The 72089-nt window shown below is 41.1% G+C and overlaps 1 protein-coding gene, 1 long non-coding RNA gene and 1 pseudogene across 2 annotated transcripts; 2 read left to right on the top strand and 1 right to left on the bottom strand.

The window, feature by feature from the left end:
• Positions 1–14761: 14761 nt before the first annotated feature.
• LOC106970931 (60S ribosomal protein L36-like) lies at positions 14762–19271 on the top strand (annotated as a pseudogene).
• A 2773-nt stretch (positions 19272–22044) lies between these two features.
• On the bottom strand, positions 22045–45007 carry LOC128311431 (uncharacterized). Its single transcript, XR_008289849.1, has 3 exons — positions 44841–45007; positions 44139–44294; positions 22045–23589 (listed from the first exon to the last, which is right to left on the bottom strand). It is a non-coding gene; the product is annotated as an uncharacterized LOC128311431 (long non-coding RNA).
• A 2966-nt stretch (positions 45008–47973) lies between these two features.
• LOC113597249 (uncharacterized) lies at positions 47974–52470 on the top strand. The gene is made up of 4 exons (XM_053201655.1): positions 47974–49403; positions 49563–50036; positions 50935–51077; positions 52138–52470. The coding sequence occupies exons 1-3, from the start codon at positions 48116–48118 to the stop codon at positions 51033–51035; spliced, it is 1863 nt and encodes a 620-aa protein (XP_053057630.1). The 5' UTR covers positions 47974–48115; the 3' UTR covers positions 51036–51077; positions 52138–52470.
• Positions 52471–72089: the final 19619 nt, after the last annotated feature.

Genomic DNA, 72089 nt, shown 5'->3' with positions numbered 1-72089 from the left:
AGTCCTTTCTTTGGGGGCTAGAACTTGTTCTTCCTGTTTTATCACCTTACAAAGAGAGAACATGTCAATGTGGATTTCCCCCAGGAAACTCAGGGCCCATCCAGCTACTCTTCCTTCAATTTGGGTAGAACTTAGGATGATATGAAAGGAAGCAGTTTTAATATTAGAAAAGCTTTATTAAAAAATTCTCACCCTGAACTGGTGTAGTATGTGATATGGTACTGCCATTTATTAAAACCAACTAGAAATGAAGAGGAAGAGGAAGAGGAAGGAGAAGAAGAAAGGAAAGAAGGAAAGAAATAAAGAAGAGAAAGAAAGAAAGAAAAAGAAGGAAGAAAGAAGGGAAATTACTCTTTCTGAAAAACAGAAAAAAATAGATGAAAAAAAGATACTTAGGGACCTGACGTTCTGTAACAAAAGATCTAACATCCATGCCATCAGATTCCTATCAGGTTATAAGAAAGAATGACACTAAAGTAGTACTCAAAGAAATAATGGCTGAGGGGTCCCTGGCTGGCTCAGTCGGTAGAGTATGCAACTCTTGATCTTGGGGTCATGAGTTCAAGCCACATGTTAGGTATAAAGCTAACTATAAAACAAACAAATAAGTAAAAATAAATAATGGCTGAAAATTCCCCAAATTTGCCAAAAGACATAAACCTACAAATGTAAGAAGCTGAGCAAACCTTAAACAGGATAGACCCAAAGAAATTCATGTCACAATACATTATAATCAAACTGCTGAAAATTAGAAGCAAAGAAAATCTAGAAAGTAGCAAGAGATAAATGACACTTTATTTCCAGGGGAAACTAATGCAAATTACAGCAGATTTCCAATACAAGTTCAGGAGAAGTACAACCTTCTCTACACAACTCCTACTTCTGACTCTACCTTGAGGCCAGAAGGAAGTGGCACACTATTTTTAAATGCTAAGCAAAGAAATATCAACCCAGAATTCCATATGCAGTGAAAATATTCTTTATGGAAAAAGGAGAAATCAAGACTATCTTAGATGAAGGGAAATTAAGAGAATTTGTCACCAGAAGACCTACCCTAAAAGAATGGCTAAAGGCAATTAGTGAAACAGGAAGTAAATAATAAGAGAAGGAATCTTGAAACATTAGGAAGAAATAAAGTATAATGGGAAGAGTAAAAACTTTGGTAATACAATAGACCTTCCTTTTCCTCAAGTTTCTCTACACTAATAATGAACTGTCTGAAAAAGACATTTTAAAAAATCACATTTATATTATCAAAAGAACAAGAAACTTAGGAATAAATTTAACCAAAGAAGTGAAGATTTATACTGTATAAACAGTAAGACATTGATTTAAGAAGTTGAAGAAAGTGTAAATAATTGGAAAGATATCCCATGTTCATAGTTGGAAGGATATTATTTTTTTAATTTTTTTATGTTTATTTATTTTTGACAGAGAGAGAGAGACAGAGCATGAGCAGGGGAGGGGCAGAGAGAGGAAGACACAGAATCCGAAGCAGGCTCCAGGCTCTGAGCTGTCAGCACAGAGCCCGACGCAGGGCTTGAACTCACAGACCGCGAGATCATGACCTGAGCCGAAGTCAGACGCTCAACCAGTCGACTGAGCCACCCAAGTGCCCCTTGGAAGCATATTATTAAAATTTCCATACTACCCAAAGTCATTTGTAGATTCAATGCAATCTCTACCAATATTCCAATGCCATTTTTCACAGAAGTAGAACAAACAGTCCTAAAACTCATATGGAACCACAAAATACCCTGAATAGCCAAAGCAATCTTGAGAAAGAACAAAGCTGGAGACATCACATTCCTGATTCCAAACTATACTACAAAGCTATAGTAAACAAAACAGTATGGTACTGGCATAAAAACAGGCACATACACCAATGCAACACAGTTAAAAGCCCCAAAATAAACCCACTCATATATGGTTAACAAATATGTGACAAGGGAGCCAAGAATAGACAAGGGGGAAATGATAGTCTCTTTAACAAATGGTGTTTGGAAAACTGGATAATCACATGCAAAAGAATGAGCTCCAGTCTTATACCACTAACAAAAATTAACTCAAAATATTTTTTTTAGTTTATTTATTTTGAGAGAGAGGTAGCATGAGTGGGGGAGGGGCAGAGAGGGAGGGAGAGAGAGATGTGGGGCTCCATCTCATGAACTACAAGATCATGACCTGAGCCGAAACCAAGAATTGGATACTCAACTAACTGATCAATTCAGGCACCCCAAACTCAAAATATTTTAAGGACATAAATAAAACACCTGAAACATTACAACCCCTAGAAAAAAACATAGGAAGAAAGCTCCTTAACATTGGTCTTGGCAATGATTTTTTGGATGTGATGCCAAAAGCACAGGCAACAAAAGCAAAAAAATCATCAAGCAGGATTTAAACTAAAAAGCCCTGCACTGCAAAAAAAAAAAATAAATAATAATAATAATAATCAATCAGTAAAATGAAAAGGCAACCTATGAAATAGGAGAAAATATCTATCTGTCTAACCATCTATCTGACAAGGCATTAATATACAAAACATATAAGGAACCCTATAAGGAACTCATATAAGGAACTCCTCCATATAAGGACCCAATAGCAAAAAGGAACTTAAAAATCCAATTAAAAATGACCAGAGGAACTGAATAGACATTTTCCCAAAGAAGATATACAAATGACCAATAGGCACATGAAAAGGGGCTCAACATCACTAGTCATCAAGGAAATGCAAATGAAAACCACCTGTTAGAATGGCTATTATCAAAAAGACAGGAGATAATAAGTGTTAGTAAGAATGTGGAGAAAATAGAACCTTCATGCACTGTTGGTAGGAATGTAAATAAATTGGTACAGACACTATGGAATAAATACAGAGGTTGTTCAAAAAATTAAAAATAGAACTACCACATGACACAGCAATCTCACTTCTGGGTGCATATCCAAAGGAAATGAAATTAGGATCTCAGATATCTGGACTCCCATGTTCATTGCACCATTATTCACAATAATCACAACATTGAAACTGCCGACATGTCTAAGGATGAACGGAATAAGATGTGACACACAGACACACACGATGGAATATTATTCAGCTATCAGAAAGGAGAAAGGCCTGCCATTTGCAACAACATTTGGACCTTGAAAGCATTATGCAAATTGAAGTAAGTCAGAGAAAGACAAATACTGAATGATATCACTTATATGTGAAATCTAAAAAGCCAAACTTATACAACAGAGTAGAATGGTTCTTGCCAGGGTCCTAGCAGTGGGAGAAATGGGAATGTGTTGGTTGAAGGGTACAAACTTCCAATTTTAAGATGAATAAGTTCTGGAGATCTAATGTACAGCATGATGACTATAGTGAACAATACTACATTATATATTTGAAAGTTGCTAAGCGAATAAATCTTAAATGTTCTCACCACACCAAAATATGATAATTTGAAGTGATAGAAGTGTTAACGAACCCTGCTGTAGTTACAATTTTCTAATAAATACACATGTATCAATTCATCATGTTGTACACCTTAAACTCACACACTGTTATATGTCAATTATATCTCAGTAAAGCTGGAGGAAAAAATTAGAAGGAGGAAGGGAGGCAAAAACAGAGGGAAGAAGAGAGGAAGGAAAGAGAAAAAGGTTGAAGGGACAAGACTAGAAAAAAGAGTTAAAAAAAAAACAAAAAACTGTCCTCACAAAGGATCTGGTTTTAATTGAATCAGTCTGTGTAGCAATTTATTTTCCAGGACATTGTTGAAAATAATAGAACAATCAGCCAGCAATTAGTGGCGCTTAATAGGTGGGCGTGCTCAGGGAAAGAGACAAAGAGAGCCCTGCCAAACAACTATCATTCTAAGGTGACTGTGCACATGCCCAATGCTGTGTCCTCCAAGAAGTGCCTATCAGAAGTGCATACAATAGAGAGGAAATATATTTCATTAAAAATGATCCAGTTAAAATAAATGATCCAGTTACCAGAAACAAACAAAGAAGTATAACAAACACCCCCACATACACACAGGTGGGATGGAATGTGGACCTATAACCAGAGTTGCTACAACATGTTACCTAAAATGTCCCATTTCCAACAAAAAAATTACAAGACATGCAAAGAAACAGCAAAGTCTGACCCATATATGGGGGGGCAACAGAAATTGGCTGAGAGTGGACAGACATCATATTTAATGGACAAAGATTTCAAAGTGGCCAAGAGAAACATATTCAAAGCAGTATAAAAATATCATGCTTAAATAAGTAAAGGTATGGTGACAATGTCTCATTAAGTAGGGACCATCAATAAGAGGACAGAAGCTATAGAGTCGCCTGGGTAGCTCACTTGGTTAAATTAACCTCAGACTCTTAATTTCGGCTCAGGTCATGATCTCACAGTTGGTGAGTTTAAGCCCCACGTGGGGCTCTGTGCTGACAGTGTGGAGCCTGCTTGGGATTCTCTCTCTCTCTCCTTCTCTCTCTGCCCCTCCCCAGCTCGTGCTGTCTGTCCCTCAAAATAAATAAATAAAAACTTTTTTTAAAAAGGTTAAAACTATAAAAAAAGAACCAAATGGAAATTCGGAAGCCTAAAGTATCATAACTTAAAAGAAAAATTTACTAGAGGGGCTCCACAGTTAATTTGAATTGCCAAAAGAATTAGGAAAGAAAGAAAGAAAGAAAGAAAGAAAGAAAGAAAGAAAGAAAGAAAGAAAGAAAGGGCAAGTATGAAAATAGATATTATGTAATCAAAAATCAAAATAACACAGAGGAAAAAAGAAAATAAAAGCTGCAGTGTCGGGGTACCTGGCTAGCTTGGTAGAGCATGTGATTCAATCCCAGGATTGTGAGTTTGAGCCCCACATTGGGTATAAAGATTACATTAAAAAAAATAGCTTCAGAGAAATATGGGAGCTGCAAAGTACACAATGTGCATGTAACAGAAGTGCCAGAAGGGAAGAGATTAAGGTGCAGAAAAAATATTCAAAGATATAATTGCTGAATATTTTCAAATGTGATGAAAAACTTTATACATCTAAACAGCTCAATGAATTTCAAATACAATAAAAGCAACCAGATCCACAGAAAGATACATTATAATAAAAATGCTGAAAGCCAAAAGACATGGAGAAAATCATGAAAGCAACAAGAAAACAGTCATTTATAAAGAAATCCCAATAAAATGAATAGCTGACTTGTCATCAGAAACAATGGAGGACAGAAGGCAGGAGAGAAACATATTCGAAGTGCCAAAATAATAACAAAAAACTACCAACCAAGAATCCTATATCCCTCAAAGCTATCTCTGAATAATAAATGTGAAATAAAGACATTCCTTGATCAACACAATATGAGAGAATTTGTTGCTTAGCGGACCTACCTTATAAGAAATACTAGGCTGAAAGCAAGTGACCCAGACAGTATTTCAAATAAAAAAGCAAAAAAAAGCAAAAACTACTTGTAAAGTTAATTATATGTCATTATAAAAGACAGTATAAATGCATATTTCTTTCCTTTTGTCTCTTGACCAACTTAAAAAAACAATTAAAAATATATGTATAATTGCACTGAAGGGCCTACAATATATAGAAATGTAATACGTTTGCCAATAACGCAGGGGAGGTGGTAGGGATCAGAGCTGTACTACATGGTAATGTGGATCAACAGAAATAAATGAAGAAACCAGAAATGGGAAATAAGGTCAATATAACAAAAGCTAAACATATATATACATGTTCCTCTTGCTCCTGTTTCTTTAAAATATATAAAATTGTATGAAGTAGTAATTATAGCACTATGTTATTGTGCCTTTAACATATATAATACATGTATCAATAACATCACAAAAAGAGGAAAAAGGGAACAGAGGTACACAGGAGTAAACTTTCTGTGTCTCACTGGAACTAAATTAGCATAAATCTGAAGCAAATTTTGATAAGATGTATATGGTAAGCCTAAGGGACCATGAAGGAACGACGAAGGAAATAATTCAAAACTATAATGGAAAATTTAAAGAAATTAAAATTGTACGTTAGAAAATATTCACTTAAAGCAAAAGAAAGCAGTACATGAGAAACAGTAACAAAAAGGCATGGGACATATAGAAAACAAAAAAGGAAAAATAGTATAAACAAAATTATATTAGTGACAATGTAATTAAAAGGCAGAGTTTATCAAAATCGATAAAAATCAAGCTCTACCTGTATGCCACCTACAGGACACACACTTACTATTCAAATATATAAACAGACGGGGCACCTGGGTGGCAGCTAAGCAACCGACTTTGGCTCAGGTCATGATCTCGCTGCTCATGAGTTCGAGGCCCGCATCGGGCTCTGTGCTGACAGCTCCGAGCCTGCAGTCTGCTTCAGATTCTGTCTCTGTCTTTATGCCCCTCCCCTGCTCGCACTCTGTCCCTGTCTCTCTCTCTCTCGCAAATATAAAAAAATAAAACATAAAAATTTTTTTACTTAAAAATAGATATAAATAGATTGAAAGTAAAAGGATGAGGAAAAATCTATCCTGCAGACAGCAATAGTAAGAAAGCTGGAATGGCTATACTAATATCAAACAAAATGCACTTTAAAACAAAAAAGTGCTTTTAGAGATAAAGAGGGATATTTTACAATGATAAAAGGGACAATCCATCAGGATTATATAACAAGTAGAAACCTACACATTCAATTATAGAGCACCAAATTACATGAAGCAAAATCTGACAGAAATTAATAAACAATCGATTCTACAATAATACTTAGAGAGCAAAAAATCCATATTCAATAATGGATACAACAACAAGACAAAATATTAACAAGGAAATAGAAGAACTGAATAACACTATAAAATACCTATACCTAGGGGCACCTGGGTGGCTCAGTTGGTTGAGCGGCCGACTTCGGCTCAGGTCACGATCTCGCAGTCCGTGAGTTCGAGCCCCGCATCGGGCTCTGTGCTGACAGCTCGGAGCCTGGAGCCTGTTTTGGATTCTGTGTCTCCCTCTCTCTGACCCTCCCCCGTTCATGCTGTTTCTCTCTGTCTCAAAAATAAATAAAGGTTAAGAAAAAAATTTTTTAAATAAAAAAAATAAAATATCTATACCTAAGGGACATATATAGAACATGCCTCCCAAGAACAGCAAGATACACATTCTTCTCAAGTGCACATGGAATGGTCTCCACAGTAAACCAAATGGTAGGCCATAAAACAAGTCTCAGTACCTTTAGGAGGACAGAAATCATACAAAGTATGCTCTTCAACCACAATAGAACAAAACTGTAAATCAGTAACAGAAGGAAATTTGGTATGTTCACAAACACGTACAATTAAACACCACACTCCTAAATAATCAATAGGTTAAATAAGAAATCATAAGGGAAATTTGAAAGTACTTTGAGATAAATGAAAATGATAACACAAATACCAAACCTTACAGGATCCAGTAAAAACTGTGCTTAACAGGATTTTATAGCTATAAATGCCTTAAAAAAAAAAAAAGAAAGAAAGAAAGAAAGAAAGATCTCAGATCAATAAGCTAACCTTCCACCTCAAGGCACTGGGAAAAGAAGAGCAAACTAAACCTAAAGCAAACAGAGGTTAAAAAAATAATAAAGATTAGATCAAAGGTAAAATAGAAAATAGAAAAACAATAAAGAAAAATCAATGAAACCAACATTTGGTTCTCTGACAAGATCAACAAAATTGACAAACCTTTAGCTAGACTGATCAAGAAAAAAAAAGACATAAGACTCAAATTACTAGAATCAGAAATAAAAAAGGTAGCTGCTAGAGACTAAATGTTTGTGTTCCCCTCCAAATTCCTATTCAGAAACCTAATCCCCAACATGATGATATTTGGAGGTGGGGTCATTGGGAGCTCTCATGAGTGGAATTAGTGTCCCTATAAAAGAGACCTCAGAGAGCTTCCCTGCCCACTTCTGCCATGTGAGATCACCATGAGAAGACAGCAGTCTACAACCAAGAAGAGGGCCTCTCCAGAATTCAACTATGTTTGGCCTCCTTATCTCAGACTTCTAGCCTCAAGAACTGTGAGAAATAAATGTCTGTTGTGTATACGCCACCCAGTCTATGGTACTTTGCTATAACAGCCCAAGCTAAGAGACATTGCGGAGATAAAAACAATTATGAAGCTAATAGACATTATAGAAATAAAAACAATTATAAACAATTATAAAAAAAATTGCAGGCCAATAAATTAGATAACGAATGAAATGGATACATTGCTAGGGAACACAAATGAGCAAAACTGATTCAACAACAAACAAAAATATGAGTAGACTTTTAACAAGAAACTGAATCAGTAATCAAACCTTCCCAACAAAGAAAAAGCCCAGGACCAGGTGACTTTACAGGTAAATTTTGCCAAATACTTAAAGAATTAATGTTGATTCTTGAAAAATTTTCCCCCAAAAAAGAGGGAACATTTCCAACTCATTCTATGAGTCCCTTGTTACACTGGTGCTAAAATCAGACGACGACATGATGTGAAAAAAAATCTACATACCAGTATCTCTTAATACAGACTCAAAAATCTTCAACAAAATACTAGCAAACCAAATCCATCAACATATAGAAAGAATTATACACCACGACTAGCTGGGATTTATCCCATGAACACGAGGGTATATTAACTTGGAAAAAAATCAATGAATATAATACACCATGTGAACAGAATTAAAAAACAAAAAACACACGGATCATCTCAATAGATGCAGATAAAACATCTGAGAAACTCCAGCACCTTTTCATATCAGTAATACTCAAACTAGGAATAGAAGGGAACTGTCAGTCTGATAAAAAGCATCTACAAAACACCTATAGCTAACATCCTACTTAATGGTAAGAGATGGGTGTTTTCCCTCTAAGACTAGTAACAAGACAAGAATGTCTGCTCTCACCACTTCTATTCAAAATTTTTACTGGAGTTTCTAACCAGGACACCTAGTCGAGAAAATGAAATAAAAGATATCTAGATTGGGAAGGATGAGGTAAAACTATCTCTATTCACACAAGACATCATCTGGTATGTAGAAAATCCTAAAGAATCCATTTTTTTGAGTAGGCTCCACACCCAACATGGGTGGGGCTTAAACTCACAACCCTGTGATCAAGAGTCACATGCTCTACTGAGTGAGTGAGCCAGACACCCCAAAAGAACCCATTTTTTAAATTAATTTTATTTTTTTAATTTACATCCAAATTAGTTAGCATATACAAGAACCAATTTTTTTAAGTAGACCTGAGCTGAGATCAAGAGTCCAACACGTCACCAACTGAGCCACCCAGGTACCTCCCAAAAGTATCCATTTTTGAAAAACTGTAAAAATTAATAAATGAGTTAAGCAAGGCTGCAAAATAGAAGACAAATATATAAGAATCAATTGTCTTTCTATACATTTTCAATGACCAATATGAAAATGAAATTAAGAAAACAATTCCATTTAAAATAGCATCAAAAAGAACACAACATTTAGGAATAATTTTAATAAAAGAAATGCAAAACTAGCTGGGCACCCAGGGAAGAAGGGATGCTTGAGTTTGAAGGCAGTCAGCAGACAGAATCCTTTCTTGTGCGGAGGTCAGTCTTTTTTCTCTTAAACCTTCCAACTGATTAGATGAAGTCCATCCACATTATGGAGAGCATCTAAAAAATATCTTCCCAGCAACATCCACACTAATATTTGACCAAATATCTGGGTACTGTGGTCTAGCCAAATTGATGCATAAAATTAGCCATCACAGATTGGAAGACATAATATTGTTAAGATAGTAGTACTCCCCAAATTGACCTAAAGATTCCATTTAATCTATATCAAAATACCAACTTGCTATGTTCTAGAAATTAACAAACCGATCCTAAAATTCCTATGGAAACTCAAGGAACCCACAATAGCCAAAATAATCTTAGAAAAGAACAAAAGTTGGACTTAAAATTTCCTGAGTTCAAAATCTACTACAAAACAACAGTAATCTAGACAGCATGGTACTGGCATAAGAATAGACATATAGATGAGTGGAATATAATTGAGAGTCTAGAAAAAAGCCCATGTATATGGTCAGTTGATTTTCAATAGACACACCAATACAATTCGGTGGGAAAGAACAGTTTTTTCAATAAATGGTGCTTGGACAACTTGATAGCCACATATAAAAGAATGAGGTTGGATCTGTATATCACACAACATACAAAAATTCAAAATGAATAAAAACCCAAATATAAGAGTCAAAACCATAGGGCCGCCTGGGTAGCTCAGGTGGTTAAGTGGCTGACTCTTAATTTCAGCTCAGGTCATGATCTCAGGGTCGTGAGACTGAGCCCCACATCAGGCTCTGTGCTGACAGTGAGGAGCCTGCTTGGGATTCTCTCCTTCCCTTTCTCTGCCCCCCAACTCCTGCTCACACACACTCACTCTCATTCTCTCTCTCTCAAAATAAATAAACTTATAAACATTTTTTTTAAAGAGTCAAAACTATAAAACTCTCAGAAAATAGAATATGGATTTGTCAGTGGAATCTTAGATATGACACCAAAAATGCAAGCAACATAAGAAAAACAAGTAACTTAAATGTCATAAAAAATTTTAAGAAACTTTTGTTTCTTAGGATTCTATCAAGAAAGTGGAGACAACTCACAGAAATGGAGAAAATTTTTGTAAATCATATACCTAATAAGGGACTCATACCTAGAATATATAAAGAATGATTAAAACACAATAATAAAATGACAACTCAATTTTTAAAATCAGCAAATTATCTAAACAGACATTTCCCCAAAGATATGGACAATAAACACATGAAGCAATGTTCAATGTCATTCATTATCAGGAAAATATAAATAAAAATCACAATGAGATACCACTTCATACCTACCGGGATGGTTATACAAAAAGGAAAAGGATAATTAGAGTTAGTTTGGTGAGGATATAAAGCCATAACCCTTATACACTGCTGGTGGGAATATCAAACTGTGTAGCCACTTTGGAAAACAATCTGGAAATTCCTCAAAAAGTTAAGCATAAAGTTACCATTTGACCAAGCAATTCTACTCCTCCTAGATATATGCCCAAGAGAAGTGAAAACACATCCACACAAAAACTTGTGCACAAAAGTTCATAGCAGCATTATTTGTAATAGCCAAATGGCAGAATCTACTCAAATGTCCATCAAATGACGAAGGGATAAACAAATATTGTATCTTTGTCTAATGGAATGTTAGTCAACCATAAGAAGAATGAAGTACCAATACATGTTACAACACAGATGACCCTTGAAAACATGCTAAGTAAAGGCAGTCACAAAAGACCACATAATATAATATTCCATTCACAAAATGTCCGAGAGAGAGAGAGAGAGAGAGAGAGAGAAAGGTAGATTTGTGGTTGCTTAGAGGGTTGCAGGGTTTCTTTTTGGGTGATAAAGATTGTGGTGATGATTACACAATTCAATATATTAAAACCATCAAATTGTGTACTTTAAGTGGCCAAATTGTTTGGTATGTGAATTATGTCTCAATAAAGTTGTAAAAAAATATAGATATATCAAAATGGAATTCTAAAGAAGTATGAGGAAATCAAAAGAATGAAGGAAAAATAAACACAAAAGTGAAGAACAGAGAGAACAGAAAACAAAGAATGTTACACTTAAGCCCTAACATATCAATAATTACATTAAATGTATACAGTCTAAATACACAAATTAAAAGACAAAGTAGCAGAATAGTTTCCAAATATGACACAATGATATGCTTATAAAAGAAACTTCAAATATCAGAATATACGCATGTTGCAAGTAAAAGGCTAGAAAAAGTTATATCATTCATATATTAAACAAAGAAAAGCAAGTGTGGCTATATTAATATCAAATAAAGTAGAACAGAGCAATGAAAATTATCAGAGATAAAGAGGGAGAGGACATTATATAATGAAAGTGTCAGTCTATTAAGATGACATAACACATTCCCATTGTTTATGCCCCGAACAACATAGCTGCACAATATATGAAGCAAATACTGATAGAATGAAAGGAGAAACAGACAAAAAATTATAATTGAAGACTTCAAAACTCTTGTTTCAAAAACTGACAGAACTAGGCAGAAAATCAACAAGCATATAGCATTCAACAACACCATCAACTGACAGGGTCTAAATGGCATTTATAGAACACACCAGTCAACGACAGCAGAATACACATTCTTTTCACATGCACATGGAACATATACCAATAAACAAAATCAATAACAGATAACAGGAAAATCTCCAAACCCTTGGAAACAAATCAAAATCTAAATAATCCTTAAGGCAAAGAATAAGTCTTAAAGAAATTAAAATAATACACTAAATTGATTGAAAATAAAAATAAACATATCAGACATTGAAGGATATAGCTAAAGAAGTGCTAAAAAGAAATTTATAGGATTAAATGCTTATATTAGAAAAGAGAAGGGACACCTGGGTGGCTTAGTGGGTTAAGCTGTCTGACTCTTGATTTTGGCTCAGGTCATGATCTCAGGGTCAGTCGTGAGACTGGGCTCTGCTCTGGGCATGGAGCCTGCTTAACAGTCTCTATCCCTCTGCCCTTCCCCTGCTCATGCTCTCTTGCTCTCACTCTCTGTCAAAAACTTAAAAAATAATAATAAATAAATTAAAATTTAGAAAATAAAAACAAAAAGAAAAGAGAAAAAGTCTCAATAACCTAAAGGCCTGACTTAAACTAAGAACAGGGGCACCTGGATGGCTCAATTAAGTGTCCGACTTCAGCCCAGGTCATGATCTCACAGTTTGTGAGTTTGAGCCCAGCATGAATGGGGCTCTCTGCTGACAGCACAAAACACGCCTCAGATCTCTCTCTCTCTCTGCCCCTCCTCAGCTCACACACTCTCTCTCAAAAACAAATAATTAAACATTAAAAAAAGAAACTAAAAACAAACTCAAAGCAAGCAAAGGGAAGGAAATAAATAGTGGAAGTCAATGACATTGAAAACAGAAATAATAAAAGTTGAGCTTATCAGTCTTGGGGCACCTGGCTGGCTCAGTGGGTAGAGCATGTGACTCTTGATCTCAGGGTTGTGAGTTCAAGCCCCATGTTAGGTGTCGAGTTCACTTATTAAAAAATAAAGTTGAGTTTATGAGTCTATATAGTTCACAGACTCTACCTTCTTCCATTTTGAAAATGAGAACAGTATCTGTTCCTCTCCCAGTTTCCTTACTGGGAAGTAAGTCCATTTTCATGATTCCTTAAAGATTCCTAAACAGCAGTGCTATAATCCCATCTGTGATCAGTCCCCTAGGATATAAACTGTGCCAAAAGACTTGAGGTCACAAGCTCAACTTTTATCTTGACATTGGATTCATTCTTACCATGCAGAGTTCTACCCTTTGGGACGAAGGCAGAAGCCAAATGGAATTTGAATACTTCTCTGTTTCTTACAACAATATCAGCCCTAACCACCAGACCCTAGCTCTCAATGGCCATCAGAGTAACTCTGTAGAACCCTAAGACTCTGGAAAACAGTTTGAAACTCAATATACTAAACAATAAAAATAGAAAAAACAAGGCTCCATAAACTCAATTTTCAGCAAGATTACAATCTCACTGCCTGACCATGGCTTTTTCTTTTCTTTTCTTTTGTTTAATGTTTATTTACTTATTTTGAGGGGGGAAGGGGCAGAGAGAGAGGGAGAGAGAGAATCCCATGCAGGCTCCATGCTGTAGCACAGAGCCTGACGCAGGACTCAATCTCACAAACCATGAGATCATGACCAAAACCAAGAGTCAGAGGCTTAACTGACTGAGCCACCCAGATGCCCCATCTGACCATGTCTTATTAACCTGTGCCTGTTTGCCCTCCTTTAAAAAATGTAGACATTATACTCATTCTTGTGTGAACACGCTAATGGGAGAGTGACTCTGGAATCATCCTCTTGTCTTAAACCTTGATAAGTATAATGTCATAATCATTAGTAAACCTCAATGCAACCTCTAGATATACTTTGGTGACAGAGTTTCTTTTCCAATAGCCTAGAAGTACACAGTTTCAGCATGCAGATAAACTCCTTCAAGAGCAACAAAACATGAAATACAACAACCTTGGATAAAAATTTAAAAATCACAGCACAGAATAAATTGATTCCTGAAATATTTACTAAAATAGCAGCCAGTATCCAGTAGTATATCACTGAATACCTTCCTGCGACAGGAGAATCTGAGCCAAAGAGGTTTTATCTTCAATGTATTTTTGGAACCTGTATTTATGAACCAAATCTGCGTTGTTCATTGAAAAGTAGTTGTTTGGGAATTTGTTATGCTCTACTAAATGAGAATATAAAGGACAAGAAATATGCTCCATTATGAGCATAAACACTCTTTCCTGCCTCCTCCTTTTGTTTTTCTGCCTGCTCAGTACTGGGAAAGGCCCTTGGGAGATACAAAAAGGTAAAGGAATGGACCCTACATTGAGGGAATTTATGGCCTAGTTGAGCTAACAGACCTAAGAAGTATAATAATGCAATAAACATGACAAGGTTGCTGGTGAGTACTCTGGGAGTGTGAAGGCTATGGGCTGTTGGGTCAGAGAAGACACCAAGAAAGAGACTAAACCTGAATTAGGACTTAAGAAATGGCTAATATTTGGAGAGGCAGTAAGGAAAGAAAGGGCATTTCAGCCAGGTGGAGCAAAGTGATCAAAGATTCTAAAGAGTCAGAAATGTGTCAAGCATGCTTGAGAAACAATGGCTAGAATGGATGGTCTATGTTGAAGAATAAGAAGGATACAAGTAGGTCAAGACTATGGATGATATCCCATATTAAGGAGCTTTGGCCTCAGCACATTAGCTACTACTAAAGTGTAGCCGCCCACATCAGAATCACCTGGAGAGAGTGTTTAAAATGAATTACAGGCCCGGAGTCCAATGACTCTGATTCAGCAGGTTTAGGGCTGGGGCCAGGGAACCTGTATTTTGAACAAGCATCCCCCCCCCCCCCACACACACACACAGACCTCATCAAGTGATTCTGATGCCTGATAGAATATGAGAACTGCTTCAAGCAATGGAAAGTCAATGAGAGGCTTTTAGAAGAGGAGTACCATAGTGATACAGCAGTGATTTAGGAAAATAAATCTTCAGTTGTATGCTGGGTTGATTGAAGAAAAGGAGATATGGAAAGTCAGAGAGAAGGCTTTCCAACAGTCCAGGTGTTCAATTTAATCACTGTGATTTATCCATCCCTCTGCTCCCAGGGCCTAGCATACAGTCGGATACACAGTAATTCACTCAGAGGCAGACATACTTGTGAAGTTAATGAAGCTTAATGCTTTAGAGTCCCTTACTTGCATAGACCCTTTCCCAGTCCCTTCTTTTTTTTAATGTTTATTTTTATTTTGAAATAGACAGAGAGAGTACAACCAGGGGAGGGGCAGTGAGAGAGGGAGAAAGAGAATCCCAAGCAGGCTCTGCACTGTCACTGTCAATGCAGAGCCCAGTTCAGGGCTCAATCTCACAAACCAAGAGACCTGAGCTGAAATCAAGAGTCAGATGCTCAACCGAATGAGCCACCCAGGTGCCCCTCTTCCTTTTTTTTAATTTAAAAAATGTGGGGTGCCTGGGTGGCTTAGTCAGTTGAGTGTCCAATTCTTGATTTTGGCTCAGGTCATGATCCCAGGGTCATGGGATCAAGCCCCACATCAGGCTCCACACTGAGCATGGAACCTGCTTAAGATTTCTCTCTCTCCCTCTGCCCCTCTCACTCGCTCATGCACTCGCTCTCTCTAAAAAATTTTTTAATTTAATTTTAAAAATAAATAACTCACATATATACCTATTTTTGAATTCTTTAAGATGGCCCCCCAAATTGTATAAAGCCTCAGACTCCACAAATACTAGATCCAGCCCTTTTTTCAGTGTTTAATTTTTTTAAATTTATTTTTTTAAGTTTCTTAATTTATTTGGGGGTGGGGGGTAGGGCAGGGAGGGTTAGAGAGAGAATCCCAAGCAGCCTTGTGCTGCCAGCACAAAGCCTAATGCGGGGCTCGATCTCACAAACTGTGAGATCATGACCTGAGCTGAAATCAAGAGTCAGATGCTTAACCGACTGAGCCACCCAGGCACCAAAAGTTTATTTATTTTGAAGGAGAGAGAAAGAGTGCGCCTGTGCATGCATGAGTCAGGGAGGAGCAGAGAGAGAGGGAGAGAGAGAATCTCAACCATGCTCTGCACTGTCAGTGCAGAACTCGACATGGGGCTCAATCTCACAAACTGTGAGATCATGACCTGAGCTGAAATCAAGAGTCAGACACTTAACCAACTAAGCCATGCAGATGCTCCTTAATTGTTTTAGTAATACCTACACCCAACATGGGGCTTGAACTTACAACTGCAAGATCAAGAGGCACATGCTCTTCTGACTGAGTTACCCAGGCACTCCTGTATTCAGTGTTTATTGAGTTGAACTCAAAGATTTAATTTTTTGTGGGACGCCTAGGTGACTCAGTTGGTTAAGCATCTGACTCTTGATTTTGGTTCAGATTATGATCTCAGTTTGTGGGTTTGAGCCCCACATAGGGCTCTGTGCTGACAGCTCAGAGCCTGGAACCCGCTTTGGATTCTGTGTCCACCTCTCTCTCTGCCTCTCCCCTGCTCACTCGCGCTCTGTCTCTCTCTCTTAAAAATAAACATTAAAATTTTTTAAATAAAAAGTGTTCATTTAAAAAAAGATTAATCTTTTGACAAATCACTTAATGTATTCTTCCTCCTTGCTATACCTGTTTAACCCCAGTTTATTCTCAATATAATAGATGGATCCTATTAAAAGAAAAGTCTATATATATATCACTCTTGTGCCCAAACTCTAGTCTCAGAGTAAAAGCCAAATCTTTACAATGGCTATAAGGTCCTATACAACCTGGATCCTTGTTACTTCTCTTATCTCATCTCCTACTATCCCTTCTGCTCCCTGTGTTCCAGTCCTATTAACCTCTTTGTTGTTCCTACACCATGCCAGGAATATTCCTGCATCAAGGCCTTTGACACTTCTGTTCCCTTTGCCTGGAATTCTCCTCCTTGCAGATATTCTCATGGCTCACTCTCTCACGTCCCTCACAGCTCTGCTCAAATGTCACCTTGTCAGTGACATCTTTTCTGACCACTTTCTCTAAACTGCAATCATGGGGTGCCTGGGTGGCTCAGTCGGTAAGCATCCGACTTCAGCTTGGGTCACGATCTCCCGGTTCATGAGTTTGAGCCCCGCATCAGGCTATGTGCTGACAGCTCAAAGCCTGAGCCTGCTTCAGATTCTGTGTCTCCCTCTCTCTCTGCTCCTCCCTCACTCACATTCTGTCTCTCTCTCAAAAATAAATAAACATTAAAAAATTTTTTTTAATAAATAAATAATAAACTGCAATCTTATATACATACTCCCTATACCCTTCTCTGTTTTAGATATCTTCTTAGCACTTATCACTATATAACATATATTTCAATTTTTGTTTTTTACCATTAGAAATATAAGATCCATGAGGTCAGGGGTATTTGTCTCTCTTGTTTTCTGGTATATCCCTACCGCTTAGAACAGTACTCAATGCATAGAGGTTGCTCAAAAAAATCCTCATTGAATGAATGAACGCCACTTTTTAGCTGTGTAACTTTGGATAAATCACTTAAGCCTCAGTTTTCTCATCTATAAAATTAGATAATAATAGCACCTACTTCATAGTCTTCTGAGGTTGGGAAGGAGATAATTTATTAACATTTAGTACAGAATCTTGCACAAAGTAGGCAATAAATGTTAACATGGGTCCTTGATAACTTAATCCAAAGAATACCACCTACTCTACTTCCATAGAAGACCAGCCTGAGCCAGGCATAACCTACTTAGCCACGCCTGGCCAAACTCAACAACAGATCTGCAACTGCAAAAGCTATTTCCCTCCACTGATGAATGTCACTGACAAGTACAGAGGCAAATAGACACACAAAGAGGCAGATGTGACACACCAGAAGCTCATCCGGGACATGGTCTCAGGCTAGAAGAACTGGAATCTGTCTTGTTTTACAGAGACATGAAAAGGGAACCAAGCTACATGCACATTTTATTTGTAAGGAGTCAATCACAGTAGGAGTCCCACTAAAAGACACTCAGCACCACCCAACACATGCATACATCCTGGTGTGCATATCAAATAAGCCTTCTCTTCATTCCTTAGGCATCATGGGAAGCTAAATCAAGAGAAAACCTACTTACAGCAGGGGTCCTAACTATTGGTATAATATGATTGTTACCTAATTTGGAGTCACCATTCTTTAAGCAAGAGCCAGCCCCTCTCACTCGCACCTAAGCATGCTAAGCTCAGTCAGGACCTAACGGGACCAATGCTGCTTCCAACATCTGCTCCTGGACTTCATCCTGGTTCTTCACTGTCTACTTAAAGACTATAGATATGTGTCTTCCTGGAAGAAAAGGGGGCTAGGGAGACAAAGAGTCTTTCATACCTTTATGTTACAATCTGCTCCTAACATACATGTGGGTCCAGCTTTAAGATCATAACTCTTGTTTCCTCTACATCTACTTGAAGAATAATTTCCTGTACACACTAATAATAGCAAAAATTACGAGCTGAAATTTAGCAATTACTATGTATGAAGCACCATATGGCCTTTACACTCATTGGTTTAATTTTTTAATGTTTATCTTTGAGACAGAGAGAGCACAAGTGGGTGTGCAGCAGAGAGAGAGAGACAAGCGTGAACAGGGGAGGGACAGAGAGAGAGGGAGACACAGAATCTGAAGCCGGCTCCAGGCTCCGAGCTGTCAGCACAGAGCCCAAGGCGGGGAATGAGCCCATGAACTGTGAGATCATAACCTGAGCCAAAATCAAGAGTCGGACACAACCAACTGAGCCACCCAGGTGCCCCTACACTCATTGGTATTAAACCTCCAGTAACAGGCAGGAGCTATTGAGGACAATCAGCCACAGCTGTGAGCTGCCTTGTGGCCATGGGCCTCAACAAGGGCCACAAGGTGACCAAGAACATGAGCAAGTGCCTCACAAGGCACACCAAGTTCATGTGGGACATGATCAGAGAGGTGTGCGGCTTCACCCCATACCAGCAGTGAGCCATGGAGCTGCCCAAGGTCTCCAAGGACAAGTGCACTCTCAACTTCATCAAGAAAAGGGTAGGGACACATATCCGTGCCAAAGGAAGAGAGAGGAGCTAAGCAACATCCTGGCAGCTATGAGGAAAAGGGTATCCAAGAAGGACTGAACCCCTCCCCTCTGTATGTAATAAAGTTTTTTTGGAACTTGAAAAAAATAAAAATAGAGAAACCATCAGTAACACATTAGGTAGGTACCATTTCCCCCATTTTACAAAGGGGGAATCTGAACTGACTCAGAAACACTAATTTATTTACATAAGTTCATGTAGCGAGTCAGTGATAAAGTCAGGATTCAAACAGATCTGCCTTGCTCCAAATCTATACTTGCCACTACAGAACACCGCCATTCTAGAAAAAGATAATTTAACCATATGCATGAAACTAACTTGAAGACATAAAGTCCATATCAATTAGGCGATGTAAAATTGAGAGAGACCAAGAGCAGTTTCATCCAACTCAGAAAATAAGAGCAACAGCATTTGGTTTTAGATAATAAATCTGCTCCTGATTCAGTCCTTCGGTAACTGTCAGAAAGGTCAATATTCACTTTCCCAATTTAGTTGGCTCCCTCTTGGTTGATTAAGAAGACTCTGTCTGCTTGGTCCTCAGATATCGTAAGCAGCCAGGTTCAGTGTGCTGGTGTATCAGTCTGGGTCCAATCAGGTGAAATAAATGACATGGTAATTTTAACAGGGAAAGTTTATTATAAAAACTATTAATTATATGGGGTGCCTGGGTGGCTCGGTTGAACATCTGACTCTTGATTTTGGTTTAGATCATGATCCCAGGACTGTAGGATCAAGCACCGTGCAGGGTTCTGCACTGAGCACGGAGCCTGGTTAAGATTCTCTCTCCCTCTGTCCCTCCCTCCAGCCTTGCACACACTCTCCCTCTCTAAAATTAAAGAAAAAAATTTAGTTACAACAGAAAATTATAGTAAGAAGGGATTGGCTAGGAAGAAGTAGAGACCATTCTAAATACAGAAATAGCAGGGGCACCTGAGTGGTTGAAATCAGTTAAGCATCTGATTCTTGATTTCAGCTCAGGTCATCTCATCTCACAGTGCGTAAGTTCAAGCTCTGTGCTGACAGAGTGGGGCCTGCTTGGGATTCTCTCTCTCCCTCTCTCTTCCCCTCCACTGCTTGCACACATGCATGCTCTTGCTCGCTCTCAAAATAAATAAACATTAAAAATAATAATAATAGTGGTGCATGGGTGGCTCAGTCAGTTGAGTGTCCAACTTTGGCTTAGGTCATGATCTCAGGGCTTGTGAGTTTGAACCCCACATCAGGCTCTGTACTGACAGTGCAGAACCTGCTTTAGATTCTCCCTCCCTCTCTGCCCCTCCCCCACTCAGACTCTCTCTTTCAAAAATAAACATTAAAAAAAATAAAAGAAACAAAAGAAATAATAAATACAGTAAAACTTTGGTCTGTGAACATAATTCATTCCAGAAACAGGCTTGTAATCCAAAGTACTTGTATACCATTGACTCAGTTGTGATCCCGTGACATTCAGCATCATATACTACTCATATTGCAAGACACTGCTCGTTTGTCAAGTTAAAATTTATTAGAAATCGTTGTTCATCTTGCTGAAAACTTGCAGAACAAGTTACTTGCAATCCAAGGTTTCACTGTACAGAAATAACATATATAAGGAGCAATCACTACCCCCAATGCAGAGATTGAATTCCCAAGGAAGAGTTCCTCCTCAGTCCCACAACCCTCCTCCAATAGGGCTGGGATATAAACATTGGGGAAGAGGACATAGCCATGGCTGACTGGATGGCAAAGAGGTTGCTGTGATGCCACACCAGTAAAACTTGCCAGAAATTTGTTCTTTGGAACTTGTCAGAAATTCATTGTCATGGGAGTTCATGGGAAGTGTTTTAGCAGAAGCACTCCGCTGCAAAATCACCTAAGAGAGCATTACCAGGAAGACCTTAGGGCAGCTGGGAGCTGCTGGATCCCTTGTACCATAGAAGCTAGGCCCTGGAGAAGCCACCCATACTACAGGAGTTAGACAACGGGGAAGCCATTTGTCCTGCGTAAGTTCATTGTGTAAGCACATTGGAATTAGAAATCAATTTTTTTCTCCTTCTAATGTATCTTTAATGCTTTCTGACAAATTTTAATATCATAACTAGAAAAGGTAATCCATTTAAAAAGTCCAGATTCATTTTCACAGATCAGTCAGTAAGAATACTTATGGCAGGGGGCACCTGGATGGTTCACTCTGTTAAGCCTCCGACTTCGGCTCAGGTCATGATCTCGCACTTGTGAGTTCAAGCCCTACATCAGGCTCTGTGCTGACAGCTCAGAGACTGGAGCCTACTTCAGATTCTGTGTCTCCCTCTCTCTCTCTGCCCCTCCCCTGCTCGTGCTCTCTCTCTCAAAAATAAATATTAAAAAATAAGAATACTTATGGAGCTGAAAAATAAAAAAACTCATATTGTCAGATCTGTTAAACCTTGGTATGTGCCTGAGCAGCCTCTTTTTCCTGGTTTTAGCTTCTACCCAATGCTATGTCTTTTCTCCATTTCTGTGCCTCCCACGTGGAAAATATTCCAATAAATATGTTTTTATAATTTTAATTTGCTCTGATTCCAGTCAGTAATAAATATGCATTACATAAAAATTAGAAAAGTCATCACTTTTACAAAAGAAAATTCAAAATATTCCCTAACTCAAGAAATAACCACAATGAACATTTTAATATGTATGTGTATATATATACACACATATATATTATATATTATATATTTATTATTTATTATTATTATATATATAATATATATTATATATGTATATATATTATATATATAATATATATAATATATATACATATATATATAATATAGGGAGGTGTGTGTATATATATCCCAAACACATGCACACATACCCCTGTGTGTACCTGCATGTCTATGTTCATGTATACCTGCACATCTAAATATGTACATTTATATAAATAAATGTATATGTAAATATAAATATGGAAATACTTTAAATTTTTTTAAGTTTATTCATTTATTTTGAGAGAGAGAATGCAAGCAGGGGAGGGGCAGGGAGAGAGGGAGAGAGAGAATCCCAAGTAAGCTCTGCACTGTCAGTGCAGAGCTGATGTGGGGCTCAAACCCATGAACTGCAAGATCATGACCTGAGCCAAAACCGAGTCACACTTAACTAACTGGGCCACCTATATGGAAATATTTTATAAACAAAAGGTTACAAATATTAAGTATCCTTTTGACTTTTCATTCTATAAGACTAAGAGCATAGAAGAATAAGGAAAACACCTTGGTTATTCATGAATCATTAATCCTTAACATTGTGACAATATTTCATAGTGGTTAAGAGCAGAGTTCAACAAATGAATAGCCCAAAGTCTACATCCCTCCATTTGTTTTTGTAAATAAAGCTTTATTGGACACAGCCTTTTCCATTAATTTATATATTGTTTATGACTGCTTTTATTCTACAACAGCAGAGGTGAGTACTTGCAAAAGAGACTATATGGCCTACGAAGCCTAAATAGATTTATTATCTATCGCCTTACAGAAAAATTTGCCAATTCCTCGCTAAGAGCATGGAATCTATAGTCTGCCTGCCTGTGCTAAAATTCCAGCTCCAACACTGACTGACTGTGTGCCTTGGGCAAGCCACTTCAACTCTCTGAGGCTCAGTTTCCTCATCTTTATCAAATGGAAATAATAACACCTTCTTCATAGGCTATCAGAAAGATTAAAAATGAAATGTAAGGTACTTGCAACTGTTACAACATTAAAACCTAATAAATGCTTGCTATTGTTATTTTTTATAAGCACACCAAATATCAACGAAAGCAATCACATACAGTATATCTTTGGCCCAGTACAATACCCTTGGGGAATGGACTTAATCAACTGCATCTTTCTTTTGTTTTTCTTTCAGTACACAAAATGGAGTCTTAGAGAAACAGGAAATCAGCCTGTTTATATAAAAAATGAAGTATACCAGCTCTTTCCCTTAGGAAAAGCCCTAGCACAGGAGGCTGAATCCCTTACCCATTCAGTTGGCAGAGCGAAAGAGAGAGCAACAAAGGAGGTTTGAAACAAATTCAGATCTGGACATAAATGTTTAATGTGCTGCAGGAATATATACAAGCTGTAGGAATTTCCCTAATCTCATATCACAGTTCCATTTCAGCATCAGTAAGGAGGCTTTGTGTACATCAAGATGACACCTTCCCAGCAATATCATTACACCAAATGTGTGGCGACCCACTCTCTTCACTTACCAACTAATTTAAAAGCATAAAAAAATGTGGAAATAGGAGTACCTGGATGGCTTAGTTGGTTGAGCATTCGACTCGAACTCAGATCAGGTCTTGATCTCAAGGTCATGAGTTCAAGCCCTGTGTTGGGCTCCATGCTGGGTGTGAAGCCTACTTAAACACATACACACACAACAACAACAACAACAAAGATGAAGTGGTAATAATGTTAGGTGATAAAGTAGTTTGATTTGGGTTTAAACAAGAAATTATTACACCATAATTTATTTTCTTAAGCCTATTTCTTAGAAGCTTTAAAATATTATTTTCTTAAAACTTAGCATCTTTTCTGACAGTATTATCAAGCACTACAGAAGTAAGAGGAAAGTTTATTCGGATAAATTGCTTCAGACAAACAAAGTAAATCCAGGGAACCTACAGACTGATTTATTTCTATCCTCTGAAGTTGGGCTTTTGTGAGCCGCTAAGGAGAACTGAACTGGAGTTTTCTTCTAACTTCAGTATTCATCCCTCTCCAATTTTTGACTGTTCCTACCAACAGAATAGATAGGCATATGGGTGGATGTGGCATGGAAAAGAATGGGACACAATATGATACGGTAGTAATTAGTCTCTCCACAAATTGATGCCCATCATTTTTCTCAATTTTTGGTTTCAAGTCCAGATAAAAATGCGTGCAACATTTTACACTATAACAAAACAGTTAGGACAATGGCTTATTATTTTTATTCTGGAATTATTCCTTTCTAGAATATGGGGATATTCCTTTGGGCCACTTGTAGGTAAAAATGTGAGGAAACATGATATGATATAATAAGCTCATATCGCCAAACACTACACTTAGATAACAAGTATGGTCTGTTTCACCAGCATGGGATAAAAATATGACCTCAAGTCTCACCATAGTTCGATTTCTGCATCAGTGAGTTTTGAGGGCACCTAGATGATACCCTCAAACATCATTATACTGCTAGAGGGGCACACCATACCTCTTCCAATGTTGACTATCTTTTATTATTAGTCATGGCTCTTTCTGTAATTCCTCATCCAACCATTTCTGCCTATGGAATTTTTTTTTAAAGTAAGCTGTATGCCCAACATGGGGCTTAAACTCCCAACTTAGAGATCAAGAGTTGATGTTCTAGGGGTACCTGGGTGGCTCAGTCAGTTGAGCATCCAACTTCGGCTCAGGTCCTGATCTCACCGTTTGTGAGTTCGAGCCCTGCTGAGCATGGAGCGTGCTTAAGATTCTCTCTATGAAGAGGCAACTGGGTGGCTCAACTGGTTGAACGTCCAACTTTGGCTCAGGTCATGATCTCGTAACTCGTGAGTTCAAGCACCGCATCGGGCTCTATGCTGACAGCTCAGAGCCTGGAGCCTGCTTCAGATTCTGTGTCTCCCTCTCTCTCTGCCCCTCCCCCACTCACACTCTGTCTCTCTCTCCTTCAAAAATAAATAAACATTAAAAAATATTTTTTAGGGGTGCCTGGGTGGCTCAGTTGGTTGAGGGACCGACTTTGGCTCAGGTCATGATCTCGCGGTCTGTGAGTTCAAGCCCCGCATTGGGCTCTGTGCTGACAGCTCAAGAGCCTGGAGCTTGCTAAGGATTCTGTGTCTCCCTCTCTCTCTGCCCCTCCCCCACTCATGCTCTGTCTCTCTCTCTGTCAAAAATAAATAAACATTAAAAAATCTTTTTTTAAATAAGAGACTCCTGAAAAACCAATGGGTCAAAGATGAAATCAAAAGGAAAAACCAAAGAATATCTTGAAACAAATGAAAATGGAAACAAAATAAACCTCAAAATTTATAAAATAATTATTTAATAATTGACAGGACTAAAAGGAGAAATAGAAAATACAATAATAGCACAGGGAGATTTCAACATATTTCTCTCAACAACTTACCAGACAAAAATTCAATAAAGCTATAGAAGATATAAATAACACAATTGACAAACTGGGCTTAACATATAAAAAACACTGCACTGAATTTTGCAGAATATATATATTTCAAGTGCTCATTGAACATTTACTAAAATTGACTACATGCATTACAAAGCAACAAGTTTTTTTAAGTTTATTTATTTTGAAAGATAGAGAGAAAGAGCAATTAGGGGAGGGGCAGAGAGAGAGAGGGAGAGAATCCCAAGCAGGCTCCATACTGTGCAGAGCCCAATGGAGGGCCTGAACTCACGAACCATGAGATCCTGGCCGAACCACAGCTGGAAGCTTAACCGACTGAGCCACCCAGGCGTCCCCAAAGCAACAAGTTGGAAAGGAATAAAATCACAGAATATGTGATCTCAACAGACTGAGGATAATCTAGAAATAATAAGACAATAACTAGAAAGTCTCCACATGTTTGAGAGATAAGAAATTCATTTTGTAAATACTCCATGGATAAAAGGAAAAAAACTCTCAGTGAAATTTTAAAAATATTTTGAACTGAATTATAGTGAAAATATGCTCTGTCAAACTTTTGGGATGCTGTGCTTGGAAAGACATTTAAGCAGGGCTGTCTACATAATTTGCCAGGCCCAGTGCAAAATGAAATTGCATGGCCCTTTGTCCAAAAAGCTGGGCTGTAAGGGGAAGTCCCATTAAAGATACGATATAAAGCTTTGTCCTTTTCATCACATTCTTGCTCTCAACTTGTTGTGGTATTTTCTATTTGCTATTTAAATATAATCTTAAGAATCTTTAAGGAAGAAAATTTTTAATTTTAAACTCTTAGCATGAATTTTTACTGTTCATCTTTATGTTCTGCATAAACATATGACATATTTACATGTGAGAATCCTGTAAACATGGAGCATCACAAACACCATCTACAAACAGGGTAGCAAGGAATTTCAGACATTTGTATGGCACATATTACCAAGTTCATGTGCATGCTCTATTGCCCCATAAGATTCCATTTTAGAAGCAGTACTAAGATAAAATAAAAAATTTTAAGATGGCAACAGCATAAACCAAGTTGGGGGTGGGGAGGGCTTCTGAGTGTGGTACCCTGTGTGACTGCATAGGTAACAATCCATGAAAGTGGCCTTCTCCTTAAGTGTATATCTTACAAAAGAGAAAAGGCTGATAAATCAAGGCAGATCTAGTATCTATCTCAAGAAGTTAGAAAAAGGACACAAAATTAAACTCAAAGAATGTAGAAGGAAGGAAATAAGAAAGAGCAGGAATGAAGTAGAAATCAAATATAAACATCAACAAAGACAGACGTTGGTTCTTTGAAGAGAGAAAATTGAAACACCCCTAGCAATGTAATTCCCACATTAAAAGAACAATCTAATTATTATCTTAATACATGTAGAAAAAGCACTTAATAAACCTCAAAGAAAACTTTCCTTAATCTGATGAAGAGAATCTCACCTTGTGGGCCCAAGACGCTCCTGCCCTGCCCAGAGACACCTTTATAAACCGTAAACAAATAAGTAAAGTATAGAGTAGGTTAGCAAGTGATATGATCAGGTAAGAAAAAAAAAGAGCAGGAAAAGTAAGTAAGAGTACTGAAGGAGGGTTTCAAGTTAAAGTCAAACAATCAGGGAAGGCCCCGGTAAGAAGATGACCTTTTTTTTATATATTAAATATAATTTATTGTCAGATTGGTTTCCATACAACACCCAGTGCTCATCCCAACAGGTGCCCTCCTCAATGCCCATCACCTACTTTCCCCTCTCCCCCACCCCAGATGAAGTGAGGGAACAAGGCATACAGATCACTGAGGGAAGAGGACCGGAGGCAGAGGAAACAAGTGCAAAAATCCTAAGGAAGACAATGCCCAGTGTGTCACAGGCACAGCCAGCATGGCTGGAACAGAGTATTGGGAGAGAAGTAGGATATAATACCAGAGAAGTAATGAGAGTCTGGATCACAAAGGGCTCCAGAAGGCTATTGGCATCACTTGGGTTTCACCTAACATGATATGGGAGGTATTGGAAAGAGGGATTTGAACATGACTGGATTTATGAATAGGATTGCTCTGACTGCTGTATTAAGAACAGACTGAAAGCTAGCAATAATGGAAGTGGGGGAGACCAGTTATGAGGATATTGCAATAATCAAGGTGACAGATTGTTGAAGTTTGAACTAAGGAGGAAGTGGTAGAGTTGAGAAGAAGATAAGGTTTTCTTCTCTACCTCATCACCAAATTGTGTACCATTTCTGAAAGGCCCTGTGGCATAACCAAGGAAAACAATTTTACAATAACCTTCATCTTCCAAAACAAGTCACACTGCTGCTTCAATGCATGATCTTTTAATTCTCCCCATTATAAAATTTCTCAGTCCTCCCTCAGGTAGCGCTTCCCTAATTAAACAGTGCATCAGTGGCCCAGTGTCTAAATTATCAATAGCACATTTGTCAGTCAACAGTAATTCAGGCAAGATGTCAAAATATGGGAAATATTTTTTATAAAACTGCTACAGGTAAGGATGAAGATTGCAAGCTCTCCCCGGGGCGATTTGTGAGTTAAGGTAAAAGGTAAATGAAAGGAAGAGGCACTAGGATGCAATTACTACCCTGGTTTCCCTTCAAATGCAGCACACTTGAATCTCTTTTATCTTGTTAAATTGATTACAGGCCTTGAAGTTTCATCACTCCAGGAACCATAATGAAGGGTAACCTGCCATGTATTAGTCTAACCCTAGATTACAATTCAAGTCAATAAAATCAGGAAACTACCAAAAATGGTCATTAATGCCATAAACGAATTCAGATAATCTAATTCAACTGGTCTCTTACAAGAACAGGAATACAAATTGCTGTGCTGGGTTATTTGGGGAAGAAGAAAGGGAATGACAAAAATAAGGAAATGCTTCTCTGTTGATATTAGCTAGATGATCTATGTTTGGGATGGTTAGAACAGAAGTCAGGCTACAAGTCCCATGCCAATGCTAAAAATACTTTTTGAAAAAGTTAAAAATTTACCAACCCATGGTCACATGTGGGCTGAGAGTATATTGTGTTTGGCCCAAGTAGTAATTTTTTTTTTAATTAATTATTGAGAGAGAGAAAGCACGTGCAAGTGAGTAGGGGAGGGGCAGAGAGAGAGGGAGAGAGAGAATCCCATTCAGCATGAGGTCTGACTCAGGGCTCCATCCCACAACATGCGAGATCATGACCTGAGCCAAAACCAAGAGCTGGACACTTAACTGATTGATAGGCAGTTAACTGATAGGCACCCCTGGCCCAACTAGGGGCCAGAAAATGAAGAAACATTATTAGTCAATTTCCACCACTAAATTTGGATACACAAAATGCAGACCTACCTCAAATTCAGATTAGATCTCAGCAACCTTGGGTTTAGTCATGGTTTCTCCATTAACTAGCACAACATTAAGAAAACCTGTTAACTTTTCTGGGCCTCAACTTCCCCAATTTTTTAAAGTTTATTTATTTTGAGAGAGAGAGGAAGAGAGCGCACAAGTGGGGAAGGGAGAGAGACAGAAAGGGAGAGAGATTCCCAAGCAGGCTCTGCACCACCAGTGCAGAGCTCGAAGCAGGACTCAAACACACAAATCGTGCCTCAACTTCCCCATTAAAAAAAATGGGCTTCAGGGACCTGACTGGCTCAGGTGGAAGAGCATGATCTTGGGGTTGTGAGTTCGAGCCCCACATTGGGTGTAGAGATTACTTAAATAAATAAAACTTAAAAAAATAAAAATAACAAAAATGGGCCTAGATACAAATCTGTCTCCCACCTATTCTACATTCCTAGAAAGTACTAAAGAATTCACAGACACACGTCAAAGGAGAGGAAAGGTATTACTCAACAAAACATGCCAGAGGTTAGCTGCTTAGGGACAAAAAAAAAAACAAAAAACAAACCAATCATGATCCAAACTTCATATCATGTGCCAAAATAACTCAGATGGATAAAAGTATAGATGGTAAAAAAAAATTTGCAGCACAAAAATGAGAAGAAAATGTTTGCTTAAATGGTCATGTCATCAGATGGTAAAGAATTTTATAAATTTAAAGATGGAAGAAATACAAAAGGAAAATATTGGAAACCTTCTACACAAAAAAAGGAAACTAAAATACTTATAAATATTAACAAGCATAAGAGGCAAATGCAAAATGAGAAAATACATTGAGGTATGTCCAACCTCAATTTGACAGCATCTGCCTCTCTAAGTCCTAGACAAAAGGGAAGGAGGGGTGTAAACTGTTAGTAGCTAGGGGGGATATGTTTAAGTTCATAGACCTAATAACCACATGACTGCTCCACAACCAAATTAGAGGGCTGTAACTAAATGCCTGAATAACTACCCAACAGCAACCACCCTGTAAATTAGACAACTCCACGGGGTAGGTATCACAGGGGTTGTTACCCTAATTTTGTAGATGAGAAAACAGGCACAGAAAAGCTAAATGAGATTGCCAAGTCATAACAACGGATAAGTATTAAAACCAACTTTGGAACCCAGCTGGGATTCTGCCTCAGTTGACCCATCTGTGAAATAAGGAAGTTGGTTAGAACCCTGGTTCTCAAAGTGCATGTTTTGGCCAGCACCAGCAGCCTCCCATGGGAACTTATTGGAAATGCAAATTCTCAGGTCACCCCAAACCCTGGAAGCCTGACCTTGGCAGTGGGGCCCAGCAATCTGTGGTCCAATAAGCCCTTCAGGTGATTCCCATGCACACTCAAGTTTGGAGAACCACTGGATTGCATGATTTCTAAGGTCTCTTACAACCTAAAATATTTACATTAATATTTGAGCATTAATCTCCAGGGCATTTTGCATAAAACCATGTAGTCTTCCTGATCTGGAACCAAAAGGTTAAAAAAAAAACGAAGTATCATTGGAGTTTGTTAGTGGGAGAAAACACTCCTTTCCCTTGGTGGAATCTATACCTATTGTGTTTGTTAAAACTACCTATCTTATTTGGGGAGCCTGGCTAGCTCAGTTGATAGTGCATGTGACTATTGATCTCGGGGTCATGAGCTTGAGCCTCATATTGGGAAAAGAGTTAATGTTATTAATTTTAATAGATTTTTTAATGTTTTTTTTTAATTTTTTTAATGTTTATTTATTCTTGAGAGAGAGACAGAGCACTAGCTGGAGATGGCAGAGAGGGAGGGAGACACAGAATCTGAAGCAGGCTCCAGGCTCTGAGCTGTCAGCACAGAGCCTGATACAGGGCTCAAACCCAAGAACTGAGAGATCATGACCTGAGCCGAAGAGACACTTAACTGACTGAGCCACCCTGGTGCCCCAATGTTTATTTGTTTTTGAGAGAGAGAACGAGCATGCATGGGCAGGAGTGGGCAGAAAAAGAGAGGGATGCAGAGGATTCTAAGTGGGCTCTGTACTGACAGCAGAGTCCGATGTAGGGCTCCAACCCACAAACTATGAGATCATGACCTGAGCTGAAAGACACTTAACCAACTGAGCCACCCAGGTGCCCTGGAGAAAGAGTCCATTTTGCTTTACTTTAAAGTTCATTTATTTTTGAAAGAGAGAGAGAGAGCGTGGAGGAGGGGCAGAGAGAGAGGGAGAGAGAGAGAATCCCAAGCAGGCTTGGCACTGTCAGCACAGAGCCTGACATGGGGCTAGAACTCACAAACCATGAGATCATGACCTGAACTGAAATCAAGAGTCAGAGGCTTAACCGACTGAGCCATCCAGGCACCCCAAAAAGAGTTCATTTTAAAATAAAACTGCAGCTGCACAGACCTCATTTACTCAGACTGATTCGCTGGACAGACTCTCTTAGGACAGTAAAAACAGCACTACTAAAAATCAGCAGCTCTGCTCAGTTTCTTAATCCTTCTGAGCCTCATTTTACTCATCTGTGAAGTACAATGAGTTCAAACATAAGCATCTACAACCCTGGTTCTTAAACTTTGGGTACATTAGAGACTTGGGAGTTAAGACGGCAGAGCAGCATGGAGACCCTGAGCTTGTCTCAAAAACAAAGCTAGATCAGCATCAAACCATTTTGAACACCTAGGAAATTGATCTGAGGATTGACATAACAATCTGCAGCACTTGAGCCACAGAACTCGGCAGGTACACGGTATGGAGAGGTGAAGTGGGGGAGAGAAAACCTGCAGGGGGTAGGAAGCCATTTTCGCAGAGAGAGCACAGAGAGAGAAAGAGAAAGGGGGAGAGCGCGACACACCAGGATCATGTAAGGAGAGCACTCTGCCCAAACGTACCTGGAGAGAAAGAGTGAAAACAGTCACAGGGGACTGAACAAGAAATCCGTTCCCCAAAAGCACTGATGGGGAGAAAAGAGAGAGTTTCAATACTACCAGGATTCTATAAGCAATGGAGCACAGAGTCTGAAGTTTTGGAGCTCAATACCTGGCAGTTTTCTGGTAAGGAGTCAGGGCAAATCCCCAGGAGCAGGCAGCATGGTCTGAGGGCCCATGTGCTACAAGGGTAGAAGCAGTTCCCCTGCTTGGAGTACATTTGGTAGAGACCATATGGCCTCCCCACATGCAAGGTCCCAGTGGACCCTGGAGAGCAGTCACATTTGCTGGTATTGGGACAAAGACACCACAGTGCGATGAAACCTGGCACTGGCTGTGTGTTGTGATTTGTCATAATCTCTGAACCTCTGCCACTGCACAATCACACAAATGTTTTCTGGGGCAAGCTGGCACTCAGCCACTGATGAGTGAGACCCTCCCCCCACAGAGTTGGCATGTATCCAAGCTGTGGGGGGGGTCTCTGAAGTGTGGGGGTTTTTTAAATTTTATTTACTTATTTTGAAAGAGGGAGAGAAAGAGCATGGGGGAGGGGCAGAAAGAGAGGGAGAGAGAGAGTCCCAAGCAGGCTCTGCGCTGTCAGCAAAGAGCCCGATGTGAGAGGCTTGAACTCACGAACTGCGAGCTCATGACCTGAGCCAAAACCAAGTGTTGGACACTTAACCAACTGAGCCACCCAGGCACCCCTGAATTGTGGGGTTTTGAAACACAACCCCATCTGAGATAAAACTCTGGAGAGAGGTGCCCCCTGACAAGCGGACAGGTTGGACACGGACAGGGTAGAGGTGAGGAGTGGATGGAGGACTGAAACAAAGGATGGGTGCTTGGTCACAGGTTGGTGAGAGTGCAAAGTTCCTGCGCCAGAGACAAGGGATCTGGCTGAAGCCATTTCCACATCTCCCACACACGCACGTGTGCACACACACACTGATCCACCCCACTAAGCTAAGCAGTGCCACCTAGTGGAGAATGGAGTCATTACACCAAGCCCCGCCCAACTGCACCCTCCAAGCACATCCCTCAGAAAGCAAGCACAAATCTGTCCACCCGCTTAGTGTATAGACTATACTGTGCATCAAAGTTTCAGTTCTAGGGGAAATTGTATCTAACTTCATTAAGGTTCGTTCTGTTTGCTGGTTCATTTATTTGTTCATTTTCTTGGCTTCTGTTTTTGCTTAAATTGATTTCTTTTTTCTTAGTTTCTATTTCTTGGATGCAGAAAGAGAAATTTTTGTTTTTATTTTCTTACTTTTTTATTTTTAAATTTTTTATTCTATTTCATTTTATTTTGTTCTATTCTATTATATAAATATTTTTTAATTTTTAAATTTTTTCTTACTTTTCTTTTCTTTCCTTTCCTTTTTGCTCTTTTCTATCAAGGTTCTTTCAACAAGCAGAACAAAACACACCTAGTATCTTTCAACAAGCAGAACAAAACACACCTAGGATCTAGCTTCCTTTATTTGATTTTTTGTTGTGATTCTAATAATTTTAATTTTTTATTTCATAATTTTTTTTCTTCCAAAATGACAAAAGGAAGGAACTCACCCCAAAAGAAAGAACAGGAAGAAATGACAGCCAGGGAATTAACCAACACAGATATAAGTAAGATATCTGAACTAGAGTTTAGAACCACGATAAGAATACTAGCTGGGGATGGGGCAGCTGGGTGGCTCAGTCAGTTGAGCATCCGACTTCAGCTCAGGTCATGATATCATGGTCCATGAGTTCGAGCCCTGCATCGGGCTCTGTGCTGATGGCTCAGAGCCTGAAGCCTACTTCAGATTCTGTGTCTCCCTCTTTCTCTGCCCTCTCTTACTCACACTCTGTCCCTTTCTCTCAAAAATAAATAAACATTAAAAAATTGAAAAAAAAGAATAGCAGGGGTTGAAAAAATCATAGAAGACACCACAGAATCTCTTTCTATGGAAATAAAAGAAAATCTAGTCAGGCCAAAATTTAAAATGCTATCAACAAGATGCAATCTCAAATAAATGCCACAATGGCAAGGATGGATGAAGCAGAGCAGCAAATCAGTGATATAGAAGATAAAATTATAGAGAATAATGAAGCAGAAAAAGAGGAAAACAAAGGCAAAAGAGCATAATACAACACTTAGAGAACTCAGTGACTTATTAAAAAGGAGTAACAACCCAATCATAGGAATCCCAGAATATGAAGAGGGAGAAAAAAGGACAGAAGGTTTATGTAAGCAAATTATAGCAGAAAACATTCGTAATCCAGGAAACTCCCATTAGATTCAACCATCACCAGGGCATATCATAGTCAAATTCACAAAATACACAGATAAGGAAAGAATTATGAAAGTATCAAGGGAAAAAAGTCTTTAACCTATAAGGGAAAACAGATCAGGTTCACAGCAGACCTATCCACAGAATCTTGGCAGGCCAGAAAGGAGTGGCAGGAAATATTCAATGTGAATTAGAAAAATATGCAGTCAAGAATTCTTTTTCCAGCAAGGTTGTCATACAAAATACAAGGAGAGATAAAGACTTTCCCAGATAAACAAAAACTAAAGGAGTTCATGACCACTAAACCAGCCCTACAAGAAATTTTAAGCCAGATTCTTTGACTGGAGAAAAGGCAAAACAAAACAAAAAAGACCAAAAGCAAGAAAGACTAGAAAGGACCAGAGAATATCACCAGAAACACCACCTCTACAGGCAATGCAATGGCACTAAATTCATATCTTTCAGTACTCACTCTAAATGTCAACAGACTAAATGCTACAATCAAAAGACACAGGGTAGCAGAATAGATAAGAAAACAAGACTCATCTATAGACTGTTCACAAGAAACTCATTTTAGACCTAAAGACACCTGCATATTGAAAGTAAAGATACAGAGAAACATCTATCATGCCAATGGTTGTCAAAAGAAAGCTGGATTAGCCATAGTTATATCAGACAAACTAGATTTTAAAAGACTGTAAAAAGAGATAAAGAAGGGCATTATATCATAATTAAGGGGTCTTTCCACCAAGAAGACCTAAAAATTATAAATATTTATGCCCCCAACATAAAACACCCAAATATATGAATCAATCACAAATATAAAGAAACTCTTTGATAATAATACCATAATAGTAGGTGACTTCAACACTCCACTTACAGCAAGGGACAGATCATATAAGCAGAAAGTCAAGAAGGAAACATGGCTATGAATGACACACTGGAATGGATGGACTTAACAGAACAAAAGAGATGAACATAGGAGAAGGGAAACAAAAATAAGATAAAAACAGAGAGGGAGACAAACCGTAAGAGACTCTTAAATACAGAGAACAAACTGAGGGTTGCTGGAAGAGTGTTGGGTGGGGGGATAGGCTAAATGGGTGATGAGCATTAAGGAGGGCACTTGTTGGGATGAGCACTGGGTGTTACACATAAGTGATGAATCACTAAATTCTATTCTAGAATTTATCATTACACTATATGTTAACTAACTTGAATTTAAATGTTTTAAATTGCATTTAAAAAAAAGCTACTTATCTTAAATCATTTGCATATGACATTGGTAATCGTAAACTAGTCTTTCTTCCTGAGGTCTGCATGGAGAGGGAAGCAATGAGCCCTCCTCACAGAAGCAAACTGAAGGCAATGTGGCAGGTGGGGTGACAAAGAGACCACCTGTCAATTACCACTTCATAGAAAATGAGTTTAGACCTAGAGGCCTCCAGGGTCAGCAGGAGAAACTTGCTGGAGGGAACAGCACTTTGACCTTTCCTGAGCTCTTCCTCAACTTGCCCTGACCTTGACCATATATTTTTTTTTAATTGAAATCCAAGTTAGTTAACATATAGTGTAATGATGATTTCAGGAGTAGAATTTAGTGATTCATCACTTACATATAACACCCAGTGCTCATCCCAACGACTGCCCTCCTTAATGCCCATCACCCATTTAGCCCATCCCCCCACCACCTCCCCTCCAGCAACCCTTAGTTTGTTCTCTTTATTTAAGAGTCTCTTATGGTTTGCTTCCCTGTTTTTATCTTATTTTTCCTTCCCTTCCCCTATATTCATCTGTTGTGTTTCTTAAATTCCACATATGAGTGGAATCATATGGCATTTGTCTTTCTCTGACTGATTTATTATGCTTACTATATAACACATTCTATTTCCATCCAGGTTGTTGTAAATGGCATGATTTCATTCTTTTTTTTAAGTTTATTTATTTATTTTGAAAGAGAAAGAGGGAGAGAACACGAGAGGGGCAGAGAGAGAGGGAGAGAGAGAATCCCAAGCAGGCTCTGCACGACCAGTGCAGAGCTCAACACGGGGCTCAAATACATGAACCTCGAGATCATCACCCAAGCTGAAATCAAGCACCCTGAGACAACTAGGCACCCCCAAAATTTCATTCTTTTTGAATGCCAAATAATATTCCATTGTGTATACACATCACATCTTCTTTATCTATTCATCAGTTTATGGACATTTGGGCTCTTTCCATAATTTGGCTATTGTTGATAATGCTTCTATAAACATTGGGGTGCATGTGCCCCTTCAAATCAGCATTTTTGTATCCTTTGGACAAATTCCTAGTAGTGCAATTGCTGGGTTTCAGGGTAGTTCTATTTTTAATTTTTTCAGGGAATTCCATACTGTTTTCCAGAGTGGCTGCACCAGTTTGCATTCCCATCAGCAGTGCAAAAGGGTTCCCCCTTTCTCCACATCCTTGACAACATCTGTTGTTTCTTGAGTTGTTAATTTTAGCCATTCGGACAGGTGTGAGGTTGTATCTCACGGTGGTTTTGATTTGTATTTCCCTGATGATGAACGATGTTGAGCAACTTTTCATGTGTCTATTACTGGTCAGATTTAAATACCAGCTCAAGGCTGACAGGGAATCCACTAGGCAAGGTTCTCCAGCAGTGGTGGCCACCATGCCAACCACAGCCCATCGTCCTCACCCCAGAAGCACTGCCACCACCACATCCTCGTTTGTTCTCACCTGTGTCCCTGCTTCCCAGTCATAGCTAGTGAGGAGGCACCTGGCTGCCCCCAACATGTCTGATGAAAGCGACATAAAACCAGCTCCATTTGCCCAACCAGGAGGAGTAGGCCACATGACACCAGAACGATACAATATGGTGCTGAGGGACTGCCCATCATCTTTCCCCACTGACACCCTCCTGAGCCTCCCGTCTTAATTAGGGGATGGAGAACACTTGAGCCTCACAGACAATGAGGAGGAGGATAAAGGCATTGACACAGGCAAGCAAAAGACCCTCAAGCTATGCTCAGGAGGCTCTTTTCTGCCAGGGAGGCTGTGACACTGGCATCACAAGGTGCAACAAACATGGATGGCCACCTTGTTGTTGAAGACTGCACGGAAGAAAATAACTGTGGAGAGGAGGCAAATTCCTCAGGCTGAGGTAGCTTCCCAAGAAAAATGTGATAGATTCAGTTTGAGCATGTGTAAACTTCTTTTAAGACTTGCTTAATGTCATTAAGCAGTGACTTACTGCTTTCAGAATACTCCAGATAGAACAGACAAAAATAAAATCTAAATGTCATAAAGCAATTCATGGTACTGAGAGAAAATATACCTGTCCCTATCAACCTCTGTTTGATAAGAGATACAAATCACCTTATGAGCCTACAGAAGATGAAAATAAGTGGAACTGGATGTTAAGGAGACAGTTAAGGAAATTAAAAAAGAAGACAAAACTTTAGAAAACGTCTAAAGGTAAAGTCTACCCTAAAAAATTCTTTATTTTGGCATGAAAGTTTTGAAGAATGCAGAGTTGCTCAGAAATGTGGTCAGAAACCCAATGATCCTATTTTATAGCACCTGAAAGATATTTTGCTCAAGCTCTTCAATGCTGGTGAGCCTATGACTTTCATAGAATTTCTCTGAGTCCAGTGAATATTTCTCAAAAGAGGTGTTGACTAAAACATATATAATGAGGTCATACCCAGATAATTCTGATCCCTTCTTTTCTTATGGACCATAGGTTACAGGCTGCATTGGATGACAAATACTTTGCAGGAAGAGGAATGTCACTCAGAATGCATTATACAACAGGATAGCACAAAAAAAGGAGCTTCTAGGATCATGTACAAAACAATTTCTAAAGACTCATTCTTCAATTACTTTTAGAGTCCTGAAATGCCCAGTTAGGAATGCTGAGTAGGTTTATTACAGCTAAAATTCCTAAAGACCTTCAGTTGGGGTTCTTTTTCCATGAGCATCCAGTCCAAAGATCAGCCTGATACTTCGTAGGACACAGAATGATGATGACTATGACACAGGAGAAGAACCCAGGCAAGAAGAAGAAAAAAATGAAGAGGAAGAAAAAGATTAACCAAAAGTAGAAGGAGAACCCTAAACCAAACTCAACTTTGCAGACTGCAAGTAGCAGTGAGCCAGGTATGTTATATATCATTTAAAGAATAGCTTACACATACTCTGAATTGCTTAGAGCTTCATTTAAAAAAATTTTCTGGGTAGCTAAATAAGTAGCTTTATAAAGGTTTTAAAACTAGTGTTTTCTTCTTAGAATTTCACTTGTCCCCCACTTTTGTGACAGATAAAGAATTCACCGTACTCTATGTACTTGCAGCATTTGATTCTTGGGAAGTACTTTTGTCATATCTGTAAGACTACAGCTGTAAAATATGAGAATACTTAGAGACCAAGAGTGGTTTAGAAAACCTTCCTGAGAAACCTACTGAAGCAGTTTCCAAGACAGCTTGCATACTTGTGCCTTCCTCCCTGTGTAGTAGAATGTAGACTCTTATACTAACTAGTTGACGCCCTTTTAACCCGACCAAGTGTGTGGTTAAGGGTCCAGTCAGACCATATTCGATAACTATTAGCTTGAGGATTTTCGTATTGACTGTTAAATTAAAAGAAACTTTGTCATAGTCAGGTGATTAGTCACTAGGGTGTTAATATAGTCTTGTTTTCATTTTATACTTTGTCATTAAGTACATTTAAACTGTTAACAAAGCAGTTTTTGCACCACTCTACCTTCTAGGAATGCTATCCTTTCATCTTTTGGTAAGTTTGTATCAGAGGCTTTTTGTTGAACGGAGGCTAAAATATCAAGGGGGAAAAGATGCTCTATAGCACTGGTTTTCAAAGTGTGGCTGCCAATGTGATAATCTAGGACTGTCAGGATGCCATATGGTTCAGCTGAGCCGAGGTCTGTATTTTGGCGTAAAACAACAGGAGAAGCTGACCCTCACCTAAGGTAAAACCAACTTTAATTCACTGGCTTGAAAATGTTGTAGGTAAACTGAATAGATCAGCAAGGACTGGGCTGGGGAGGAGGAGACCAGAGATCACTGGATCCTGAACCACATATGTCTCTGAAGGTAATGATTAGGTGGTGGTGGTGCAGAAAGGACTAAGGCACAAAGCTAGTTGCAGAAGAATAAAAATACTGTGATGCCACTTATGTAAAGTTTGAAAATATGAAAAAAATACTACATACTTTGGCATAAAAGTGTGTATTTAACAACACATGTTTCATTCAAGAAAATGAAGACAAAGGAAAAATGCACATGGGAGTGAAACACCAAATTCATAATACTGGTTACTACTTGAGAAAAAGATAAGCAGAGCTTCAACTCCATTTCTACTGCTTTATTTCTTAAGCTAGAGAGGGGTTACATGGGCCCTTCGGAAGTTCATATTAGTATGGCTATAGCTTTTTTAAAATTACTTTAGAGAGAGAGAGCGTGAGAGTAGGGATGAGGGGCAGAGGGGGAGAGAGAGAGAATTCTACGCAGGCTCCATGCTCAGTGCAGAGCCCGGTGCGGGGCTCAATGCAAGGTTCAATGCAGGGCTCAATCCTACAACCGTGGGATCATGACCTGAGCGGAAAGCAAGAGTCGGATGCTCAAAACCGAGACCCATGTGCCCAAGTATTGCTATAGTTTTAAAGTGGGTGAAAGGGCAGTTGATCACAGAAAGAAAGGTGGCCCATGAGTTTGGCAAGAAGGTCTTGTTTCCACATTCAGTTAAGGTTACTTAGCTACCTTATCTGGATGGCATTAATGACTTCCTCTCCCATATGTCACAATAGCATACTTCATAATCTGCTTTACATGAGCCTTCCTAAATTGTGAGCTCCTCACTGGTTGGAACCTCAAAGCATCTTATTCATTTTCTGTCTTAAAGTACCAAGTACCTCCAGAGACAAGTTAGCCTCAGGCAAAACTATAAAAATGAGACAGTTGCTTCTCTAGTTCCTTTGTCTCTTTTTCAAATGCCCTTCATTTCCAGGCAGTGACCTCTGTCCTCCTCTCCATCTCAAACATTATCTCCAGGCACCTAAAATCAGGATTACCCACTGTCATTCTGCATACAGACCTCCCTTCTCTGGGCACACCCGATGCTCCAGATGTCATCCTCATTCCTCTACTCCTTGCCTCTTCTCAGAATTTCTGTTCTATTTCTTCAAGACCCTGCCTTGAATAATATTTGGTTAATGATAGGTTCAGATAGGTTATGATACCATTCTAACTTACAATGAACTTATCTCTGAAAGGGCCTATGAAATGATGCCAAGATGGGGAATTTCAAACCCTGTGACAAGGCAGTGGAAGAAAGTTTTGGAAGATTTTAACTTACACTATATAAAGAGGCAGCAAGTTGGCTTACATGTAACCTCTAACCTCCACAAGTTGTAATTTAGTGTTAGCTGACCACAAAGCAAACAAAACTTATTTATTTATATATTTGTATTTTTTAGAGATAGAATCCTAATCAGGCTTCATGCCCAGCATGGAGCCTGACGTGGGGCTTGATCTCTCGACCATGCAATCATTACCCAAGCCAAAATCGAGAGTCAGAGGCCCAACAGACTGAGCCTCCCAGGCACCCCTAAAGCGAACAAACTTTAACACTGATGTAATCCCTTGCAATCTTATATACGCTTTTAACTGTTAAATTAAGACATTTTTTCTTATAAAGCTGCCCCCTCAATCTAAGGATAGTTATACTCTCTAGCAGTATGAGATATACTGGTATCTGGGGAAATTACCAACACTTCACAGAAATTCCAGGCTCAACTTTAAATTTTTTTTAATGTTTATTTATTTTTGACAGAGAGAGAGAGAGAGAGAGACAGAGCATGAGTGGGGAAGGGGCAGAGAGAGAGGGAGACACAGAATCCCAAGCAGGCTCCAGGCTCTGAGCTGTCAGCACAGAGCCCGACGCTGGGCTTGAACTCACAGACCATGAGATCACGACCTGAGCCAAAATCGGATGCTCAACCGACTGAGCCACCCAGGTGCCCCCCCCTTTTTTAAATTTTTTTTAATGTTTATTTATTTTTGACAGCCAGGCTCAACTTTAATCTCACTAACCTATTGGGGGCTCACCCAATTCATAAATGTAATTCTACAACCTAGTAACATTTGGTTTTGTACCTTGTACAATTAACCAATGTAGAGAAAACAAGCTGTTTATACAATAGTCCCCCCCTTATCTGTGGAGGATACATTCCAAGACCCCAAGTGGATGCCTGAAACCACAGATAGTACCAAACTTTATATATACTATGTTTTTTCCTATACATACCTATGATAAAGTTTAATGTATAAATTAGGCAAAGTAAGAGATTAACAATAGCTAATAATAAAATAGAACAATTAATATAGTAATAATTATGTGAATGTAGTCTCTCTCAAAATATCTTACATCCTGTATTCACCCTTCTTCTTGTAATGATGTGAGATGATATAATGCCTACCTGATGAGATGAAGTGAGGTGAACGATGTAGGGATTGTGACATAGCATTAGGCTACTATTGACCTTCTGACAATACCAGGAGGACAACCTGCTTTGGGATTGCAGTTGACCATGGGTAGCTGAAACCGTGGACAAGTAGGGACTAATGTAGTCATTTAATAAATGTTTGAGTATTTACTATGCTCCAGGTGTTGTTCTAGGTATTTGGGGGACATAGTGAAGAAAACAGACCACAAGCCCTGCCTTTGTGGTGGGGAGGTGGTGTGATGGGGGTTAATGGCGATAGAGATTATAACAACAAAGATAAAAATTGGTTAAATGGGAAAAGTTCTAAGCTATGAAAAAACTAGACTGGGGTATGGATATGAGAGTCAATGGGGAGGGAGTGGTGATAGCTTTAGTTAGGGTGATCAGGGAGGATCCTTGGTGAGTACTCTTTGACTAAAACCTGAATTCTAAGAAGGCAGCCATGGGATAACCTGGGAGGGAAATTCCCATGAAAATGACTAAGATCATAAAAATGGAGGAGGTGGGATCCATAGGCATGTATTTCTAGTACTTTCTTCTATACATAAACAGCAGCAAGCATTTACTGGTTTAAGGTGGACCAGAGGACTAAAATTAGAATTCTACTTCCTCTGAAATAAATGCATACTTAGAAAGTGAGGAAATCCTGACAAACCTTACTAATAACCCTTAATTCTGATAATGTTCATTGTATATTATCACATTGAACATTCACAAAAACCCTGTGGGATGGTAACTATCACCTTCAAGAAATGAAACTCAAGACCAGAGAGACAATTTACCCTAAGCCACAAACTGTTAATGATAGAGGAACAGGAAACTTTCTTAACATGATAAAGAATATCTATCAGCAATCAATAGCCAACTTTATATTTAAGGGTATGGGAGTGGAAATCTCTAGTCAAAGAGGAGAGTTAAGAATTATAGTTTCTGTGGTGCCTGGGTGGCTCAGTCAGTTAAACATCCTAATCTTGATTTCTGCTCAGGTCATGGTGTCATGGTTGGTGAGATTGAGCCCTGAGATGGGCTCTGCGACGGAGCAGAGCATGCTTGGGAGTCTCTCTCTCCCTCTCTCTCTGCCCTTGCCCTGCTGGGGCATGCACATGCACACTATCCCTTTCTCTCTCTCTCAATATAAATAAATAAACTTAAAAAGAATTATAGGAGCACCTAGGTTGCTCAGTTGGCTAAGTGTCTGACTTCAGCTCAGGTCATGATCTCATAGTTAGTGAGTTTGAGCCCCACATTGGGCTCTCTGCTGTCAGCACAGACCCTGCTTCAGATCCTGTCCCCCCTCTCAAAAATAAACATTTAAAAAAAGAATTATAGTTTCTTACCAACCTGAAAAAATGAAACTGAGCTATATACAAAATAGCAGAGTGATTATTTCTGAGTAAGGAATTAAGGGTGATTTTTCTTTTCTTTTTTTTTAATGTTTATTTATTTATTTTGAGACAGAGCACAAGCAGGGGAGAGGTAAAGAGAGAGGGAGAGAGAGAATCCCAAGCAGGCTCCAAGCTCAGCATGGAGTCCAATGTGGGACTCGATCTCACAACTGTGTGATCATGACCTGAGCTAAAATCAAGAGTTAGACACTCAACTGACTGAGCCACCCAGGTGCCCCTGATTTTTATTTTCTTAATTCAAGCTCTGCACATTACTGGCTGTGCATCCTTGGGGAAGTTGCTAAACCTCTGTGTGTTTTGGTTTCCTAATTTGCAAAATATGGATAATAATAGTAGTCACACCATAGGTTTATTGCAAGAAGGAATTAAGATAATCTATGCAAGTGCTTAAAACAGTGCCCAACCTATAATGAGCACTTAATAAATGATTACCATTACTTCAATATAATATTAATTTGCATTGAGTTTGAGCATATGTTCATATGCTCAAAAGTCATTTGTCCATATGTATAAAAACCATATGTATCTATGATTTATCCATCCATGTCTTTTGCTCATTTTTCTATGGGCTTATGGTCTTAAAATTTATATGAGCAAGACGTGTGATTTTTGCTTCCTTGTTTTGGCTTATCTGTTTTTTTATCTGTTGTACAAAGAATATGTATTATTTTTATAAATAGAAAAAGTGTGGATACTAAAACTTGCTGGAAAGACTTTAGCAGCCTTAGCAGACCTTTTCTTGACTCTACTTATCCCTAAATGCACCACAAACTATTCTAATTCTGCTACCATCTCATTGATTGTTTGAGAAGCAGAAGACCTACTTTTTAGGACAAAGGGCAAACTCCTTAATGAAGTATTCATGGCCCCAATCAGCTTTAAAGGCCTACCTGCCACCCTGCCCAATGCTTCAGCCATTTCATTCCCTGGATATACACCCACATACACAGCCATCTCTACCACTGTTCATGCTGTTTCCTTTACCTTCACTAACCTCCCTTCCACCCACCTTTAGTTCCAATTGAACTCCTAGTTTTAGGACCCACCTGAAATGCTTCCTCTTGAGCACCTCCCCAGGTACCAACCCACTTCGTTCACCTGTCCTCCTCCACCAGCTAATCATTCTCTCTTCCATGCTCCCACTTTATGCCCATCCCTATTAGAGCACTTGGCACCTTGTGTCATCATTATCCAAGTATCTGTATAACTCTCTAGACCATGAACTAGGACAAGCCATGGGTCTTAGGTACCTGTGATTCCCCAACCCCTAACATAATTCCAGGCAGATAGTAGGCACTTAATACTCACTCAGTAAATGATTGAATGACTAGGGTCTGGAGTGTTTGTCCTGTAGCTTCAAGTGGACTGCCTAGCTTTTCATGACCTGGGAAGACACTTGTATGGTTTTTGCTTTGTGTTGTTTTTGGTAACATGCTATCTTCTTTAAAGTGAATAGTGATGATCCTGTTGAAAGTTTTGAAAAAAGATTAGATGGAGACAGCATGGAGGTAAAGAAAGCAGGAATACTCTGATTTCACATGAAAAACCATCTACCCGGGAGCTTTGTCTCTGCTATGTAACAGTAGAGGCAGCCCTGATCATGGCACCTGGTAGGAAATGGGAGTGTCCTCTTCCACACCTTCCTCACGATGACTTCCATCACACAAGAGGCCATCTAGGTCTGCCCTCTGGCCGGAAGCAACATCTGCTTCCTTTCCCTACCCCCAAGGCTCAGGCTTTTCTTAGAGCCAAGGACCCTCCAAGGTTGTGAGTGCATTTGAACAAGGGCCACGTGGAGACAATGTCCTGCCTTTACTGTCCTTCTCAGTCAGGGCATGATGCCCATCTTTTGAATCCAAGTCTTCCCTCCTCTGGGAAGCCTTTGCTGAGGCCTCCTGACTCACTTGGCTGAGTCAATATATTACAATGTAAATATGGAAATGTTTTACATCATCAATCCAAAGACAACAAGGACATAACTGTAATTGAACAAGGGCGCTTAATACTCACTGCAGTGAAGAAACACACACCATGGTGAACCGTGTGCTGTTGCAGTAAGAAGTATAAGAACCTATTACAAGAATTGGGATTGGGCTGGATTATTTTGGGAAGTTTTGAAGGAAACGGGCTTGCTCTAGATAAGATGCTATTACAAAGTAGGGACAGTTCTATGACTGGTATTTCAATAAATCTTATCTGTAAGGTGGGGAGACGAGAATCAGGATAAAGTTGTAACTGGCAAAGAAGTGGTAGATATCCATTTTAGCCAAGAGGAAGATGTTAACATTCTGTGACCTTATTTTTGTCTCTGCTTAAAATGGCCTTGTTTTGTCTTTCATCATGGTCTCTGATCTTGTCTGATATTGGTGTTCTGATATTGATTATGTCCAGCAGGAGAATAAAATGGCCTAGCATGAGTTCCAGTCCAGCTCTGAATGTCAGAGGCTGCTCTTCTTTTTCATTTTCAACACGTAGTCCTTTCTCCCAAATACAGTGTGTTATGCAACCAGAGATGATGGCACTTGCTTCTCCATCCTTGGCAAGGTCTTGCATGAAACATTATATGAAGGTGTCTAATAAAAACTTGCTGGTTGGGGATCAGGAGGGCTGGTCTGGAACTTTCCAAGAGCCTCAACCCATGGCCATTTACTTTGTACATGGTTAATTAACCTTCTGCTGTCAAGTTTCTCCTGAAGCTGCATGTATAAGAAGTAGTCCTGTTTCCACTTCAGATTAAAGGTCATGAGACTGGATCTAGTTGTGGCTCCTCCATCAAGTTGCATGACCTTGGGGAAGCTAGTTAGCTGCTCTAGGCCTTAATTTCCCCATCTAAAAATGAATAGACTTAGCTTCAATATCTAAAGGCCTTTCCAGCTATGAAATTTTGGAAGAATATGCATTTTCTCTTGCATCTCTTCTACCTTTATGGAAAGTGCTAAATGGCACATGGCCACACATCATTATAGAAGCACTCAACAAATACTGCTATAGGTGAGCTGTTTAAAATTTAAAAATAACCGATATTTTAATCTTATGCTATGTGTCAGTATTAATTCCAAATGGATTAAGGAGTTAAATGTAAACATTCAAAAGATTTTCAAAAAGAAGAAAATATAAAATTTTTCTCTAGATAACAAAAGATTTGCAAACTTAGAATGGTGTTAAAATCATGGGGTACTGGGTGGCTCAGTCGGTTGAGTGTCTGATGCCTGATTTTGGCTCAGGTCATGATCCCAGGGTTGTGGGATTGAGCCTTGCATCCACGCTGAAGGTGCAGCCTGCTTAAGATTCTCACTCTCTCCCCCTCCACTCCTCTCCCCCACTCGCACATGCTCTCTAAAAAAATAATAATAATAAAAAAAATTAAAAAAATTACCAGATTTTGTAACATAAAAATGAAAAATTGTGTGCTTAGAAATATAACCAACTTAGAAGACAAAATGAAACTAGGGACATATTTTCAACAGATGGTTAATATCCTAAATATAATCCCATCTCATTCCGTCTACCTATTTCACTGAAATCTTGACTGAAGGCAGGGTATGAACTCAACCAGGGAGGAAGTGTGTAACTCTATATATCTGGAAACAACTGTATTTTGGTTTTGGATTAGATGATTCTCTCTGAAGGCCTGAGAAACTACCCAATAGTTTCTCTCCAGTGGTTCAAGAATGGAAAGGTTACTAGTGATATAATAATACCTTGTATATATATAAAACGTCACAGTAAAAAGAAGGGCATTTACTCCATTATCTTAGTTTATTCTTACAGCAACATTGTAAGATGTAGGTAATGATGACTCTAACTTCACAAACGATAAACTGAGGCAGAGAAATGGTAAGTACCCTTCCTAAGATCACCTCAAGGGCTAAATGTTAAAACCAAATCTGTACCTCAGACTGGGATTCTGTCTCAGTTTTGCTCTCTTTACAGTGAGAATTACAAATTAGAAATTTTCTACATTGCCTTCCAGATTTAAACCAATGATTTATGATAGCACCATGCTCTATTATTGAGGTGGGGACTAGAAGAAAAATAAAAACATTGAAATTTTGCTGGGTTGATGAAAGGAAAACATCCCTCCTAAACTTGATAGGATTTATTGGTATTAAATACCAAAATATTATTTGCTATTTTTTTTCAAAAGACATTTTTAGTATTACAAAATTTTTTTTTACCAGAATGAGTAGAAAATAGCAGTAAATTTCTCCATGATTCTCAGAATTACTTATGCTGGAGGTCTTGATTAAGTGGATTTTGAAATCAAAAGTCTTGGACTGTTGCCTCAAAAACATCCTAGGAAGCCTACGCTTTTATTTAAAAAATAAATTGTAATGTTTATTCATTTTTGAGAAAGAGCATGAGCAGGGTAGTGGCAGAGAGAGAGGGAGACACAGAATCCAAAGCAGGCTCCAGGCTCTAAGCTGTCAGCAGAGAGCCTGATGCAGGGCTCCAACGTACAGATCTGGAGGGGATCATGACCTGAGCCCACCACTTAACCGACTGAGCCACCCAGGCAACCTGGATGCTTACCCTTTTAAAGTTTTTCATGCTTATTAGCTCTTAGGAGATGACTTGGTCCTGGAAAAGTAGTATCTCCCTTTTGTTCATTCTTTGGGGTGCTGCAATAAATTTGTCAGGGTTCATTATAATACCTTCTAGTTCCTCTCATTCACCAATTCTTCAACACTCAGCTCTTTTTTTAAGTTTATTTATTTATTTTTGAGAGAGAGAGCACAAGTGGGGGAAGGGCAGAGAGAGAATCCCAAGCAGGCTCCCTGCTGCCAGCGAATTGCCCAATGCAGGGCTGGAACCCACCAACCCACCAATTTGAGATCATGACCTAAGCCAAAGTCAGATGCTTAAATGACTGAGCCACTCACATGTCCCTTCCACACTGCATCCATGTCAATTTTGTCTACTTTCCAAGTAGCTTTAACCATGTTAAGTTGTCCAACTTCTCTCTTTCTTCTTGGGAGATTTTTACTACTCCTGGGGTCTGAGCTATATACCATTTTTATGACCCTGCCCCTACTTGCATGAGTCATTACCAGGTGGAAATCAAGAAACACCTTACAGTTCACATAGCCCAAAGTGTCTCAATATCGGACCACTATAGTTTTTCAGACAATGGTAAAACTTAAAGGACAGGAGTTGCGCAGACCCGAAAGTAATGGCAAGACCCTCAGGCCTCAAAGAACAAACAGGGACGTAAGTGGGAGCAACCCCTAGGGGCCTCGGTCATTCATTGGACGCCGAGCACGTCACTCTTTGCGTCTGGACGAATGAGGGTGGAGCTCAAGAGGAGGGCACGCGGCCCATTGTTGACGCCTCTGGCCCCGCCCACCGTCCTCCGGCGGGTGGACTCTCACCGGCCGTGGCCAGCGTCGCCCGAGGGGAGGCCTGGGTGGGCCGCTCCCCACAACCGCCCCCTGCCCTTCCCGTCCGGGGCCTCCTCGGGCACCGCCACCGACTGCTGTCCCCCTCGGCGGCCACCTCACGCCGGGCCCCGTTGCCCTCGGCCTCCCGTCGGCGGCAGCGGGCTAGGCGGCCACCACCTTCGCCTCCGGCGTCGCCGCAGCCCTGTCTGTCGCCTCCCCGGTGAGGTACTCCCTGGTGCCATGTCCGCCTCCGGAGATGGAGGCCAGGACCCAGGGGGCCAGGAGAGCCCCATGGATGAGGATGAGGCGGGGGCCCCGGCGGCCGGAGGGGGCAACGAGGTGGCTGGCGGCGAGGTGGGGGCCGGCAGTGATGGAGTAGCCAGGGGCGATGAGGTGGCCGCTGGAGACGAAGCGGTCGGTGGCGACGGGGTGGCCGGAGACAGAGAACAGGTGGCTGGAGACGGAGAGGCAGTGGCCGGAGATGGAGACTGGGAGGCCGGAGACGAGGACAGAGTGGCCGGCGGAGATCGGGTGGCCAGAGATGGAGACTGGGAGGCCGAAGACGAAGACAGAGTGGCCGGCGGGGATTGGGTGGGTGGGGGTGGAGTGGCCGGCGGAGAATGGGTGGCCGGAGATGGAGACTGGGAGGCCGGAGACGAAGACAGAGTGGCCGACGGGGATTGGGTGGTTGAGGGTGGAGGGGCCGGCGGAGAAGGGGTGGCCGGAGGTGGAGACGGAGCGGCCGGCGGAAACTGGGGGGCCGGAGATGGAGAGGCCGGCGGAGACGGGGTGGCCGGAAACGAAGAGGCCGGCGGAGACTGGGTGGTCGGAGCAGGAGTGGCCGGTGGAAACGAGGTGGCCAGAGGTGGAGACGGAGGGGCCGGAGGCGGAGACGGAGGGGCCGGAGGCGGAGGCGGAGATGGAGACGGAGACGGAGGGGCCGGAGGCGGAGACGTGGTGGCCATGGGCAACAGAGTGGCCGGAGGCGGAGTGGCCGGAGGCGGAGATGGAGTGGCTGGAGACGGAGTGGTTGGTGGTGGAGACATGATGGCCATGGGCGACAGAGCGGCCGGCGGCGGAGACGGAGCGGCCGATGGAGGAGACGCAGCGGCCGATGGCGGAGACGGAGTGGCTGGAAACGGAGTGGCCGGTGGTGGAGACGGAGCGGCCGATGGCGGAGACGGAGTGGCCGGTGGTGGAGACATGATGGCCATGGGCAACAGAGTGGCCGGCGGCGGAGACGGAGCGGCCGGCGGCGGAGACGGAGCGGCCGGTGGCGGAGACGGAGCGGCCGGTGGCGGAGACGGAGTGGCCGATGACGGAGACGGAGCGGCCGATGACGGAGACGGAGCGGCCGGTGGCGGAGACGGAGCGGCCGGGGACTCCGGGCCCCACCCTGCCGAGGCTGCCGTTTTGGCCGCGCCTGCGGAAGGCCTCGGGGAGGAGGCGGTGGGCCCCGAGGGCGGGAACGCCTTCGAGGCCGGCGAGGACTCGGACTTCGGGCCGGCAGACGAGGACGAGGCGGAAGAGCCGGAGGCCGCCGGGGACGTAATTGTGGACGCCCACCATTTCCCAATGGTGGGCTTCCGCTTTACGTTCATGGACCTGGTGCATTCACTGCTACACCTCGTCCACTACAACAACCACATCCTCGTGCGGCCCCGGCCTCTGCAGCTCAACGTTCCCCCTGCGCCCCCAGCGGCGACCGCGGCCCACGAGGCCCAGGGCTCCTCGGCGTCGGCGGCGTCGTCGTCGTCGTCGTCGTCGGAGGCTACCTGGGAGACCGCGGAGGAGCCTGACAAGGAGGAGCCGGCGGCCACTGAGGGTAAGGGGGACCCGCGCGTCCCAGGGGCCGGGGCTGTGGGCGGTTGCGGGCGTCCGGGCACAGAAGCCGAGGTTGGGGGCGCCCCCAGACTGAAGGCCGAGGGCCCGGGTGGGAGCCCCGTGCCGTAGCTACCAGTGGCTTTGAGAAGGAAACGTGCCGCCGCCTTCTGGCAGCCGCGGCTAAGACAGCCGAAGGCCGCGGGGTAGGTGGAGGTCTGCACGGGGTAGGTGCAGGTGCAGGAGGGTGGGAGGACGTGCAGGAGGGCGGGAGGGGCTGTGCGGGTCAGCGCAGGTGGGGGTGCAGGGGGTGGAAGGGGTCTGCAGTTCAGCGGTGTACAAGGGGTGGGAGGGGTGCGCAGGAGGGCGAGAGGGGGTGGAGCCAGAAGGAACAGAGCGAGCCAGGGGCACACATCATTTTTGTCCACGGCTGTTAAAAATGCCAAGTTTTAGAACGTTCATCCCCAATCATTATGAACTGACGTGGGAGCACTTGGGAAAACTGAAATATTCAGGCATTGAGGGACTAATGAGCTTCATGGGAGAAGTTGGAGTTGAGGCAAAACATGGTTGCAAGAAATCTCTGACAAGAACACACACAATGCAGCAGACACTGATGATTCTGATCCCTTCTTCTCCGGAGGGCCAGTTATAATAGCAGCACAGGGTGGCAGCGTGACTGGAAAGAAAGAATGTCACTGTGAAAGGGACCAAGCAGCAGAAGGGTGAGGGCCATGGAAGGGCTGTATCAACCAGGAGGAAGGGCCCCAGCTCTTCTCTTAGTTCCTTGTATCCTCCCGCTTCTCCTGCGGGGACTCTACTAGATGTCACTCTTCCTTATGCATCACGGTATTTCTTCCTGTGAATGTCTGCTCCAAAGTCTGTATTATTCTTCACCAAAGGAACGACAAACTATCAGCAGGAAAACTCTGATAAGGAGGCGCAGGTCTCGGAGAGCGGGGAAGAAGAGACGTTTAACAAACAACAAGAAGGATCTCACTGAAAAGCATTTGGACCCACCACAGAACAGGCCCAAAAAATCCAGGTATCCGTATAGCTCCACCTATCACCCAACCATTCCTGACATTTCCCTGTTACTGACCGGTTTTTTTTTTTTTTTTTTCTTAATTCTCCCAATAAATTAAGAAGTTTGTTTAAAATGAATTCAGACATTCAGTTTTACCTACTTAGAATGTTAACACAACACTCAGGTACCTAGTAATAGAAATCACAGTATATGTTGACATCTATTTCGTGGCTCCTCATTCGTTCTTGTGAGCTCTTTTGTCCTCTACCTATAAGACTACTAACAAATGGTAAACATATCAGTAACTGAGACCAGTCTTTGTTTAGAAAACAGCCGAAGCAGCAGCTAAAGTGGCTGGGCTGTTTCCTACTTGGGCATTCATTACTTGGCCATGGAAATGTCTCCCCTTGTACTAACTAGGAGACTATACCCTTTCAAATGTGATTACATGCAAATGGCAAAAAGTTCAGAATTTCAAGTAGGACTGCATTTAATGATTAATACCTAAGTATTCAGGTGTGGACTTTTGTATTTTATGTGACAGTCCAAAGAAACTTAGTCATAGTATGGCTATTACTTATCACTGAATTGGTAATTAAGTCTTGAAGTATATCTTGTCTTTGATGAATATATTTAAATGATTAACATTTGATTTTTTTTTTTTTTTGCATTTTCAAAGCTGTGTATTTTACAATAACAGCCTGTTTCTCGTATGGTAGATATGGAGAATCAAGGGTCTGGGAGGGTAAGGGAGTATCGTTTGTGGAATCAGCATAGGCTTTTAAGGTGAAGAGATTTTCTTAAATCCCAGAATCCTCTCGAGGGAAAGAAAAAAGCATTGATGGTATTAGGCAAGAGGGAGGCCAGGTTGGTAGGAGCACGTGATTGAAGCCATGGGCCGCACGAGCACCCCCAGGCACAAGGGTGCAGGTTACAAGAGGAAACTGTGTTCTCTCCTTGTTGACAAATAGCCCACGGACGTAGCAGGTATATATAGGGCTGTTTTCATAGGTTTGGAAAGTCACCGTTGGTGGTTACGGCTCTATGATTGCTAATTTTCTCTCATTTCATCCTGCAGCTGGGAGGAACAAAAGGAGATGAAGAAAGAAGAAAGAACCTGTTCATTGTTTCTGGTTTCTCATTTTCTAGAAGCGCATGGGAATTTTATTAACACTGACGTCATTCCAAACCGCATCCCCCAAAGAGTGATATCCAATGAAATCTGCCTTTTCTGTTACACTTGACAGATACGTTTGACAGCATGTGTTCTCATCAAAAATAAGTTTGTTTTAAAGTAATAAACTGGAAGGAAGGCAGATTTTATTTAGAGAAATCATTTTAACTCCAATCTCTCTTTTACCTCTTTGTTTTGACACACCATGCCTTCATTAAAAGGTATCACTGCCTACCATTTGATGAGCCTGTTTTAAATTATTTTATCATGGCCCCAAATAAATTAAAATGTCAAGGTGAAAACAACTTTTGTAAAGAGGGAGATGGAGGTCAGGTCTTTAGAGCTACGCGGCTCACTGTGTCACGAACTAGCCGCATGTGGCTACTGAAACACGCCCGGTCTCATTTGAGACGCACTGTTAGGCATAAAAAGGACAAAACTCACTGATAATTTTATACTGATTACATATTGAAACGATACCAAATTGAGTTAAAATGTACTACTGAAATTAATTGTGCCCACTTCTTTTTACTTCTTAACGTGGCTACTAGAAAAAGTGACACACGTGAGTTGCATCGTAATGTCTATTAGCTCTGCTCTAGAGTGTGGTTTGGAAGGAAACCTGGTGGATGGCCCAGCTGGTCTGCAGGCCACATGGTGCTGCTGGGCCTCGACCCAGACACTGATTTAGAGGGTGGTTCTCAAAGTTTGGGCCCCACGACAGCCTCATCAGCACCAGCCAGGAATTCTTAGGTTCCACCCAAGACCTGCTGAATCGGAACCTCCGAGGGCAGGCCCCGAAATGGGTGCTTTCACAAGCTCTTCAGGGGATTCTGATGCAGCTACGGTTTCAGAAGCACTGCTTCAGAGGCACAGGGGAAGATGAGACTCACCTATGGTAGAACCAGCCTTAATTCACTGGCTTGGGACTTGCAGGTCAACTGAACAGGATGGCAAGGGCTGTACTGGGAAGAGGGCGCCAGAACCCACAGGGGCTGAGACACAGAAGGGCTCACATTGGGTGATGGCAGAAAACTGCAGAAATAAAAAAGCTGATTCCAGAAGGATACAAACATGACACCATGTATATAAAGTCTAACAGCACATGCAAAATGATCACCGTGTACTGATCGTGGATACAAATATCTAGAGGAAAAAGCATGCATAGGAGAGATGCCTGCAAATGTAGCATGTGTGGGTGGGAAAGGTAAATAACTCATTTAGGGTGGTGACTACCTCTTGGGGAAACGAAGGGAGGAGAATCCTACTGGGGAGGGCTCCACAGTGGCTTCGACTGTATTTCCAACGTTACATTTCTTAAGCTGCGTGGTGGATACATACATGTTGATAGAGTATTATAATTTTTCATTGATCTGAAATATTTCATAATAATGAAAAAAAAAGAAAGGGAGAAAATGGACTAGAATCTGTTCAAGAAAAAAGAAAGATAAAGTCATAGTTGACTCAAATAGAGGATCAGAGAAGAGGAAAGGTCCTGGATTTGAGACAAGAGGGCTTCATTTCTACATTTAGTTAAGGCTTCCTAGGTGCCCCCCTGAGTAGCATGAGATACCTTCTCTCGTGTTCTGTGCTAGCACATCTTGTATTCTAACATACATAGAATCTAATACATACATCCCCCAACATCAATCCCTGGACTGAACCTCTGAATGGTTGGGACCTTAAAGGGTTTTAGTCTTTCTTTCACGAAGCCCTAATTAGATGCTTAACTAATGTCTGCTAAAATGAAGTGAACTTAACACTCCCACAACTCTGCTTTAAAATGTATTATCGGGGCATCTGGGTGACTCAGTTGGTTAAGCATCTGCCTTTGGCTCAGGTCATAGTCTCGTTGCTCCAGAGTTCAAGCCCCTCATTGGGCTCTGTGCTGACAGCTCAAAGCCTGGAGCCTCTTCGGATTCTGTGTCTCCCCGTCTCTGTCCCTCCCCCCGCTCATGCTCTGTCCCTCTCTCAAAAATAAACATTAAAAAAAATAAACATTAAGATAAAATAAAATGTATTATCATGTAGTGTTCCTTATGGCTAGAACCATATGGTAAAATAAAAGGCAGAGGGCTCTTTGTCACCATTATCTAAACTGAAAGGGTGGGCCAAGATAGTGTGATTTGAGGGCCCTCAAACTGGTTCTGATTTGTTAGTATTTATGCTGTGTTACTTGAAACATACTATTGCTTTTAGAGCCAAGGAAGAGAGACCTATGTCCTGAGCTCCATGCGGTAGAGGCCCCACTTTGGTCCTCTGCCAGCCTTGCTCTTCCCTATAAGACCAGGATCCTGGAGTGCTCGGTAGAGACTGAGGGAGAGAGAGAGAGAGAAAGAGGAGGGGAGGAGGAGGAGGATTCAGGGAATAGGAGCTGGGGAGCCCTTCTGCACCACAGAAAATTTGCAAAGACTTCGAGAAGATAGGAAAATTATCAGAAAGACAGTAGCGCCATTATACTCTATTTGCTTCTTTGTCAGAAGCTTGGTTGAGGGAAAACTCAAGTGATCTCTATTTCTTCATTCTTCTTTGCTTCCTGTTTGCCAACCAAGACTTGGATTTGGAGAACTCTGTTGTCCTGAATCTGAAATCATCTTCAGATTAGAGCATGCATTTTCAAGTGTCAGTTAGATTTCTGGATCAATAAAGGTCTCCTGAAAGGATCCGGGGAAGATGGCAGGGTAGGAGGACGCTGGGCTCGCCGTGCGTCCTGCTGATCACTTAGATTCCACCTACACCTGCCTAACTAACCCAGAAAACCACCAGAAGACTAGCAGAACAGAGTCTCCAGAGCCAAGCACAGACGAGAGGCCCACGGACGAGGGTAGGAAGGGCAGCGAGGCAGTGCGCGCTCCACGGAATGGCGGGAGGGAGCCGGGGTGGAGGGGCAGCCTGCCTGCCAAGCAGAGCCCCCGAGTCTGGTTGGCAAAAGCGGAGGGGCCGGACAGAGTGTGTTCCAATAGCAAGAGGGACTTGACATCTGGAAGGTTATAAGCTAACAGCTCTGCTCAGAGAAAGGGAGGGCTGGAGGACAATGGGAGGGAGAGTTGTTGAGCCCCGGCTGACAGAGCGCAGCTTGGCAGGGAACAAAGGCGCTCGCCAACGCCATCTCCCTCGCCCATCCCCCAGCCAAAATCCCAAAGGGAACCAGTTCCTGCCAGGGAACTTGCTTGCACTGCGCAAACACCCAACGCTGTGCTTCTGCGGATCCACCCCTCCTGCGGGTCTGACTCCCTCCCAGTGCCACAGCAGATCTCCGAATGAAAAGCGAGCTGAGCCTGCCCCTCCCACCCCTGTGCACCTTGCCGATCCACCCCAGCTAATACGCCAGATCCCCAGCACCACAAGCCTGGCAGTGTGCAAGTAGCCCAGACGGGCCACGCCACCCCACAGTGAATCCCGCCCCTAGGAGAGGGGAAGAGAAGGCACACACCAGTCTGACTGTGGCCCCAGCAGTGGGCTGGGGGCAGACATCAGGTCTGACTGCGGCCCCGCCCACCAACGCAAGTTATTCAAGACAGCACAGGGGAAGTGCCCCGCAGTTCCACACCACTCCAAGGACCATCCACAATGATGAAACAGAAGAATTCCCCTCAAAAAAACCTCCAGGAAATAACAGCAGGTAATGAACTGATCAAAAACGATTTAAACAATATAACAGAAAGTGAATTTACAATAATGGTCATAAAATTAATCGCTGGGCTTGAAAACAGTATAGAGGACAGCAGAGAATCTCTTGCTACAGAGATCAAGGGACTAAGGAACAGCCAGGAGGAGCTAAAAAATGCTATAAAGGAGGTGCAAAATAAAATGGAGATGACCACGGCTTGGATTGAAGAGACAGAGGAGAGAATAGGTGAACTAGAAGATAAAATTATGGAAAAGAAGAAGCTGAGAAAAAGAGAGATAAAAAAAAAATCCAGGAGTATGAGGGGAAAATTTGAGAACTAAGTGATGCACTAAAGAGAAATAATATACGCATAATTCATATTCCAGAGGAGGAAGAGAGAGGGAAAGGTGCTAAAGGTGTATCTGAAGAAATAATAGCTGAGAACTTCCCAGATCTGGGGAAGGAAAAAGGCACTGAAATCCAAGAGGCACAGAGAACTCCCTTCAGATGTAACTTGAATCGATCTTCTGCATGATGTATCATAGTGAAACTGGCAAAATACAAGGATAAAGAGAAAATTCTGAAAGCGGCTAGAGATAAACGTGCCCTAACATATAAAGGCAGACCTATAAGACTCGTGACCGATCTCTCTACTGAAACTTGGCAGGCCAGAAAGGAAAGGCAGGAGATCTTCAATGTGATGAACAGAAAAAATATGCAGCCGAGAATCCTTTATCCAGCAAGTCTGTCATTTAGAATAGAAGGAGAGCTAAAGGTCTTCCCAAACAAACAAAAACTGAAGGAATTCATCACCACTAAACCAGTCCTTCAAGAGATCCTAAGGGGGATCCTGTGAGACAAAGTACCAGAGACATCGCTACAAGCATGAAACCTACGGACATCACAATGACTCTAAACCCATATCTTTCTATAATAACACTGAATGTAAATGGACTAAATACGCCAACCAAAAGACATAGGGTATCAGAATGGATAAAAAAACAAGACCCATCCATTTGCTGCCTACAAGAGACTCATTTTAGACCTGAGGACACCTTCAGATTGAGAGTGAGGGGATGGAGAACTATGTATCATGCCACTGGAAATGAAAAGAAAGCTGGAGTAGCCACACTTATATCAGACAAACTAGACTTTAAATTAAAGGCTGTAACAAGAGATGAAGAGGAGCATTATATAATAATCACAGGGTCTATCCATCAGGAAGAGCTAACAATTATAAATGTCTATGCGCCAAATACGGGAGCCCCCAAATATATAAAACAATTACTCACAAACGTAAGCAACCTTATTGATAAAAATGTGGTAATTCCAGGGGACATTAACACTCCACTTACAGAAATGGATAGATCATCTAGACACATGGTCAATAAAGAAACAAGGGCCCTGAATGATACATTGGATCAGATGGACTTGACAGATATATTTAGAACTCTGCATCCCAAAGCAACAGAATATACTTTCTTCTCGAGTGCACATGGAACATTCACCAAGATAGATCACATACTAGGTCACAAAACAGCCCTTCATAAGTATACAAGAATTGAAATCATATCATGCATACTTTCAGACCACAATGCTATGAAGCTTGAAATCAACCACAGGAAAAAGTCTGGAAAACCTCCAAAAGCATGGAGGTTAAAGAACACCCTACTAAAGAAGGAATGGGTCAACTAGGCAATTAGAGAAGAAATTAAAAAATATATGGAAACAAACGAAAATGAAAATAGAACAATCCAGATGCTTTGGGACGCAGCGAAGGCAGTCCTGAGAGGAAAATACATTGCAATCCAGGCCTATCTCAAGAAACAAGAAAAATCCCAAATACAAAATCTAACAGCACACCTAAAGGGAGTAGAAGCAGAAGAGCAAAGACAGCCCAAACCCAGCAGAAGAAGAGAAATAATAAAGATCAGAGCAGAAATAAACAATATAGAATCTAAAAAAACTGTAGAGCAGATCAACGAAACCAAGAGTTGGTTTTTTGAAAAAATAAACAAAATTGACAACCTCTACCCAGGCTTCTCAAAAAGAAAAGGGAGATGACCCAAATTGATAAAATCATGAATGAAAATGGAATTATTACAACCAATCCCTCAGAGATACAAGCAATTATCAGGGAATACTATGAAAAATTATATGCCAACAAACTGGACAACCTGGAAGAAATGGACAAATTCCTAAACAACCACACTATTCCAAAACTCAATCAGGAGGAAATAGAAAGCTTGAACAGACCCATAACCAGCAAAGAAATTGAATCGGTTATCAAAAATCTCCCAACAAATAAGAGTCCAGGACCAGATGGCTTCCCAGGGGAGTTCTACCAGACATTTAAAGCAGAGATAAAACCTATCCTTCTCAAGCTATTCCAAAAAATAGAAAGGGAAGGAAAACTTCCAGACTCATTCTAGGAAGCCAGTATTACTTTGATTCCTAAACCAGACAGAGACCCAGTAAAAAAGAGAACTACAGGCCAATATCCCTGATGAATATGGATGCAAAAATTCTCAATAAGATACTAGCAAATCGAATTCAACAGCATATAAAAAGAATTATTCACCATGATCAAGTGGGATTCATTCCTGGGATGCAGGGCTGGTTCAACATTTGCAAATCAATCAACGTGATACATCACATTAATAAAAGAAAAGAGAAGAACCATATGATCCTGTCAATCGATGCAGAAAAGGCCTTTGACAAAATTCAGCAACCTTTCTTAATAAAAACCCTCGAGAAAGTCGGGATAGAAGGAACATACTTAAAGATCATCAAAGCCATTTATGAAAAGCCCACAGCTAACATCATCCTCAATGGGGAAAAACTGAGAGCTTTTTCCTTGAGATCAGGAACACGACAGGGATGCCCACTCTCACCGCTGTTATTTAACATAGTATTGGAAGTTCTAGCATCAGCAATCAGACAACAAAAGGAAATCAAAGGCATTAAAATTGGCAAAGATGAAGTTAAGCTTTCACTTTTTGCAGATGACATGATATTATCCATGGAAAATCCGATAGACTCCACCAAAAGTCTGCTAGAACTGATACATGAATTCAGCAAAGTTGCAGGATACAAAATCAATGTACAGAAATCAGTTGCATTCTTATACACTAACAATGAAGCAACAGAAAGACAAATAAAGAAACTGATCCCCTTCACAATTGCACCAGAAGCATAAAATACCTAGGAATAAACCTAACCAAAAATGTAAAAGATCTGTATGCTGAAAACTATAGAAAGCTTATGAAGGAAATTGAAGAAGATATAAAGAAATGGAAAAACATTCCATGCTCATGGATTGGAAGAATAAATATTGTCAAAATGTCAATACTACCCAAAGCTATCTACACATTCAATGCAATCCCAATCAAAATTGCACCAGCATTCTTCTCAAAGCTAGAACAAGCAATCCTAAAATTCATATGGAACCACAAAAGGCCCCGAATAGCCAAAGTAATTTTGAAGAAGAAGACCAAAGCAGGAGGCATCACAATCCCAGACTTTAGCCTCTACTACAAAGATGTCCTCATGAAGACAGCATGGTATTGGCACAAAAACAGACACATAGACCAATGGAATAGAATAGAAACCCCAGAACTAGACCCACAAACGTATGGCCAACTCATCTTTGATAAAGCAGGAAAGAATATCCAATGGAAAAAAGACAGCCTCTTTAACAAATGGTGCTGGGAGAACTGAACAGCAACATGCAGAAGGTTGAAACTAGACCACTTTCTCACACCATTCACAAAAATGAACTCAAAATGGATAAAGGACCTGAATGTGAGACAGGAAACCATCAAAACCCTAGCGGAGAAAGCAGGAAAAGACCTCTCTGACCTCAGCCATAGCAATCTCTTACTTGACACATCCCCAAAGGCAAGGGAATTAAAAGCAAAAGTGAATTACTGGGACCTTATGAAGATAAAAAGCTTCTGCACAGCAAAGGAAACAACCAACAAAACTAAAAGGCAACCAACAGAATGGGAAAAGATATTTGCAAGTGACATATCGGACAAAGGGCTAGTATCCAAAATCTATAAAGAGCTCACCAAACTCCACACCTGAAAAACAAATAACCCAGTGAAGAAATGGGCAGAAAACATGAATAGACACTTCTCTAAAGAAGACATCCAGATGGCCAACAGGCACATGAAAAGATGCTCAACGTCGCTCCTCATCAGGGAAATACAAATCAAAACCACACTCAGATATCACCTCACGCCAGTCAGAGTGGCCAAAAGAACAAATCAGGAGACTATACATGCTGGAGAGGATGTGGAGAAACGGGAACCCTCTTGCACTGCTGGTGGGAATGCAAATTGGTGCAGCCACTCTGGAAAACAATGTGGAGGTTCCTCAAAAAATTAAAAATAGACCTACCCTATGACCCAGCAGTAGCACTGCTAGGAATTTACCCAAGGGATACAGGAGTACTGATGCATAGGGGCACTTGTATCCCAATGTTTATAGCAGCACTCTCAACAATAGCCAAATTATGGAAAGAGCCTAAATGTCCATCAACTGATGAATGGATAAAGAAATTATGGTTTATATATACAATGGAGTACTACGTGGCAATGAGAAAGAATGAAATATGGCCCTTTGTAGCAACATGGATGGAACTGGAGAGTGTGATGCTAAGTGAAATAAGCCATACAGAGAAAGACAGATACCATATGTTTTCACTCTTAGGTGGATCCTGAGAAACTTAACAGAAACCCATGGGGGAGGGGAAGGAAAAAAAAAAAGAGGTTAGAGTGGGAGAGAGCCAAACCATAAGAGACTGTTAAAAACTGAGAACAAACTGAGGGTTGATGGGGGGTGGGAGGGAGGGGAGGGTGGGTGATGGGCATTGAGGAGGGCACCTGTTGGGATGAGCACTGGGTGTTGTATGCAAACCAATTTGACAATAAACTTCATATATTGAAAAAAAAAAGGGCCAGGATCCTAGTCCACAGGGACAAGAGGTATGCCCTACTGCCCATGCTCCAGGCACCGGGCAGCCGGAACAGTCCCAAGCCTGTTGCCAGGGCCTGCGTGCTCCTCTTGGAGCTGTCCTTGGGCCGGGGTGAGGCAGGCGGGGTGGGGGGGTGGGGGGGGCGCTGACGGCACAGCTGAGTGGTGTGCTCACAGGCCCAAGGGGACAGGGGTCAAGTGCCTGGAAGAGGATGGGGTCTGGTCTAGGAGATGGTGGGGGTGGGGGTGGGGCAGCTCTTCCTACACCATCAGAGTAGAACTTAGAGGGGTCTGAGAATTCTAAATCCCAAATGGCCCTTTCAAGTCATTATGAAGGTACATTTGTCATGGAAGGAGAGAAACCATTCAATGAAACATGCTATATTTGATGATTTATACATTTCAAATATTCATACTTAGGGTATGTGGATCCCCAACCAAACTCTTTTTCTGATCCCTGCAAATTTTATAAATATTACAGGAAAGCCAAGTTAAATATCTGATCTATCACTCTTTTCCCTTCTTCACTCCATGTTACACTTTGTTACATGAGCACAATGGGGCCCTTTCCTTTTGATAATGGCATGTTCTAGTAGCCCATCTTGCTATGGGACTTGGATCTAGTCCCTGGGCCAGGCTGGAGTACATCCACCATCTTGCCCCCTCTACTCACCCCCATCTGCATTCTCTGTCCCACTCATCTCTTTGCTCTCCTAGTGTTTGTACACAAAAAAGCCTCCTCCTTCAATACCACTTTGTCCTCCATACAAATACCCACCTGGAAGCCATCAGCTACGTCAGGCACATTTGTGTGGAGGTCCTTTATGCCGTGCACGGTCTTTTTTTTTTTTTTTTTTTAAGTTTATTTTCGTTTCTAGTAATCTCTATACCCAACATGGGGCTCGAACTCACAACTGTGAGATCAAACTTCCTATGCTCTTCTGAGTCAGCCAGGCGCCCCTGCCCTGCACAATCTTTTAAGATCATTTTGCTTCTCTAACAACCCTCAGGTCTGAGTTGTCAATATCCTATTTGATTTCCCTCCCTATGTGACAGACAAGACAGACTACAGAACAGGTTCTGTTGTATTTGTTTTTCATATAGCAAAGATCAAAGAAGCTGAATACTTGTAAGAATGTGACTCTGAGCATTAAAAAATAACCTCTTCATTTAAAAACAGAGTAGTTAGCTATGTTTAAAAAATTATCAATGGAGAGCTCTCAAAGTAAGAATAACTTTAGAGAGGTCCACACCGAAAAAAGAAAGGAGGTGTAACAGGCAATATACCAGGATCACCTGGGTAAAGGGCATCTACCTAAATAAACTGTTCACTATCAGAATAAAAACGCAATCAATTCCAAGCAGTCCAAAACCTAGCATTATCAAAACAGCAAAGTTGCAGTGTCAGGAACAATAGATGTTTTATAGAGAAAATGCAAAGTCCCGCATATGGTTGTACAGTGTCACAGTATACTATCACCGGCACAACCAAGAACCCATTGATTTTTCTCAGCCAATCCATTTAGAACATAAAGGCATAGCTATGTGTAGGCCTGCCTTTCTGTTCAAGGAAAGGAGCCCCGAGGTGACAGAGGCAGACACTGAAAATGTGAAGACACTTCTGGGTCTCCTAAGAAAATGAGTTAGGCATTGTCCAGGCATCCAAAGGGAGCTCTCAGTGTTTTCTGGTGTTTGGGGTATAAAATAAAGGGAACGACTTGGAGAGGAAAATTTAACTAACCTCCAATGAACCTAGATAAAAATCTAGGGCGGCTTCGGCCTCAGAGAGCTAGCCTATTAACCAACTGCTCTTATGTAAAAATGTCTACATCTTTACTCCTCTGCCTGGAAGTTCTTAACGGCTGCAGTGCTACAAAAGAAATAGACTGTGTGGCAGGATGGGAAAGGAGGAGTCAAAAATCACTGGGCGACATGACCCCTTCCCTCACAGCTGACTATTCCCGTCATCCTGACCCTTCCTATCCCATTCCCACTTTTGTTCTTCCCTACTCTTTGTGGCTACGGGTGAGTGGTTTGCCAGGATATGGGAGCTGTCCACCCTAGTAACTTGTTTTTTCAAAGTTCTCATTCAAATTCCAGTTAGTTTAACATGCAGTGTAATATTACAAGTGTACAATATAGTGATTTAACACTTCCATACAACAACCAGTGCTCATCCCAACAAAGTGCACTCCTTAATCCCCATCACCTATTTCCCATATCCCCCCACCCACCTCCCCTCTAGTAAACCATTAGTTTGTTTCTCTATAGTTAGAAGTTTGTTCCTTGGTTTGCCTCTCTCTTTTTTCTCCCTTTGCTTGTTTTGTTTCTTAAATTCCACATATGAGTGAAATGGTATGGTATGTGTCTTTCTCTGACTAACTTAGTTTGCTCAGCATAATACTCTCTAGCTCCAACCACATCATTGCCAATGGCAAGATTTCATTCTCTTTGATGGCCAAGTAATATTCCATTGCATATATGTATGTGTGTGTAATATACACACACACATTACATCTTTATCCATTTATCAGTTGACGGACACAGGGGCTGTTTCCATCATTTCAGCCTAGTAACTTTTGAGGTGCGTACCTCTAAAAATGAGGGCAGAGGGACGCCTGGGTGGCTCAGTCAGTTGGGCGTCCGACTTCGGCTCAGGTCATGATCTCACGGTCCATGAGTTCAAGCCCCGCGTCAGGCTCTGTGCTGACAGCTCAGAGCCTGGAGCCTGTTTTGGATTCTGTGTCTCGCTCTCTCTCTGACCCTCCCCTGTTCATGCTCTGTCTCTCTCTGTCTCAAAAATAAATAAACGTTAAAAATTAAAAAAATAAATTAAAAAAATAAAAATAAAAATGAGGGCAGGAAGATACTGATTTAATTACTTAAAGCCTCAAGGTAGCAGAAAGTTAACTGTTCTATGGCTTTGTGACTGCAGTTTTGCTTTTGCCCAAAGCCTTGGGAAGCAGAGGCTACTGAGAGGAAAGGACTAGAAGCTTGGCTACATGGAGTTCTCCACCTTAAGTTTGGAGCCAGGGCCTAAGACATCTTCCTGGCCCAACTTCCTTCATTGTGGTGAGCTTGCTGTCTGCCTGATTTAAAAGTACAGTTTTTAGCATCTTTAAAACACTGAATTTCATCAGGGTCTTAAGTGTTTCAACAATAGGATATGTATGACATACAATACATTTCTGGGCAATTGGAGAGGGCCGACATGGCCTGGGGGCAAGAGGGCAAACACTAATGGACTAACCATCAGAGTACAATAATGCCCAAGAAAGGTTCTGCCTCTGGGAAGGTGCTTGTTGCTGCTAGACCTGGAACAGGTTAACATGGGGCAAGTTCAGAGAGCTCTGTGTAAGTGCTGTGTGTTACTATTACCCAAACTGCAAGCACTGGGGGCCTCCAGGGATACGAGTAAGGTGTTTCAAGGGCTAAGTGGGCTGACTGGGGAACTGGTCTTACAAAGCTTGGAGTAGCAACCAAAAAGTGAAAAGTTTAAGCTCATAAAGTCTAAAAGACAATCCTTAGACCAAAGCCTCTGGACTTTTCCATCAGAAATACTTTATTTAGTCAAGGAAAACGACAACCTCTTAGTAACTCCCAGGCAACATTTTTACCTCCCCCCTTCTAAGCACACTGTCCAAAGATCAAGATTTTGAAAGTAAATCTACAACACTGCATCCAGCATCATTCCTCTTCCCTGAGAGCAGAAACCTCATATGCCATGATGACAATTCCAATAAAAATAAGATGTGAAGGCCACGTGTAGACAGTCAAGACCAAAGCAGGTTTAAAAAAACTATGAACGGTGATAGTTATTCCAAATAGACCCAACAAGTCTTAACAAATTCGAGATTGTAGTTATATCAAGTATTTTTTCTGAACAAAATGATATAAAACTAGAAATCAGTAACAGGAGGAAAGTTGGCAAATTCACAGATACATGGAAATTAAACAATGCCCTCCTGAACACTTAATGGACCAAAGAAGAAATCAAAGGGAAATGAAATAATATCTTGAGCAAATAAAATGGAAACACAGCATATGGTAACTTATACAATGCATCACAAGCAGTTTTAAGAGGAAAGATTATAGTGACAAATGTCTACATTAATAAAAAAGAAAGATCCCAAACAACCTTACATTACACCTCAAGGAACTAGAAGAAAAGATCATGAACTAAGCCCAAAGTTAGCAGAAGGCAGGCATAAAAACAGACACAAAGACCAACAGAACAGAATTGAGAGCCCATAAATAAGCCCATGTATATATGATCAGCTAATATGTGACAAGGGAGCCAAGAATACTCAAAGGGGAAACAATGATCTCTTCAATAAATGGTGTTGGGGAAACTGGTTATCCACATGCAGAAAAAATGAAATTGGACCTTATATCACTCACAGAAATTAACTGAAAGGAATTAAACGCTTAAATGTAAAACCTGAAACCATGAAACTCCTAAATGAAAAGTTTCTCTACAATGAGCTCCTTGACCTTGGTTCTTGACAAAGATTTTTTTAATTTGACACCAAAAGCACAGGCAACAAAAGCAGAAATAAACAAGTGGGACTGCATCAAATAAAGAGGCTTCTGCACAGCCAAGGAAATAATTAACAAAATGAAAAGGCAACCTACAGAATAGGAGAAAATATTTTCAGATCATATATCTGATAAGGGGTTAGTATCCAAAATATAGGGGCGCCTGGGTGGCTCAGTCAAATGTCCTACTCTTGATTTCAGCTCAGGTCATAATCTCACAGTTGTTAAGATCAAACTGTCTTTGTGCTGATGGTGCACAGCCTGCTAGGAATTCTTTCCCAGTCTCTCTGCTCCTCCCCTGCTTGTGCGCTCTCTCTCAAAATAAACTTTAAAATATATACGGAACTCATAAAACTCAATGCCCAAAATACAAATAATCCAATTAAAAATGGGCAAAGGACCCGAATAGACATTTTTCAGAAAAAGACATACAAATGGCCAATAGGTACAGAGAAAGGTGCTCAAGATCTTTAATCACCAGGGAAATGCACCTCAAAACCACCTTGCGATATCTCCTCACACCTGTTCAGGTGGCTATTATCAAAAAGTCAAGAGATTTATACCTATTGCATTCGTTAAAACTACCTATCTTTTTTGGGGCACCTGGCTGACTTGGTTGCCCACGTGACTCTTGATCTCAGGATCATGAGATCAAGCCCATGTGCAGAAAAGAGTAATTTGTTTAATGTTTATTTATTTGGAGGGAGAGACAGAGAGAGAGAGAGAGAGAGCGAGTGGAGGAGGGGCAGAGAAAGAGGGAGAGACAGAATCCCAAGCAGGTTCCATGCTGTCAGCACGGAGCCCGACGACAGATTTGATCCCGGAAAAGGTGAGATCAAGACCTGAGCCCAAATCAAGAGTCCTTAATTTAACTTGCAGAGCCACCCAGGTGCCCCAGGAAAAGAGTTCAATTTAAAATAAAATTGCATTTTAAAAGAGCTACCTGTTTTAAATCATTTGCATATGACATATTGCTAATCATAAACTAGTCTTCCTTCCTGGGGTCTGCATGGAGAAGGAAGCAATGAGCCCCTCCTCACAGAAGTAAACTGGAGGCAATGTGGTGGGTGGGGTGATGAAGAGACTGCCTGTCAATCACCCCTTCTCAGCAAATGAGCTTAGATCTAGAGGCCTAACAGCAGTTTGACCTTTCCTGAGCTCTTTCCCAACTTGCCCTGACCTTGGCCACATTTAAATACCAGCTCAAGGCTGACAGGGAATCCACTAGGCAAGGTTCTCCAGCAGTGGTGGCCACCATGCCAACCACAGCCCATCGTCCTCACCCCAGAAGCACTGCCACCACCACATCCTCGTTTGTTCTCACCTGTGTCCCTGCTTCCCAGTCATAGCTAGTGAGGAGGCACCTGGCTGCCCCCAACATGTCTGATGAAAGCTGATAAAACCAGCTCCATTTGCCCAACCAGGAGAGACTGCTGTGAGGGATAGAGGGGGAGGAGAGGAAAATGGTGATGTCCAGGGAATGCTGACGACATTAACCCTCATGCTGTGGAGACAGTTCATAAGCCCAAGAGGAAGGAGTAGGCCACATGACACCAGAACGATACAATATGGTGCTGAGGGACTGCCCATCATCTTTCCCCACTGACACCCTCCTGAGCCTCCCGTCTTAATTAGGGGATGGAGAACACTTGAGCCTCACAGACAATGAGGAGGAGGATAAAGGCATTGACACAGGCAAGCAAAAGACCTTCAAGCTATGCTCAGGAGGCTCTTTTCTGCCAGGGAGGCTGTGACACTGGCATCACAAGGTGCAACAAACGTGGATGGCCACCTTGTTGTTGAAGACTGCACGGAAGAAAATTCTTCAGGAAAGGCAAATCTCTCCTGTTCATAAACGTTCTCAAGCCCACCTAGAATATAGCCAGTATGTCCAACAGTTAAAGCCCTCCAAAATGGTGAGTTTGAAATTGCTCAAACGAAAGCCAAATTTCATAAAGAAGTCATGATATTTTAAAAAGTGCTTGTCTCTATCAACCTCTACTTGATAAAAGTTGCAAAATCCTCAATGCAAATTATGAGTCTGCAGAAAGCAAGTGCTAATGGAAGACAGGTTCTGAGGAGGCAGCCTGTGAAGAAATGAAGAGACAGTTCGAGGAAGTGACAAAGCCTGAAGACACAAGTTCTCCTGAAGGAATTCCTCATTTTTGGTTAGTGTTTAAGAACACACAGATGCTCGGAAACAGTTCAGAAACACGATGGGCCGTTCTAGAGCACCTAAAAGGTAACAGACTCAAGTTCTCAGAGACTGGTGAGACTGAGTTTCACAGAATTTCTCTTTGAACCCAAACAATATTTCTCAAATGAGGTGTTGACTAAAACATATATGTTTAGTTTAGGTCCAGATGATTCTGGTCCTTCTCCCTCTCGGGAACTTGAGAGGCTTCGTAAGATGCTGAATACATTGGAAGAAGGTGGGAAACGTCACCCAGCAAACCATTAAGCTTCAGGAAAATAAGAGAAATGGAACTCCATGAAGAGTCTACAAATAACTTTCAGGTACTCTTTTTCAATTACTTTTGTATTCCTGAAATGCCAGAGTTTCAGATGCTATATAGCTAAAACTGATAAACATTTTCAGTCAGGGCACCTTTTCCATGATCCTACAATCCTAAAATAGGTATTATACTTCACTGGAGAAGCATCTGATGACTCACGGTGACTCAAAGTTTCCCAGTGCTGTAAAAGAAGTGGGTGAGGAGGAAAACGACAATACGACGATGATGCAGACGTGACGCAGACCAGGAAGGAGCATCTTAAAGCAGCACCCTTTGCAGAGTGCAAGCTGCAGTCAACCGGGTGTGTGTGTATCATTGACCAATAGCCTAAATGTGACTATGAGTTGCCTACAGCCTCATCTTTTTACATTTCTGGATAGCTACATCAGATGCTTTTAGGGGTTTGTAAGTCAGTGTTTTCTTCTCAGAATTTCAATGGTCCCCTTTTGTGCCCTATATGGAAATCACTGCATCCTTGAATGTCCAGTTTGGTTCTTGGGAAGTACTTCTGTCATAGCTATAAGACTACAGCTGTAAGTATCAGAATACTTAGGGACCAAGAGTGGTTTAGAAAACCTTCCTGAGAAACAGAATGAAGCAGTTTTGAAGCCAGCTTGAACGACTTGTGCCTTCCTCCTTACATGGTGGAAATGTAGTCTCTTGTCACAACTAGTAAACAATGCCCTTTTAACCTGACCATGTGTGTGGTTAATAGTTCTAGTCAGAACATATTTGATAACTATTAGTTTGTTTGAGGATTTTGGTACTGACTGTTAAAAGAAACTTAGTCAGGGGCGCCTGGGTGGCGCAGTCGGTTAAGCGTCCGACTTCAGCCAGGTCACGATCTCACGGTCCAGGAGTTCGAGCCCCGCGTCGGGCTCTGGGCTGATGGCTCAGAGCCTGGAGCCTGTTTCCGATTCTGTGTCACCCTCTCTCTCTGCCTCTCCCCCGTTCATGCTCTGTCTCTCTCTGTCCCAAAAATAAATAAACGTTGAAAAAAAATTTTTTTAATAAAATAATAAAAAAAAATAAAAAAAGAAACTTAGTCACAGTCAGGTGATTAACCTCTGAGGTGTTAATAAAGTCTTGTCTTCATCTTACATTTTATCATAAAATACATTTGACCTGCTAAAGCAGTTTTATATCACCCTACCTGCTAGGAATGCTATCTTTTCAACATTTGGGAAGCCTTTTTCAAGCTCAAGATTTTTTTATCATAGCCCAAAGTATCAAGAAAATCTTTGAAATTTCACTTAAGGGAACCCCAAGCACTGATTCAGAGTATCTTCCCCCACCAGCCATTCATTGGCTATTGACATTCCACTCAATGGGCTATTTCTTTGGGCTGAGACATTGTGTGTTGATGTAACAAGTAATTCAAAACAGCATCTGTACATGATAAAACTATGTAAATACTAGTGATTGTTTATTAGTATCTTTTTACTGGGGTTAGAGACACTAATGAATATGGACAGGAAAGGAAGGTAGTGCTAAGCAGTTGTAGACTTTGCTGAAAACCTCACCTTCCTATCTTGCTGAAAATCACCTGAGCAAAAACAGTGAAATAAATCCTCTTCTCCTCCATGGTGGCAACAATTGACGGCTTTATCTTCCCTCACAATTTCCGACAGGCAACTCTAAACAAATATATGATCTAGACAATGTGCAGTCCTTGCAAACACGGTCACAACAAATTATAACCAAATCACCCTCCCAAGCCCCTTTTATAAGAAAATTCTGGAGCCATTTCTTTTCTCTCTCCTCAGCAACTTTCATCACTTATTTGAGGCTAAACCTAATGAAGAGACGCCTTCCAAATCAGAACAACGCTCATGATCTCAAGGAACACCCACCCTTTTCTAATACTCAGGAATCCTACCTTGGAGATTGATTTACTAAATAATGCCAGGTCCTCGAAGGCTTCCTTGCCATTGACTCTTCAATAGAGCCTCAGGGAGAAGATGAGGACTTCTGGATAGACAGGCTAGACCAGTGTTCCCAAACTTCGTTGCACATTGCACTCACCTGGGGATCTTTTTTTTTTCTTTATAGTTTATTTATTTTGAGAGAGACACAGACAGCGTAAGTGGGGGAGGGGCAGAGAGAGAGAGGTAGAGAGAATCCCAAACAGGCTCCACACTATCAGCACGGAATCCGACACTGGTCTTGAACTCATGAACTGTGAGATCATGACCATAGCTGAAACCAAGAGTCAGATGTGGGGCACCTGGGTGGCTCAGTTACCACCCCTAGACATTCAGATTTAATTGCAATGAGGTGCAACCTGAGTATCAGGAGTTTCTAAGTCTCCCCCAACCAGTGATTCTAATATGCAGCACAGTTTGAGAACAACTGGGGCAAATCCTCAAGGTTACCAGAGGTTTTTCTGTGTATTTTCTGAAAGTTCCCTGGATTTTTTTTGGGGGGGGGGGTAGTCATATGCAGTTAGGGTGTGTGTTTGCACACATGCAATTTCAGCTTTTTTTCTTTTTTTGAGAGAGAGCTTGCACGCACAGGGAAGGAGCAGAGGGAGAATCTTAAGGAGGTTCCATGCTCAGCACAGAGCACGACGCGGAGCTTGATCCCACGACTCTGACCCTGGGATCATGACCTGAACCAATATCAAGAGTTGGATGCTCAACCGACTGAGCCACCCAGGTGTCCCAACTTCAGTTTTTTGATAGGAGTATAGTTTTTCATTCTTTGCGATATGATTTAGCTTTATGTTAATTTTCTATTCCTTTGCATTTCTTTTCATTACTAATGTGAATAATTATTCTCCCTCCCCCCAACAAAAAACTCAATATACCTGTGAGCAAATTATCTGTCCAAAAACAGACATTTACAAGCCACAACCACTCTTGCATAACCTAGGGGAGACCAATTTGGATTTTCTTTCCCATGCCCTGCTCCTCCTTGAGGATATAAACATCAGGGGAAACCTCTAGGAAAGGATGGGTTGCAATGAAGCCCTCTCTTAAATCAGTGATCTTAAGGAGCCATTCTGTTCAGAGCCTTTGGCTGACAGAAATATTCAATTATTCCCAAATAAACGGAAATCAGGCAGCTTATTCTTTTTTTTAAATTTCGTAATGCTTATTTATTTTTGAAACAGAGAGAGAGAGAGACGGAGCACAAGTGGGGGAGGGGCAGAGAGAGAGGGAGACACAGAATCCCAAGCAGGCTCCAGGCTCTAAGCTGTCAGCACAGAGCCTGACGCGGGGCTCAAACTCACAAACTGTGAGATCACGACCTGAGCTGAAGTCAATGCTTAACTGACTGAGCCACCCAGGTGCCCCAGCTACTTCTTCTTTTATCTCATTAGCGTTAGCCCTAATGTTGCTTTCTAGAAAGACTGCTGCTAGGAGTGGGGTGGTGAATGAATACATCTGTTTATGTAATACAGTGACCTTATTTTACTTCAATGTCTAGGGCCCTGGAAGCTTTTAATTTGGGGGGGGGGGGGTAGATTTTAGAGCTCATTTAGACCAGTGCCTCCCAGTCAACTCTGCCACTTCTTGTTTGGACAAATCACCTAACCTCATTGTACCTGTTTCTTCATTTATAAAATGGAGAGAGTAGTACCTACCTCACAGGGTTGTTGTGAGCATGTTTAAATGAGGTAATACTTAATGTAGCATGTAGAAGAGTTCCTAAGTCAGAAATTGTTTGGCTAGCCATCCTTATCAGTTCAGACCCTCTGGCAAAGCTTTGTGCGCATTTAGCTATTTATCCTAAAGGTCCAGCAAGGAAGTTGTCATCGTGCCATTTTATGAATGAGAAGTAACTGAAGCTCAGAGAAGTTAGCAACATACCAGGTCATTCAGCCAGTAATGTGTGGAGTTGTGAGATGATCCCAACTGCATCTATCCGATCTCAAAGTTCACACATGCTCGTTCTACTTTGCCCCATTGTTCCAAATTGCATGTGGAAGGAATTCAGCTTACAACATCATCGTCTCTGTGCCTGAGGCTCAGGCATGTGAGGGCATGCTATGCAAACTGGTACGTCTGATGTGAAGAAAGTGTGTCTGCATAGTACGTAGGGAACCCCGTGTGAGAAGCCAGGTCATGTGCACTGCAGTGTAGGATAGGATGGCGCAACAGAAACCTATTTTTTTAAGTTTATTTATTTATTTTGAGAGAGAGAGAGAGAGAGAGAGAGAGAGTGAGTGAGGGAGGGACGGGGGGGGGGGGTGGGGAGAGAGAATC

This window comes from Acinonyx jubatus, chromosome X (genome assembly GCF_027475565.1).
Source record: "Acinonyx jubatus isolate Ajub_Pintada_27869175 chromosome X, VMU_Ajub_asm_v1.0, whole genome shotgun sequence".
Taxonomy (NCBI): Eukaryota; Metazoa; Chordata; class Mammalia; order Carnivora; family Felidae; genus Acinonyx; species Acinonyx jubatus.
The sequence above is the reverse complement of the archived record's forward strand: the minus strand, read 5'-3'. Positions and strand labels throughout refer to the sequence as shown.

What these genes read in the sequence shown, in the direction of transcription:
- LOC113597249 (XM_053201655.1), top strand. Translation starts at nt 48,116, where the DNA reads ATGAGGGTGGAGCTCAAGAGGAGGGCACGCGGCCCATTGTTGACGCCT. An exon ending in TGGCGGAGACGGAGTGGCCG is followed by an intron (nt 49,404 to 49,562) that starts GTGGTGGAGACA and finishes ACGGAGACGGAG; the next exon opens with CGGCCGGTGGCGGAGACGGA. An exon ending in GGAGCCGGCGGCCACTGAGG is followed by an intron (nt 50,037 to 50,934) that starts GTAAGGGGGACC and finishes TCTTCACCAAAG; the next exon opens with GAACGACAAACTATCAGCAG.